Raw genomic sequence first — 51,594 nt, forward strand, 5'->3', positions numbered from 1 at the left:
TGGAAAGGTGTGCTTATTAAAAGAAATCCCAGAACTTTCTCAGCTCGTACTGCATCTGTTCCTTTGCTGCGCAGGTACAACAGGATCCGGATTGTCAGAACCACCTTAACATTAAAAAGCCATAAAGAGAGCATTGGGAAGTCAACCTTGGTGAGCACGTCATTGACTAAAATATTGTGGTCAAAATAACGAGAGCAGCAACAATACTCCCAAATACACTATTAGCTTTTTGACCTCAGGGTTGTTGATGGCCAGTGGTTCTAACATCTTGTGGTGCGAGTCCCAAGTCATCTTGGTGACAATGCGGCCATTTGTCAAAGTGGTGGTTTGTCGCTGTCCTGCGCAGTGATTTGAACCGAGTAAAATAATCAGGTTATGATGCAAATCTTCATTGATAGAAATGGTGAAATTTAATATCTATCACACACATTTTACATTATTCTACATTAAGATTTTTTATTTTATTATTATTTAATTAAGAACGTTTGTCATGTTTGTCCTCCTACAAAATCCAAGACCATATTAAACCAAAAAAATATAGGCCTACCTCTCCAATCTTTTTCAATTTTCATACATTTTTGAAAACACTCCAGGGAAGTAAATTAAGCATGTACACGTGTGTAACAGTATGATTTATTTTATGCAATTATTTAATATGTTGCAGTACTTCATTTGTCAAAATTGTACATCAAAATCACTGAGTGGATGCCAACTAGGCGATTGGTTACTCACAGCAGGTAAAATCACTTTAGGCACACTTAGTTTATTGGCAGGCAAACAAGGTGCAAAAAAAAAAAATCTATGTACATGGTGTTAACTGTAGATGTCCACCATCTTCGTTGTCATTCACTGGAACTGATAATTGATGGAAGTGGACAGCTTTTGGCGTGTGCTTCAGCACTTTCAGCGAATGCTTGGTAAAAGTGAAGTCTTCAAAAAAAATGCACAGACTGAGCACAGAGTGAAGCAGGATTACTTCTGTCGATCGCGGTGAGTACACACGGTCCTTCTCAGTCTGTGTATTTTTGTGAGGCTTCGCATTATCAAGCATTCACTGAAGGTGCTGAAGTACACGCCAAAAAGTGGGCACTTCTATTAATCATAAATTCCAGTCAATGACAATGCCCACCTCTGTTCATGAGAGAATGGGATATACTTGGGGTAATAATCTGCGCAACTCATAAGGAAATCATTGTAAAAGGATGACTGATTTGAAGATTTTAATAAATATTAAACCTGAAATTGCAGCTGAAGCATTGAAAGCAGCAGCGGATGAAAGCACATAAAAAAAAAAGCCTGCTCGAACTGAATGGTGCCTTGATCTGGGGTGGGAGGTGCATATAACCGTATCAAATAAACACACAAAATTACATCTCCCAAAATTGTATGCAATCATGTCCATAATTATCAGTCCAACAACCATCAGTTAAGCCATCATGATTTACAGCTCAGGGAGGCCAGGCATGGCAAAATGACTAGCGAAAGCTTCAACCTCTGCCCTGATCTCGCTCACACGCTGCTGGAACTTTTCTTCCTTAGCCAAGGCCTGGATGAACTCCTTCAGAGTGGCCTTGGGATCTAGACTTCTTTGCACCTCCAAAGTCAGCTCAATGCCTGGAGGGTAAAGAAAGGAGATAAATGGGAGATTACATTGAAATTCGATTCCAGACACACAATTTTCATTAATCTGAGGCTTAATTTCACCTCTTATTAAGAGCCAGAGTGGTTAGTTAGTATAGCTACAAATAACAGGTACTTTTGGTATGGAAACGGCAATAAAAATAGAAAGTAAAAAATGCAGCATAAGGACTGGTGCATTGCCATAACAGTCATTGCAAGTATCATCCAAATCTCATCACACTATTGTGGTTGTAAAGAGTGAACGTCATGACGCAAGTAGCAATACCTGTCCCACTGAACAACTGCAAATCAGTCTACATTTTGAAATGATGTAAATTCACGTTCATCAGAGCAGTCAATGTATTTAATCTATGACAGCTCTCCAGACCTTTGCTGGAAGCCTTCAGGATACAGTATTAAACGTGACAACAGTTTAAACAGTGATAACTAAAATGAAAAGCAATCCGTTTATCATTGTATTGCATCATATAGTAATGGAATGTACCAAATTCTGTCAAATCGCATTGCGTCTCTATTGAAGTGAGCTGTATCGTAACACAGTGGTTTATGTCTAGTGAATGAATTACATTGTTAGTGTGTACCAGTATCCTATTATCAGTCTCAGTGACAGAGCTGCACATTCCTAACCTCTATGGAGGAAGTCTGCCACCTTCCTAAAGTCATCTTCCACCAAACCTCTGGAGGTCAGAGCTGGGGAGCCAAATCTCAGTCCACTGGGGCGCAAAGCACTTTTGTCCCCTGCATTAAAAGATCAAACCATATTATTATATATGTATTATGGAGATTTGGAAGATGAAAAGAAAAGTTGCAGCACAAACACTTAATTACACAACAAATCATACCTGGACATGTGTTCTTATTACAGGCAATGGCACAGGCTTCCAGAACCTTCTCAGCTCGTCCTCCATCAGTTCCTTTGCTGCGCAGGTCCAAAAGGATCAGATGATTGTCAGAACCACCTAAAATGCAAATAAAATAATGTTGGAAGGCTTTTAGCCGAGTGACGGCTTCCCGCATGTAGATGTTGAAAAAGGATTGGACTGAGCACAGAACACTGTGGAACCACACAAATATGCGGGGGTGGGATTTAGGATCACAAAGGTGACTGCATGATGGCCAGCAATACCGAAGGCCAGGATGTGAAGTTCCGAGATGCAGTTAAGAGTTTTAAATTCAGCAGCCAATTGACGGGAGTGAGTTCATGTGAATGTCGAAATCGCCCAGTACCAAAATGTTTGAGTTTGACGCACAAAGTAAGATGAGAGAGCATGAATGTTAGAGAGAAATAATGGATGTGGTCTTGGGGTCACCTCCGGCAGCTTTTCTCCAAGCTCAGCCAGGCTGGACTGATTATTAACCGAGCTAAATGTGTCTTTGGAGTGCCCTCCATCCAATTCCTCGGCCACCTCATCAACGAGGACGGCGCCACCCCGCTCCCGGCAAAAGTGGAAGCTGTTGCCGCTTTTCCTCGACCCCGGACGGCCCAGGGTCTCCGGGAGTTCCTCGGGATGGTGACTTTTTACCACAGGTTCATCCGCCACGCTGCCCATGTGATGCACCCGCTTTACGACGCACTTAAGGGTGTGGCTCCTAACCGTGCGGTCGACTGGACCGATGTGAGAGTCAAGGCTTTTGAAGAGACGAAAGCTGCGCTGTCCCGAGCGGCCTTGTTGGCCCACCCACGCCCGGATGCCCCAATCGCCCTCACTACTGACGCATCCGATTTTGCCGTTTTGGAGCAATGGCAAATGGACTGCTCTTTATGTAGCGTTTTAGCTACACCACATGGTTGCCCAAAGCGCTTTACAAAGCCTCACATTCACCCATTCACACATCCATACACCAGTGGTCGGCTGCTGCTATGCAAAAAAAATGGATGTTTCAACATCAATATGGCTGCCTATTGAATTAATCCGGGAATTGCAGGCTGCAATATCGCGACATATAATTTTTTTTAACAACCATAGTCAACGCCAGCGTCCTCTCCCTCATGGTGGTGACTGTCTCCCGCAGGATGTCCCATTGGCAGGTGCTGGCTTCTTGCTCTACTTAAGGTGCCGGTAGGTCAGAAGTTGGCCGTTGCGGGACGTGCTGGACGGTGGGTGGAGGCGGTGCTTGGCTGTGCGTGCCGTGCTCCTCCTGGGGGCTGGGTGGGGCTCTTCGGTGAGGGCTGGCACACTGCCCTTGGTCTTGTTTACTACCTGTTGCATTCCTCCAGCACAGGGTGTAGTACTGCTTTTCCCCAGTCCATAGAGCCCCACTCTTTTCTTATGTTACAGTAGCCATACATATACCATATTTTATTCTATTAGTCCCTGTTCTGTTTTTGCTTTGATCTTTCTTTTCCCTCTCCACTCAAACCTTTTTCTCACCAACTACAGTATCTTTCCAATAAATAATCCATTACAATACTGTACAAACAACCACAAAAAGAGTTAATCAAACTCAGATGCTGAACAGAAAAACTGTTCCGGTCCACCATTCATCACATCCCAGCAGCCAAACAGTACAGATTTAAAAAAGAAGGAGCAAAAAAGAAAAGAAAAAGAACTTCCTACTTGTTTTACCAGTGGGGTTCAGTGACACCTACCAGTGACAATCTTGTAACCGTGCTCAATGAGGGCAGCAGCCAGAGCTTTGCAGTTAAGAAGAACCTGCATCTGGTAAGCTTTGAACTCTGGCGTCATGGCTTGTTTGAGTGCTACTGCAACACCTGGGGACATAACAAATGCAGCAATCAAATGAGCAGAATTGAGCAAATTACACACATTTTTTAATTGCCCATCAAAACGGGCAATGAAACACACACACAAAAATGAAAATATCAGTGATTTTAGGCTCACGTCAAAACTAGAAAATTTAAAAACAGAACACAGGACTGAGTTTGATTTTAAAATCCAATAAATTGTAGTTTTTGCAAGTTTGCTAACAAACATTAATAAAGACATTTAGCTTGTTAGCCGGCCGCCACAATCTGGCAACAGAGACATACTGTGTAAATTGAGTTCAGCATTATCGTGATATATTGGCCACATGAAGAATCAAAATAATTGTGGTTTTGAAGTGATTTTCTCCAAGTCAAGTCTAGTAGTCTACATGTTTTATTGTTCCCTGTGGACATGAATGAGATGAAAACGTGATCGGGCAGACAAACAGTGGTAAAAACGTATTTTTTTGTGTCACGCATAATGCATGAAGCCAACCTTAATAACAGTTCCAACACATTGGCCCTTGATAAAATATGACTGATGGATCATTTGTTGGATCGTGGTCGTCGTATGACTTGATTGTGGCAGCTAAAAAGCTGACATGTCTTTACGAATTGGTGACCCCCCCACCCCCCAATTTTGCATTTTTGTGATCTGAGACTAAAACTGGATTGTGACAAATCATACATTTTTGTGTCACTTTTATCATTTTTGCTTGCCAACTGACATTAAAAGAATGAATGACAAACTGATTGAACGGCTCCTAACAAAAAATAGGGAACAAAATGTAAAAGTCTAATAACGCGGAGGACCTGCGATGGCATGGTTGTGCGGTCCGCCCTGCAGCCCAGGAAAGACGGCCTGGTTGATCAAAGACTCGAGATTGTACAAAGTCTCCTTCCCTTTGGCGTCCACGCTGCGCACACCTGGAGAAGAACGGATGAGAATAAAACTGAATGCTTGAAAACTCCAAAGACTTGATGACAAAAGAGATTTGACCTTTCCTGAAGAATATCAGTCCAGCTCTGCAGCCACGTAGCGTCTTGTGCGTCGTCGTGGAAACAATGTCACAGTCGTCAAAAGGTGAAGGCACGACTCCAGCGGCCACCAGTCCACTGATGTGCGCCATGTCTCCCATCAGATATGCGCCATTCTCATTCGCGATCTGCCTCATGCGGGCATAGTCAATGTTACGGGAGTAGCAGCTCGTTCCTGTGGAAAAAAAAAAAAAGGAAACATCTGCCTGAATTTCCATTTCTGTATTTATGTGCAAAAGGTTTCCCCAACAGAACATCAGCTAATATATAAGACACTAAAAGTGATAACACACTGCACACAAAATGTCGAGGCAAAATTTCCATCCATGGCTGAACTGGAATCAGATTTAAATTCAATGTAATTAGCCATCAGTTTACTAACTTAACATTAGCTTAAAAGCATGACAATGTTCACAACATAACCAAGTAAAGGTAATGCATATAATAGATAACCTGCAATGATGAGTTTGGGATGGAAAAGGCGAGCGTTTTCTTGCAGTCGATCATAGTCGATGTAACCGGTTTCAGGATTCACCTGAAACCAGAACACTCTGTCTGACCAACATGACATAAACAGAGAAATAATAAAAATAATACACTGAACTGACCAACACTTGATCACAATTAACAAGTGGAAATTATTTTTATTTTATTATTAACCCTCCCAAAAACATGAATACACTCTATTTTAAATGTGCTAAGTGTTCCAAAGACGTATCTATACGTTTATGTTTTATTATGCTCGAGCATACAGAAGGCTTCGATGCAGCCTTTCAACTGCAGAGAAAGTGTGAAAAAATAGTAGTAATTTTAAAAATGGCCAGCAGTTGGCAGCAGAATATAATAGATCAGGGGTCTCCAAGTTGGGTCCTCGAGAGCCCCTATCTAGCCTGTTTTCCATGTTTCTCTCCACTAACACACCTGATTCATGATCGGGATCGTTATCAGGCTTTACATACTGATTAGCTGATCATTAGATTCAGCTGTGCTGAAGGAAGGAGACATGGAAAACAGGCTGGATAGGGGCTCTCGAGGACCCAACTTGGATACCCCTGTAATATATCAACCAGGGCCATGATGAAAACAAGCTGTTTCCCCACAATTCTATGCAGATTTGTGACTAATGCTGAAATTTAGAGCTGAAAAACAGAAACAGATAGAAATATACCGGTACTTGTTTTTTCCCCGATGAAAGAAGAGACTCTAATCTTTCTTCTGGTGTGTTCCATGTTTGTATAGCAATAGAACCGCAAACATTTAATTGTCCAAATACTTCTCTTCATATCAAATTTTCATGGCGTAAAGTGTGTGCTTATTTATTTTTGCATAGAAAATGTGACAATTCAGAAGAGTGCCTGCTTGAAATTTTACTTATTAAACTAATTACTGAGATGAGTGTAAAAAAAAAATGTGTGTGATCACCTTGTACGGCATGGATTCAAAGAAGATGGACGTTGCAGAGATTTTTTTCTTTTCCGTCATGAAGCCATGTGTCAGGTGACCTCCATCAGGAAGGTCCAGGCCCATGATTCGACCATGTGGTTCCACAACGGCTGTGTAAACAGCAAAGTTGGCAGGAGAACCTGCACAGAGAAGCAGTGACATTTCTTCTTACTCCATTTGAGATTCATCCATTCATGTTCTGCTTGTCCTCACAAGATAACCTTTATTTGACCCACAAAGGGGAAATTTGCAGAGGTGAGCTGGAGTCTATTCCAGCTGACTGTGTGCAAGAGGCAGGGTACACCCTGAACGGGCTGCTATCCAATAGGAGGGCACATATAGACAACTTAACACTTATGGATCAAGTGTATTCAAAATTAAGCATGTTTTTGAAGTGTGTGGGGGAATGGAGTGCCTGGGGAAAACTCATGCAAGCAGACAAAGAACAAGCAAACCAAGATTCAAACCCTAAACCTCAGAACTGAGCCGCAAATGTGCTCACCACTCGTCCACTTTATCTGAGATGTTAAATGTTATTTGTATGAATAAATGTTACCTGAATATGGCTGCACGTTCACACCCCATCTGTCAGAGTCCAGACCGTAGGCCTCTAGCGCCCTCTTCTGGCAGAGTCTCTCCAGCTCATCCACATGCTCAGTGCCACCATAGTATCTACATTAAGACCATTCTGAGTATGAAACCAATTTTTAAATTTAATTTCACAAGTATGTTTATTGTCATACCTCTGACCAGGATATCCTTCAGAGTACTTGTTGTTCATGCAAGACCCCAGAGCCTCCAGAACAGCTCTGCTGGTGAAGTTCTCTGATGCAATCAGCTCCAGCCCGTACGTCTGTCTGTGCTTCTCCTTTTTAATGATAGAGAACACCTGAAACACAGATGCGACACATCAATATGTCACACAAACTCCATGCAGATAAGTGGTGTTACGACTGCAGTTGCCAAAGTACACTTGATACATGTGATATCAAGTCTGAGAAATGAGAAAAATTGCATGTACTGTAATAATCACATTAGGTACACTCTCAGCCTTAAATCCACAAACAAGACAATAATGCTGAGGTTTGCTTGAAACAGTCCGAGAAGTGCGGTTTTACTATTAATCTAGTTAGTTGAAGTTACTGCACTGAATCATTAAAGTGTTTGTTTTCTATCTTCCCCCTCTAATAGTTTTAATCATAACCTAGCAATAAGAAACGTTTTGAATCTTGATACTGTATTGGATACCAATCATACTATTAAAATCAACAGGAGTTCATTATGTTACGCATATGTACGCATACACATAAACACCATGCAAGACAAATTATAACAAAAAAATAATAATCTTGAAAGCACCATTTACAGTCAATTACACAAACACACTGTCTAAACAATACTTTAAAACTGGTTGGCAGTAATATCAGTTATCAAAAACATAGTATTTACATAAACACTGACCTCAACGTCATTGACAGCCAGAGGTTCCAACATCATCTTGTTGTGTGAGTCCCACGTTTCCTTGCTGACATTGTTGCCATTTGTTAAAGACATGGTTGTTATTGTTGCACAGTGCTGATCTAAACAAGAGGATAATTTCCATTTCATTCTTTAGCCATGAGTTCGGAACTTTGGAATAAGTATCAGTGATGTCATCATGGAATATGAAAATGCCAATCAATCAAGGAGGAATTGGAATCTACTAACGGTACTAAATTTGACTTCACAAATAGATTTAATACCAGACCTTAACAGGTTCTTGTCATGATGATCAATAAATGAATAGAAGGATAAATATGCGTGTGTGTGTGTGTGTGTTTTTTTTTAAGTTCAACTGAGGTTTTGTGGCAACACAGCCAAAGTGCAAAATTTCATGTCTGTAAGATTTTATGATTGGCTGATACCACTTTTTATGATAAGGCATCAAGAACATCTATTGTGTAATGTTAAAAGTGTCACAGTCATAAAAAAAAAGTGTATCTAGTAACTTTGTTATAGTGATGCTATTTGAAGGGAATACTCATTGAGGATCAAACGCTTTAGATCAGGTGTGTCAAACATAAGGCCCGCGGGCCGGAAAAAGCCTGCAAAGGTGTTTAATCCGGCCCACGAGATGAATTTGTAAAGTTAAAAAAAATAAAAATAAATACAAAAAATTGCAATGTCGGACTAATTAATCAGTCGGTCACAATCAAAATATATAAAATTTGTAACGTCACAAGCAATCCTCAGATGAGCAGTGCAACTTGTATGGGGAATCGTCCTGGATGTCATTATTTTATACACAACTTAAAGTTACGGTGTGTTTAATTATTATTATTATTATTGTTATTATTAATTATTATTTTTTAATCATAGACCGACAAACGGGTTAAATACGGCACTAATTCAATTACTGGTAACACAGATATGACAAGGATTAGCGTCCATATACCGTCATTAACTGCGTCACGCAATGCATTCTGGGAACAATATATGTATATATATATATATATATATATATATATATATATATATATATATATATATATATATGCAAAACAGGTAGATTTAACACGTCTAGGACTCAGTGTTGCCGCGTTCCATTTGCATTTGTATTATTTTTTGGAACAATAGTTGAACTACCTGACTACTACCTGCACTTGAGCACAAAAGTAGAAATCAATTTTTCCTGTCCTTGTGAAGATTTGTAGTTCAGAAAATGGATGGATTAAATAAAACACCCATTTTGATCACTTAGTACAACAGAAAAAAACTACTTTTTTTGTAGATCAAGTCTAAAATTTTTGTGCGACAGGTGTTAGGTTTAGGTGGTTTTTAGGCTGGCACAACAGTTGAGCTCCGTAATTTAGGGCTGGCACACAAATAGCGAATATCTACGTATAATTGACGGCAATCGTTTTTATGTTATATACAGTACCGCTATTTTACCGATGCGGCCCACTTGGTAATATATTTTCCTCCATGCGGCCCCTGAGCTAACATGAGTTTGACACCTCTGCTTTAGATAAAAGTTGCCTATACTGGTGGCCGAGAGGGACGAACCAGAACAGGTTTCATTTGGTAAACTTTGGACTGTTGCACGGGTAAAGCAAATAGGAGTTAGAACGAATTTTATGCGCATTATCTGGTGTCTTGTGTAACTTGTACTCGTACTTTTTTAAACCATACTTTTTAAACCCGTCAGATAAAATAAAGACAACGTTTTCATTACTGTAAACCCACTGCACATAAAAGTCAAGTAGCTGTAAATTAAACAGTCATATAACGTTTTTAATTTACTTGGATAGTTTAAATTAACTGCTAACCAACCTCCTAAACACACACAGTGGACTGCCATTTATTGCCATACATTGAGAAATTTACACGGCTAAGTCACAAATCGTCCAAAAAAAAATTGTGTGTGTGTGTGTGTGTGTGTGTAAAACAAATAATTGTCCTGTCTATGTAATGTTTAGTCGACGCTAAACTCACCCGCCAAGAAGACAAGAAGTGACTGACGTTGTCAAAAGCAAAACTACTAGTATCACGACTCACGAGGTGGGAGAAAGGACTGATTTTTTTTTTTTTTTTTTTTTTGTGGTAGGAGGACTGGAGGGAGGGGAAACATAATAGCTGTGACGAAGGGTAAAAGTCCGCCAAAGTTCGGACCAATCAAATGCGTAGTTCTTTTTCGTCTTCGTACTTGTATTTAGTGCACTTGAGCGCCACCGGGCGTGTTTCCAAACACATGGATTGCTACGGGGTTCTTGGGTTACCAATGGCGAGGGGGTCGACTCGTAAAAGTAGCTCTGACTACTACCTGCACTTGAGCACAAAAGTAGAAATCAATTTTTCCTGTCCTTGTGAAGATTTGTAGTTCAGAAAATGGATGGATTAAATAAAACACCCACTTTGATCACTTAGTACAACAGAAAAAAACTACTTTTTTTGTAGATCAAGTCTAAAATTTTTGTGCGACAGGTGTTAGGTTTAGGTGGTTTTTAGGCTGGCACAGACAACACATTTTCCTTGAATCATTCTTGAAACTGACAATATTAAAGTATGTTAATTAAATAAGGTAATCACTAGGATAATCTTCTGTCTCTGAATCTGTTGCGTTACTACTCCCCACAAGTTAAGAAGTTGTAGAAATTGCATATAGGCTATCCTGTAAGGAGTCGACTTTTAGTAACAAAGTATTTTGTACATAATTACTTCCCAAACACTGTAGGTAACTTAGAGATAGGCTATGCTAATGCAAAAACCCAACTTTTATACTCTAGTTATTTTGATTGATAAAGTCAGAATAACATTTTCTTCCAATATGGTTATGTATTGCTGTCATTTAATAATAGTATGAAATTGCAGTTCTCCATACTGACAGTTGTAATATTTTTCTTTCACATCTGGCTAAAAACAAATTTACCAAAATATAGAAACCCTGTGGTATGACTGCACACTATGAACATGATAATAAACCTTTTTTGTTGTTGTTGTTCATGCTAAACTAAACGCTATCAGTGTAAATATTCACTACTTTTACCTTCAGGTTCAATTTGATTTAAGGTCTACCATTGCTCGACTTGAAACTTACACTGTACGGTATACAACAATTATCAAAGATGTACGTTTTGGCATTTAAATTTTATAAAGTCACCTTTTGACCATATCTCTGTTCATAACTGAAATGAGCACATAAGATTCAACTTGATTTTGCAGATTGATTGAGCCAGCTATAACAGGAACATTTTCCTCCCCCCAGGCAAGAGGAAAGCACATCCCGTGGAAGAGCTAGAATTTTTTGGGAAAAAACAACAAAAAAGAACCAACTACAATATTGACCCATCATATGTTAATACAAGTTGAGTCTGAATGAAGAAATAAATGCTTGAATATTTTTTTTATCATATTATTCTGAAATATTATCATGATTCAGTTATATACAGTGTAAAACCCAAAGGCAACATAGCGCTGATGCTCAATAAGCAATGGATATTGAACAATGATCAGTGTGATTCACATCATGTAAAAGCTCGTAGCTTCATTCCAATTGTATGTGATCCAGCTGCACCTTTACCAATCTGGCCGTTCTTCCATGCCAAAATGCACCACAAGCAAGGAGAATACTCTTCATAGCACTTTTCTCCCCCAAATAGTCTAATTCATACTGTGTCAGTCCACAAAAGTGGGGAAATGGATGTGTTATATATTCTGCATCATTTTAGTGAGAGGGAATTCAATCCTTTAGCCGCTGCTGCCGCCGCTTCTTTCGCCTCTTTTGCTGCAAGCGGGAAAAATGGATAACGGCAGGTAAATGAGTTTCAAATCTTATTTACTATTTCTTCATTATATATGTACAGTTTTGACTTGAGGTATGAGTTTATTGGTGGAGTGACCATGTTTGTAACCCAAAACATCTCAAACATCTTTTCCCATTGAAATGAACTGAAACGGTATTAATCCATTCCAGCTTCGCGCAAAATTGTATATATATTTTTTTTCTTAAAAAAAAATGCATTAATAAGTAATTTATTATAATTAACATAATTATCCCCCCACCCCCCCAACTCCCAAATGTATTTGCTTCAATCCAAAGGAATGAGCACAACTGTACAGGTACAAAAGCAAAATGTTACCTAATGACAAAAATGCTATGAATTGCTACCAAAATTCACATTGCATATCGCTACTCATGTCCATACTTGACTCATTGAGCCATTTTCGTCAGTAAAAAGTGAATATTTTGTCTATAATGTGGTAACTTCATTATTTTTGTGTACAATTAATAACTTTAAAAAGTAATTTTTCTACTTGCTCTCGACTGATGATGACGACATCACCTGTGCTGAGAAAGTAGGTAACGACCAATCATGGCTCAGTTGAGCCATGATTGGCCGTTAACTACTTCCTCAGCACAGGTGATGCCTTCCTAAGTCAACAGCAAGGGGAAAAAATACTTTTTAATTGTATTAATTGTACATGAAAAAATAATGAAGTTATCAAATTCATTTTGCACAAAATATTAACTTTTCACTGCTGAAAATTGTTCAATGAGTCAAAGTCTCCCTTTAAACTTCTGAAAATAACAGAAGGGCTCTTTGCACAGCTCGACTACTTCCTGAATTTAACACCACTCCTTTGTTTCCTGCCTTTCATGAGTGGACAAACTGATTAATCCAGGTGTGTCTCGCCATTGTCATCGTGGTTACTGAGATCAGGAACACCTGGATTAATCAGCTTGTCAACTCATGAAAGACAAGAAATGAAGGAGTGGTATATATTTCACTCACACATACACGCACACAAACAAACACTGGCTCCCAGGCAGGGGAAGCGAACCCATGCCAACCGGCACCAAATGCAAGTGACGGTTCCACTCCTCCACCCAGAGCCATGAAGGAGTGGTATTGAGTTCAGGAAGTAGTGGATTTGTGCAAAGAGCCCATTGCCACAGTACTTTGGATTTTATGTGCATTAAGCCTTATTCCCATCATACAGGTGTCTCAGAAAATTAGAATATTGTGATGAATGCCATTATTTTCTGTAATGCAATTAAATAAGAAAAAATGCCATACATTCTGGATTCATTACAAATCAACTGAAATATTGCAAGCCTTTTATTATTTTAATATAGCTGATTATGGCTTACATCTTAAGAAAACTCAAATATTCCATCTCAAAATATTAGAATATTTCCTCAGACCAAGTGTTTAAAAAAAAAAAAAAAAAAAAAGCCATCATCAGCGGTATTAAAACTATAAAAGGCTTGCAATATTTCAGTTGATTTGTAATGAATCCAGAATGTATGGCATTTTTGCTTTTTTAATTGCATTACAGAAAATAATGGACTTTATCACAATATTCAAATTTTCTGAGACAGTCCTGTACAGTTGTGCTCACAAAATTACATATATGTAAACTTACAAGCACAAGTGTTAACTATACATGAAGACAATCTTAGTAAGATGAAGTTAATTAAGTTGTTTAAGGAGAGCATAAAAATGTAATTCTCTTTGTTTTATCTAGTTTGACAGAATACTTTTCCTGGGAGTAGCAAAAAACAGCTATGACAAGTGAGTTGAGTTCACTGCCATTGTATCTCGTTGACTCGCAAGACAAAGCAAAAATAATAATAATAAAATAAATAAATAAATAAATGGACACACGACGGCTCATATTTAAAAAAAAAAACTTGTAAGTCAGGTCACTCGTACAGTATCTCAAGACATCACTGTACATACATATTTTTTCCCCATTAAAACAAGACACCTTTTTTCTCTTCCTCTTTCTTTCTCGCTGCTTCCTCTCTCTGTTTCTTGATAATGGCAAGGCGGGCGAGGTCTGCTTTGGCCTGGTCTGTCTTCCCAGCGAGATGCATCTTCATGTAGCGCTCCTTTGCTTTCTGCTTCTCAATTTCCTCTCTGCGTTTGAAAAAAAAAGACGTATATTAAAACTAGAGCTGTGAAACGGTTACATTTTTTAATCAGATTTACCCCATTTTAGAATTTTAATTAATCACGATTAATCGCTGAAATAAAAAGGCTTTTTGTCAACATTTTTTCCCCACCAAATTTAAAGAGCACTTGTTATGTGTTAATTCTTTCGACATTCAATGAGGTCGTTTTCAACATTTTGTATCCACTGCACACGCTCATCCTCTTTTTCCATCCATCCATCCATCCATTTTCTTGACCGCTTATTCCTCACAAGGATCGCGGGGCTCATCCTCTTTTTTTAATCAGTTAAATACTATCTATGTATTGATATTTTCAGTACAAAATGCAGTTTGTACTTTTTATTCATTTCAAAGTAACAATGCAGTGCAAAGTATCTACTATCTACTATACACTGAACAATATTAATGTGTGCATGTAATGTTCATAGCTCTGAGCCTCGAGCTTATTTTCAATTCCTGAACCAAGCTTTTATAGTGTACATAGAACATAATTAACAGATACTTACTCTTCTCGTACGTAAAATCAGAAAAGCATGTTTTAATTTATGCGCGAATAAATTAAGAGTGCACAGTAAACACAAGCTAAAATGTTCATTACAAATGTGTGTTAGACAAGATCCAAGACTGGCATCACAAAATATGTATTTCAAACCCAAGATACAGTAAATAAACTGATGGCCCTGTCCTGGTATGCATGCCACTTCACTTATGTGCAGTTATTGGGGCAAAAATAATGTTGACTGGCATGAGTGTACAGTACACATACCTTTCTCTCCTCGACAATTGCTTCGGCTCATCAAACTCGATGTGTGTCACCTTCTTTGACCTCTGAGCAATTCTGTTAGGGTTGTCAATTTCTATCAAGCCCTCCACACCTACTCTCTTCCTCTGCAAACACATTACAACAGCTCAGAGTGCCATCTTGAAATGTCCGAAACAAACAAAAAGATTAGTGTGGAAGTACCTGTGCACCATCATCGTCACTATCATCTGAACCCGATGCTTGTAACTTCTCTGCAACATCATTCTGAGCTGCACCCTCATCATCCTCATCCTGACAAAAGGAATATAGAACGCTACAAGTCAATATTCACACAGTCACATTAGTCAACTACTGTCAGTGTGTCTCAGAGCATCATCATCATCATCAGTGCAGTTTTCTTACGAGAACAGAAAGCCATCCACCAAGGCTTACTTTTCACCTGCACAATAAATTAATTGAATGCTTGACATTTGCTCCCTTTGAGTTGCAACTTCACCAGATTTGGTTATAAAGAAGACATTATACAAGATTTTTTTTTTTTTAAACAATCATTTGAATTTGTACCTTTGGTTTGGTATAAGAGCTCTTGACTGTGCAAACATGTTTAATTCCCTTGGAATGGTTAGATTTGTCTAAATTAGTAATTGCAAACAAGCCCCCATGTTTTTTTTTTTGTTTTTTGTTTTTTATGGGACTGCTGTAAGAGTATCTCTATAAATAAATCAATTTAATGTAACAATAGCCCCCCCCTAAATTTTAGAGTGGCAAGAGAAAATCACAAAGTGAATTTAGGACTTAGAAACATTGCCTTTGATTTTCCGAGGCTAAAAAGCCTGTAACCAAACAATTCAGATGTGGCAAGACAACATAAGTAATTGCCAATAATCTTTATCGTTGTCTGTGCCAATGGGGGATGAATCTTTTTGCATACACTACCGTCTTTCTCTCCTTCTCCGCCTTCATTTGAGCGTCGATCTCCTCTGGACTTGTGTATGTCCGCATGCGACCCTTGTGGCCACCTTTCCTACCTACAGTGAAGATGACAGGCGTGAACAGATTTACTCTGTGTACTATTCACAGTACGAAAATCGATTAGACGCTTCTCGAAAGCAAACGTGATACAGATTACATCGGTGTAATGTTAAATGACACCAAGCGAACAGAAATGTTATGTTTTAAAGTGGCTATAACCCATGCTAATACTGTATGAAAAAAAATATATAGATATGGGGAATTCACTGAGCAGTACACAACCATCTTACCTCCTTTGGGCATTTTGAGAAATCAATAGTGTATATAAATACCACACTAACAATAATAATATAAAACAAAAACAAAACAAGACATATAAGGCCGCGAAAAAAGATGACAGCTGGCTAAACTCGGAGAAGAGCAACACAATCCAGCAGTGACGAGTGGTGGCCAAGGATATGCCTGTTCAAATATCTTCAAAATTAAAAGAAAAAATAAATTAATTAATTAAATAAAAAATAAAAATGGACGGAGCTATGCCAAACACTTCCGCCATGGTTTGACTTACTTATCTGTATATTACAAGTTACGAATACAAAACAAATCAAATGGTATTTCTGTTTTCTTAACGGCATTCAACTCGTGGCCTAAAGTGATGCAACGTCACTAAAACGATGGCAGGCTATTTGCGTCAATTTTATCACATACAGTTCTTTAAAGTGACTTAAATTTGAGAACAGGTTAATGCGAAGTTAGTCCGAAAGATGATTAAGAGGAAATATAAATATATAAACGGCGCTATGACGTCAAATATGAGACGCGCTTCCAATGGACCCCGGTGACGCGTAATTCAAGTGCCCGAGACCTTTTCGTTGCGCAAAAAAAGGAAAACAGAAGGTTTTGTTCGGACTGGGACAAGTGTAGGAAAATGCCGAAAGTTAAGAGAAGTCGTAAGCCACCCCCAGACGGCTGGGAACTCATTGAACCTACTTTGGATGAGCTAGATCAGAAAATGAGAGAAGGTAAGACGAAACACGATAATTTAGCAATGAGCGAACAATCCCGCGGAGACATTGTAATCGAAATAAGTTGCAATACTGTAGTTGAAAATGTGTACAAACCACAATTGAAACATTCGATTCAACATATGAAGTTAATACGTTGTCTATTGCTATCTACCGTTCGATATGCCGTATATTTATATTCCCATTGTATTTTCTGCTTCTCAGCTGAAACTGAACCTCATGAGGGTAAGAGGAAAGTGGAAGCTCTTTGGCCAATTTTCAGACTTCATCATCAGCGGAGTCGATACATCTATGACCTCTTCTTCAAAAGAAAGGCCATCAGCAGAGGTAAGGAGGACCATATTTATATTATCTATTTGTCTTGTGATGTAACAGCGTTCCAATTTCACCCAGTGCAACGTTTTACTCTCCTCAACTTCGGCTTAAGCCTAATTTATGCGCAAATCGACTTCCCTGCTCGGAGACCACGGCTGTGCATGTGGATATGTGCCTGGGACGAGAGGCGGAAAACAACAATAACAAAAAAAATAAAAAAATAAACCGTGTTCGCTAAGCGCACGGCTGTTGTGTTTTGGCAAGTTTACGGCCGACACCGGTGCAAATTGGCAATAATTAATTGCCACGGTGATGAACTTACTATCCCCCCGGCTTTGTTTCGTGTTTCTGAATTAAATTGAACTTCCTGAATCCGTCATAAAATGCAGAGGAATCGCCACTCTGTGGCGGCCCAGCCATAGCGACAGCGGGACTTGGTGTGAAACTCCAGCAGACGCCGATGTGTATTGCGCACAAGTCGGAAGGCAAACGCACGAGCGGAGCTCCAACGTGACGCCTCGACGCGAGCCTCTCGCAGAAGCATACTGAGGCCTTTAAATCCAATACCTGTACCACATCCTGTCAGTTGTAACAAAAGTTTGCTTTGCATGGAAGTTGGAACATAATATATTTATTGTGTGTTTGATGTCAACCACGTTTGTTTTCTGTGTGCGTGTGTATGCCCTGGCAGAGCTGTATGAGTACTGCATAAAGGAAGGCTACGCAGACAAGAACCTGATTGCCAAGTGGAAGAAGCAGGGTTACGAGAACCTGTGCTGCTTGCGTTGCATCCAAACACGAGACACCAACTTTGGCACGAACTGTATTTGCAGAGTTCCAAAGACCAAGCTGGAAGTTGTAAGTCTTAAAGGAGTTTCGGTGTTTTCACTAATACCATTGCAGTATAATAATTTTGATGACAATTCTCTTGCAGTTGTGCTTTACTGTATTTGGTTCAGTGCATTTGCAAGCATTATTGTCAGTAGTGGTACAGACAAGGATAAGATTGTGTTAAAATTCAGCCATCTACACAGTCTTGACTTTAAAATGATAGAGATTTTTTTTGAGTGAATCATTTGTTGCTGTTTGATTATATTACCTTAAGACCTTTCTCACCTAATGTACTCTTTATGATTTCTTGTCTTTTTGTAGGGAAGGATCATTGAATGCACCCACTGTGGATGCAGAGGATGTTCTGGTTAAGTGTAGGAAATGATGACTTGCCCGACTTTCATCTTTGTTATGCATCTCACCACCTGCTTCAGAAATTATTTCTTATTATCATCAGCATCATTCCCAGTAATCATTATAGTGGTCAAAGTACACTGAGAGGGTTTGTCTTGTATTCATGACAGCTGTTTTACTGTCTAAAACCTTTATCTTCAGTACCTCTGAGGAGGAAGTTGTCTAGTCTGTTTCAGGTGTGACATGTTTTATTTCATTCAAAAGAGGGCTGGGTGTGAAGTGATTTTGTTTTTGAAACTTCTTTTGTTGTGATAATTTGAATAAAACAATTCTAATTGACTTCATGTTATCTCCTGTTAATAGGTCACCTGTCACTTAATGAAGCCACCAAGAGCAGCTTAGAACAGTCTTCCCATTTCTGCAGCTCCTGTATTAGAATAAGTCATTTTCCCCAATGATTTATTTTTCATGCCGCCTCAAAAGGTTGCACATACATCGTCACAGAAACAAGTCTCTCAGAGCACTTCATGTTTAATGATCTGTCAGTTGCGTTAGTTGTTCAGTATCACAGTGAGCGTCAGGATCATCAATGACTCATTTAACTCGTGTGTGAACCAAACGTTAAGTGCAAAAATGTTAATGGTTTAAAATAATTTAACGGGGAAAAACTACTTAAAAGCATAGCGATCAATATGTGTGTGTGTGTGTGTGTGTATATATATATATATATATATATATATATATATATATATATGAACAAAAAAAAACCGTATGTTGAAGATGACACTGCCGCCATCACGATGTGATACAAAATGTACACAGACATCATGTGGGTGTAATTCAAGGGCACTAAGTGTTTACATGTTAAGATCACTGTGGTGCGGCTTGGTCAGATTACATTCACTTTTTTGCATTACAGGGTAAATTGCTAATAGCATTTGAACTGTATAGGTAACATGCAGTGAATGGGATACAAAAGAAAGTGTCAGGTGAAATGTGATTTTCTAAATTCTCTAATTAGTCTTTGAGACAGTTGAGTAAAGCAACATAAAACAATGCATTTAAGCTAATTTCCCATTGTTAACAGAAGGAACAGCAGTCCCACCATGACCTTTTACCCCATGCAGTCACATCTAGTTACATACAGGATACAGAACAACAGCAACACCACATAAGAGGCAAAAAAAAAAAAAAATGTTTTAGAGAAGAATCTTCTGGAATTTGCTTCAGTGGCCCATTTCAGATTTCCAAGATTCATTTGTGGAATTGGATTAATTGAAAAATGAACGATAACAAAGCTGAAATTTGTGATTACATCCAACAAAGATTCAGGCAACAGGTTTTGTAAGTATATGTAACGCTTCATCTTTCCTCACCCCAAACCAAAGTCAAGCATCCTGTCCAAAAATATACTTTCACACATGATAAAGCTGAAACATCACCAATATAATATTTCACTGTGGCACAAGACTGTCTCATGCTGACACCACAACACACACCTTTAAGACAACAGTGAAATTGAATTCAATACATTAGGTTAAATAGCTTGAAAGTTTTCCTGACAGAGTCAAATGCTACAAAAATGCACATCAGCGGATCGCATCAGGTTTTCATTGCTGTTGTACACCCCTCAGGAGAATACTTGTGTTATCACTTATTTCTCAGGACATGCACTATCACATGTAGGCAACTGGATCGAATTTAATAGGGCTTAAACAGCCTCTGGGAATGTTTACTCACTGTTCTTGAGCGTGAAATCTGTTACAAGTTCACCATTGCATGTCCATTTGGAAAAACAAGGATAATACATTGTTACTAAAGGGATGTGGGTTAAAAAAAACTCGTCCACTACAGGATCCAAACAAAGTGTGTGGTTGAAAATTCATTAGTGAGACAGCTTTAGTTGATAAAGGCGGAACAAATTTGCATGGTACTAATGAAGTTTCATCAACAGAATATCAGCGTAATGCAAGTTTGTCAAACACCAAAAAAAAAACTATGTACATATACAGCAGTGTCCAATTCATTTACAACAATTAAAAAAAACAAACAACTAACATATAAAAGCATTGTTCACAAATGATGTGTTTGAGAAAGGACTGTACTCGCAATGTAATGCCAGTAATATGCAAATATTGACCATTTCTCTGCTGTGTTGGGTTTGGTTTACAGTATGTGTGCATGTTTGAGTTAACATGCTTTCACAACTGAACATTCACTACGATTAACTAACATTCACTACTATGGTTCTTTGATTCCTACACGGGACCAGAGAAAAACAGCAAGGCAGTTACCCAAAGATAATACAATAAAACCAGTGCAGTTTGGTGTCAAATTAAAATGAGCATCCTCAGGATCAGGATAATCTTTAGTCCATTAAAAACAAAAGGGTTGGCATCTCCCTGTAAAAGATCATATTTTGTATAAAACGCTGGTGGTGTAGTTAAAACTAAAAGAAGGCGCTGCTGCTTTGCGGCCGTCAGCAGCGTGCAGGTAGTGCTGAGTGATCAGGTGGCTGAGGTAGAGAACTATTTGCCTGTCGTCCTCTCCCAGCCCAAGCTGCTCCTGTAGGAAGCAGCGGCGTCGGGCCTCCACGCCTTCCGGCCCCTCTGTGGTGTTGACTGGCAGGTGGAGGTGGTGAGTGAAGGTGAACAGAAAGGCCTTGGCCGCCAGACGACACAGTGTGCTCTGGGTGTGAAGGAAGTAGGTGGAACCACGGCGGATATAGGTGCGGTGGTCAGCCACGTTGGTCAGCAGTTCGCCACGATAAGGTGGGCAGCGCAAGGTCTTCTGGTCGGCATCCAGGATGGAGATGTAGCGGCTGTAGCGGGACAGTGAGTACAGCATGCTGGAACCCACAGGGGACACCATTCTGTGAGACAGGAAAATTAAGAATTCCTAAACTGCCCACACATAGCATTGCAGGTTACAAGAAAGTCAGTATTTAAAAAATGCGTCACTTTCAATGTCCCAGTTACAGCGCCTTGCAAACCTATTCATCCCCCTTGAGTTTTACAACATTTTGGCACGGTATGACCACAATCCGAAATATATTTCATTGCAATTTTATGTTTGATTTTATTATATTTCATTGCAATTTTTATGTGAACGTTAAAGACAAAGTAGCACACAATTGTGAAGTGAAACAAAGTGAATGTCTTATTTCAAACTTATTTTACAACTAAAAAAGTATGCTGTGTGAAAGTATTCAACTCCAAATTAATACTTTGTCGATCCCCTTTTGCTGCAATTACTTTTAGGGTATGTCTCTATCAGTATTGCACATAGGGAGGCTGAAATGTTTCCCCATTCCCATTATGACTTTTTTTCCCCCCTTCTTCTTCATTTACTGACCATCATGTTCATATTGAATCAAAATAAAACATTTGCTTTTACTTTGGAAAACAATGATCAACATTTTTGCCTATTTCCTGACATGATACGGACCAAACCATATCCACAATATTCGGGGTGTTAAAAAAAAAAAAATTGATTCTGCAATATATGCCGATGTTACAGTGTACAATTCTTGAATCAATTCAATATGTGGCCGAATCGATTTTTAATTAAACATCAATTTTTTATGGAAATATTCTACAAAACTTCTTACTTAGGGTGAGGGTTCACACTTTTAAGCATGGAGGGTTTTAATATTTCATTTCAATACTGTTCAAACATGAAACAACAACCTGTTTGTTAAATACAGTGACTCACAGTTATAAGCCTGAAGTTTCAGATCCATAAATACATTTTCATACAAGTCTTACAGTGTACATGTACAAGTTTACTATTAGTATTTTCAAAATTTGAGTTAAAAAAAATGCAATAATTGCCTTAAAGATTCGTATCGGGATTAATCGTTATCGAATCGTAACCTATGAATCGTGACATGGATAGAATAGCTCGGTACTAGGCAATTCACACCCCTACAAAATTCACACGGAAGATGAACAATACCTTTGCAATCCAATAAGCTTCCACCTGTGCAGGTCAGTAAGGGTGAAAGGGCAGCACAGCCAAGCCTGGACTCGCTCGCCACACTTCCCTGGAGCAGGTACAAATATGGCTAGGGCAGAAACCAGCCGACGGACTCTTGCCTCATCAGCCCCAAGCACCACCAGCGTCCTGCCGCTAAGCAAACACCACAGAGCCTGCATAGCAAAGGGGTACTGTCGAACAAACCTCAAAGCCCCTTGTCCGGCCTTCTTCTTCTGACGCAGGGTCAGCATCCCCCCATTGCCGAGAGGGGAGGCAGTCCAGTCAGAACCAGTAGATGTACTCATGGTACAATCCGACCCATCCTCAGCTGAGGTACGGGACATTGCATCTCCCAGGAGGCCAGCTGTGTGGTTCTCTGAGCATGGGGATCCCACAGCATAGTCATCCTGGAGTGGAAGTAAGGCCTGGGGCTCCTGGTTAACCACAAGTATTTGCGCATTCTGCAGGTGGACAGCGAGATGAGGCACAACATCAGGCGGATTATCGAGAAAACCTTCATGAGCCATACAGCACGTGGCATCCATCGGAACTAACTCAGAGTCCTTCTCGCATTCTTCCTTCCTCGTAGTTTCTTCTAACAAAACCTTGGGTCCCCCATCTTCATCAGAAGCAGCCTCCACCCATTCACCGTTGCTCTCACCATCCAGATCAGCTTTATTGTCACAGTCTGGGGTTGAGTCCGACTCAACATCCACAACTTCTGGCTTCAGACTTGCTTGGTTGCTACAGTTTCCATTAGGTTTCTCTGAGCACTTCTGGGTATCCAATTCCTGGTCAAAACAAGAGGACTTGAGATTGTTGTCTTCAAGGTTAAGGTCTCGAGTATGGCTAGCCTCTGAGGCAGGGTCGAAATGCTTTGGAGCTTCTGGTCCAAATAAGACGGGTACTGAATTTATGAGTCTGGAGTCTACAGCATGGTTCACAGCACAAAACGGTCTTAATGTTGCCCTTCCATCAAGATCATCATAGTCATCGTCACAGAGTTCCTCTTCAAATAGAAAGTTAATAATTCTCTGCTTTCTCCGCAGGGCTCGGTCCAAGCGACGTGTGTGCAGGTAGCACAGGTCACCTCTGAAACTCCTTTCCGTCTCCTTCAGTAGCTCCACAGTGGCCTCATAGAAGGTGTTATCACACAGCTCTTGGAGGGTCTTGAGGCGCTTGTCGAAGCACTTTGCAGACTTGGCTTTAATCAGCTGTGGCGTGTAGGACGGCCTGCGTTTAACACGCTCATATTCTTCCTCGCCAATGTCCACCTCATCTCCATGACCATTACGTCCCTGAACATCATCTCCTACTTTCTCTCCTGCATCAGTGCAACTCAAGGGGTTAGCTAGCTTGGCATACTTGCCAAAGAGCTCTTCACACTCACTCATACACTTCTGACATGCAACAGCCTGTGGGTCCCGGCGGGGACGATGAGGGTATGAGCTGATCTGTTTCAGAAGGTCTCTGTGTTCGTATATGCTCTTTTCCACATTGGCGAGTTCATTGGCCTTTTCCACAGCATGAGCAGAGTACATGGACTGAGGCCCTGCCTCTCTCTGAAGGCCCTCCTCCCTCTGCAGAACATAGTGAGTGTACCTAAGGGGGGGGACATGGTTGTCAAACAATGCTTTTTTTGTTTTGTTCAATAACTACTGTCTTTAGTAGTTGTAACTACTCTAATTCAATTGTAAAATGAAGGAGGGAGTTCACGCTGAAACATCATTGAAATATTTTCAGGCGAAGGGTTTGTGGCATGCTTGTGTGCGACAAGCTTAACATAGTTAAAGTGTGACAGAGCTCCATTTGCTGTAAATAAGTTAAGTCACCACAGTCAAATGTTGAGACCCAGCTAAAAAGGGTGAACTTACTATATAGTATTAGTATTGTTACTGGACAATTGGACTAGTAGTTAGCATGTCTGCCACTCATTTCTGAGGATTGAGGTTCAAACCTCAGCTCCTCCAGCTTCCCGTGTGGAGTTTGCATTGTTTGCATTTTGGAGTTTAAGTTCACCCTTTGCTTGCTGGGTTTTCTCCAAGTACTCCAGCATACACTCACGTTCCAAAAACATGCCCTGTTGACTTTATTGTAGACCATATACGGTACATGTAAATGTGAATGGTTCTTTGTCTAATATACGTATCTTCACTGCCTTGCAATTGACCTTACCGTAAACCACGCCCGCATGACCTAGTTAACCAATCAAGACGCAAGACTTCATGTCTGTGACGGCACGTGCGTTTTGCCGCGGACAAACAAAAGCAATCCCGCTCCCGGTCGTGCATTGTGTCCTTTGCGTGGTTGTCCAAAGCCAAGAAAAAAACAAAACAATAAAAATGGTTAAACCCTGCAGTCATGGCTTGTATAAGAGTGATAGTCGTTATTTTGATCGACTAAACAGCGTCTTGCGGTAGTCACGGCTTGTTTAAGACAGACACAAGAGAGACACTGTCCGGATTATTCCCTTCCCTAAACCCTCAAACAACTACGAACAAGTTCTGCGCTGGATCAAACTTTGTGGAAGAGCACACACACGACAGTCGAATCCCTCCAAAATGACCAGAAAGTACTACGTCTGCACGAAGGTAATGTTCTCCATTGTTGTTTTTAGCCAAAGGCTAACCGGGTAGCTAACCGTCCACACGTTTGTTGACTTACTATTTTCTATAAATGCCAACAGAGCAAACTTTGCACATACAACCAGTTGAATGCCTCCAAAATGAGCAGAAACCATGCACTAAGGTAATGTTCTCCCTTGTTGTTTTTTTAGCTAAAGGCTAACGATAGCTCCGGGTAGCTAACTGTCCACGACTTATTATAAATGCCAGCAAAACGTTGAAACTATGAGGTAATATAAATTCATTCTTACCCGGCTTGACGGGAACTATGTACAAAACTTCGGTTTTGCTGACAATCGGTCGAAGTGAGTGAGGCGACTGTCTTTTCCTGACTTCTGTAGCAGCAAACAGCGATGCGTATTTTCTTTTGTTTTTGGGCAAAATTGCATGGTGAGGGAGTAAAGATATCCTTTACTAAAAAAATGAAAGCCCCCTTTGCTTGCTTCGAAGAGAAATACCGGCATCCTGAAAACTCCTGACCGAGAAATTACAAGGAAGATTTGACAACTTTTGCATTAGTGTGAATGCACTTCAGTTCATCTCGACAGGTAAATGTCGGCGCCAGGTGCATGTCGCATTTAGTGGGGGGGGGGGGTGGGGGGGGGGGTGCCACGGTAAGGTCAATTGGCTCTAGCTCACCTGTGGCCTCATTGAGCGCAAATGGCTTAGAAAATTGAAACTGGAGTAGATAAGGTGAGGCCTGGTGTGGTGAGATACAACAACGGAAAAAGACATACATTTCTAGTTAATTCAGAATTCACACAAAATTCTGGACCAAAATTATTTATTCTTATTATTGATGCTGTTTGCAGCAGTTTATCAGCATGCTTCGCTTTCAAAATTTCTCCGATTGAAACTGCGGCAACTTCAAAATATTCTCAACATTCTGGACACACTAGGAATCGTTTTTCCTCTTTCCCTAAATTCAAACTTTCCTCACAATTTCATATTTTAAATGAAAATGAAACCAATTCAAATAAATGAGATGTTTTAAAAATTCAACTCATCCTTCCACATTTCTCTAACTATTAAGGTCATTCCAACAATCCCAGAATACAGCAGGACATCATGGAAAAAAATTTCTTTCCCCAAATCTACACAATTTTACGTATTCCACATTTTCCATAAGATTACAAAATACAGATGTTTCACATATTACCGCCTCCTTCAACATTTCTCAAATGATCAGAACCATTCCAACGTCAAACTGTTCAGCTCATTTAGGATATTTTGGGATGTATTTGTCACATTCAAAATATGTGCATATTTTTTTCCATTCCACATTTTCTATGCCAAATTCACAAAATGATGGATATTGGCTATTTCTTTCTTTTCTTTTCTTTTCTTTTTTAAATGTACTCATCTACCATTTAAAAATCAGTGATTCCCAACAAAGTGTGCCTTGAAACATCATCAGGTGTGCTGCAGGAAGTAACCTAATGTCGCTTAATTTGTCCCAAAGTTATTCATATACCACAAATAATAAATCTTGGGCAAATGGGCACTATATGATGTAGATAAAGCGCTATATAAAAAGTGGTCCATTTTTTTCAACTAAGTGCCATCAACCTATAGTCTATAAGGCAGAACAATTCAACAATCTTCTTCCAGATGGTGGAAGGTATACATTTAACCTGTTTTTGTCTGATAGAGTGACATGCTTTTTTCTAATGTAAAATATTTACCTTGGCTCAGTACACTTTAGGGAACACTGATTTAAATTAAATATTAAGCTGTTTTTCAGTGTCACATAGAACATTTTTCCCCATTTAAATTACTTCCATTCTACAGAAAATGCATTCTACAGTTTTTTTTTAGTTTGGCTTTTTTTTTTTTTTACATTAACAATTTTAAATAAATTCTGTTGAAATTATGATACATAATGTGAGTGTATGTAACATTACCAGCTATCAAAGGAGGACCCAGGCTCGACTGACTCAAGAAGGCACTTACTCTAGGTCTCGAAGCTTCCTCTGGAGTTCATTGGCAAAGGCTCTGCGGTTACCAGCTTTCAAGCACTCTGAGGCCTTTGAGAAGCAGACAGACAGTTCCTGAAACTGCAACATGATCTTCCTCTCATCTGCTGAAACGTACGCCATGCAGAAGGGCCGCACAAAACCCCTCGCCTCCAGGTCATACAATGTAAGGTGGTGGACGTAGGCAAAAGCGCCCTCTTTAGAGTCACCCAGTACGACCTTTGAGTCCTCCACAAAACTGAGCCGAGGGTATCCACTGCCAGGCGGATGCCCCACGAAGGATGCCTGGTAGTCCACTGACATGATGCGCAGGGAGAAGTAGTTGAGATCAAAAGTGCCACAGACTTTGGGGTCATCGGGAATCGTGAGGAGTGGCTGAGGGCCCACCTGCTCAGAGAACTCCGATATGAGGATGAAGTCTTTTGTGAACTTAGCGTAGGAGGTTTTGGCCCAAGGGTTGGAAACAGCCAGAGGGTGGAGGGGAATGGAGAACTCTTCTGGTATAGCCCATGGGTCAGGAGTGGTCTGACCATCATCATCCTCTTTTGTGAAAGCCACCACGTCAGGTGAACCTATCATAGTGATACTTTTGAGCAAGGCATGAGAGACACCACACTGTGCAGCTCATCTATGAATTATGAACAAGCAGGCAGGGAGCGCGACTGAAAGGCAGATAGATAATGTAAAGTCACACTAATCACTGTGGTCTCATCGTTCACACACTGACGTACGGGTCCGCCAAATATACACAATATTATGTGGAAATTGTGTCCTGGTGTTCAATTTTGGCATCGGAGTTTCAGTCAACAGCATATGAAGCTTGATGTTATACTTGACATGCAGGTCAGCGTCCTACTAACAAAAGCAATTATCTATATCGCCAATCTCTGCATCCGGCGAGCATCAGATCTTTCATGCAATGTCAAGCATCGACGAAACGAAAGCACGTGACTCTCTCCGTCTTTTCTTCATGTCTTCATTTCCATCAAGTTGACGTGTTTGATCCGCAGATGCGCCCAGCAACCACACGGTTAGCAGACAGGAACGACATCATCATTACACCGTGAGAGTGACGCCATGTTTACCCAGCTGCTTGGAGTCGAGTCAGGTGACTCATCCACCAATCCGATGCAAGAATTCAGGACGAGCAGAAGTCGCGGGGGAGGTAATTTTACGACATTTAATCGTTTTCCTTCTATTTAATATCTAACACCTCTCGGAATGATGATAGCTTCGGTGGATATTCGGGTATCATAGAGCAACGTTACATTTGGAATAAATACATAAAACCCGTTTTGTGGCCATATAGTTTTTTTTTGTTTGTTTGTTTTTTTCGCTTTCCCCTGATGGACGTCAGTGTTTTATTCTTTTTTCAATGGAAACTTACGTTTGAGTTTTTTCGGGCTACTCATTTTCACCACGCTATGGATTTTACGACACCCTGACGGAATACGGTAAACTTTGACGGGCGCCGGGCTGGCGCGCAGTTTGTAAACAGTGCGAACTTTTTTTGTTGCTAATAGCAAAGAACGCCACGAAGAAAGTGTTAGTTGTGGATATGTATTTGGATCATCGGCAACCTTTGTTTTACTGGTACAGTAGTGTTGAAGTTTGACGTGGCGACAGGCTTCGTTCTCCAAACGGTTTTAAAGTCTGTACTCGGTCCACCTAGCATGTTTAGGTAACATGCTAACACAGTGGAAGGACAGTGGAGAAGAGGCTACTTTATGCGAGTAAGAGCATGCAAGTAGTGACCCTCGTCGTAAAACATCTGTTTCGACTGGGCCAACAGAGGCCACGTATCCAGCTGAGGTGTCGTTCTGCGGAACGGGACTCATTAGCAACATTAGACATGATGCGGAGGGGTCAGATAAAGCGGGTTCTCTGCGTAGCCGAGAAGAATGATGCAGCCAGAGGCATCTCCGAAATCATGTCTAGTGGCAGGTCCATGCGGGTTAGTATGCCAAGCTATTCTTACATTAGGCGATATTTGCTCATCTATGATCTATAAGAATTTGCGCATCAGAGCTAGAGGATTATGGGTTCGAGTCGGACTAAAATGTCAAAATGATAACTAGTTGTTTGAGAGATGCTATAATGCTTGCTGGCTTCTGTCTATGTACCCTGGCTTGACCAAGGGAGCCCTCTCTCCCTAGGCACAAGTGGTGGTAATATTTCTCCTTCGGGGTTCGTAATGGATAAAATAAAGATGTTAAAAAATTTGGTTGTAGTTCATACTGCACTGTAAAGTGTATACTGTACTATAAAAGCTGTAACCCATTTACACAACCTGATTGTCAAAAAAATGTAACCTTCCTCCTCATTTGTCTTTATTGTGCCCTAATGTACCCACACTATTGTTTGTGAATGTTTTTATTTGTAATTACTACTTAGATAATAATGCCTAATACCTAATGCCTTTCAATATTTTATTTCTTTCCTTTTTTTTTTTTTTTTTTAGAAGGAGGGACTGTCCAAGTTTAATAAGATCTACGAGTATGAATATAATCTCTTTGGCCAGGTATGTAACACACAGCAGGGTTCTACGTTAACAGTGGCCCGGGGCCAACTACGTGACTGTGTAGGGTCATCCGAATTGAGTTTCATTTACTTAAACTGATAAACCATCATTGATCTTTTTACCGCACTGTGCAATTTTTTTTTGTGAGTTGACTTAAATCCTGGGCGGCACGGTGGATGACTGGTTAGCACGTTCGCCTCCCAGTACTGAGGACGCAAGATCAAGTCCAGGCTTCGGCCTTTCTGGGTGGAGTTAGCATGTTCTCCCCATGCCTGCGTGGGTCTTCTCCGGGTACTCCGGTCTCCTCCCACATTCCAAAGACATGTATGGCAGGTTAATTGGGTGCTCTGAATTGACACTAGGTGTGCTTGTGAGTGTGGATGGTTGTTCGTCTCTGTGTGCCCTGCGATTGGCTGGCAACCAGTTCAGGGTGTGCCCCGCCTACTGCCCGAAGCCATCTGAGATAGGCTCCAGCACCCCCGCGACCCTTGTGAGAAGCAAGCGGTTAAGGAAATGGATGGCTGGACTTTAAGCCTTCCATGAGAAATGGCTTGAACAAGATCTAAAGTCTAGAAAATGCAAATTGTAAAATATTCAGTTATAATTTATACTGAAGAAAGAAAAAAAACACAACATGCAAAAAGAGTAACTACACAGAGGTAATATTTGTTAAAGGCTCGGTATAACGATGCTTAACATGAAATAATAATTGAAACATAAAGTATTATATATCTGTATCATGAATATGCATGGCCAGGGCCACCACAGCAGGGCTCGTTGGGCCATCACCCAAATAGGTTTTTAATGTAGAACCCTGCACAGTGAAGTACATACATCTGTTCCTTATGTTTGCATACTCCCTCTAATTGCTTGTTTCCTTATGTTCATATTTAGAATGTGACGGTAGCAATGACATCAGTCTCAGGCCATTTACTGGCTCTTGAATTTAAAGCCCCTTATCAGAAATGGTAAGTTGTGAAAGGACATGTTCACACTTGCCTGTTAGACCCTGTTGGGATTCATTTGTACAGTGTGAGGGTTTACATGCATGCAACTATTAATTTCATGTTTACAATTTCTTTCTAAAGGAACAGTTGCAATCCTGTGCTTTTGTTTGATGCTGAGGTAGAGAAGTATTGTCCAGATGGCATGATACAAGTTAAGGTATGTCTCCTGACCTTTCCGAGGGATTACGAAAAAACAAAATAATATTTTGTTTTGGAAAAAACTATGGCGCCTTATACTCCATGTTCTTTTTGTTTCTATCTTCTATGTTACTGTGATATTGTGTGTAAATAATGTTATAAACTAGGGGTGTGAATTGCCTAGTACTTGACGATTCGATTCGTATCGTGATTCACAGGTCACGATTCGATTCGATGCCGATTAATCCCGATACGAATTTATAAGTCGATTGTTGCGATTTTTTTTCATACAAATTACTAATCAGTAAACTTATAGAGTGTAAGATTTGTATGAAAATGTATTATTTATTTATCTGAAACTTCATTCTTATACAGGTTGCAATCTGTTTCATGCTTGAACAGCATTAAAATAAAATATTAAGGCTTAATGTTCCGTTCATATAACATTCTTCCATGATTAAGGTGTGAACCCTAACCCGAAGTAAGACGTTTTGTTGAATATTTTTCCATTAAAAATGGAAGTTTAAAAATCGATTCAGCCGCCTATTGAATCGATTCGAGTATTGCGCGATGTAGTATCGCGATATATTGCCAAATCGATTTTTTTTAACACCCCTATTATAAACTGAGTCTCTCTTTTCCTCTCCTTCCTCTCCTCACCCAGCGTACATTGGAAAAAGAGGTGAGACAATGCCAGGCCTTAATTATCTGGACTGACTGTGACAGAGAGGGAGAGAACATTGGATTTGAAATAATCAACGTCTGTAAAGCAGGTAAGGTTAAATAAAAGCTTAACAATGTGAAAAGTGACCAAGCAATGTTTGGTTGTTTGACTATTTTTTTTAATTTTTTTTTTTAGTGAAGCCTAATTTGCAAGTGTTTCGGGCAAAGTTTTCGGAAATCACCCCCAACTCCATTCGGAGGGCTTGTGAGACACTATCAGAGCCAGACGTTAACATCAGTGATGCCGTTGATGTCCGACAAGAGCTGGACCTGCGGATAGGTGAGGAGGCTCATACAATATAACGCTGAAGGACACCAGACAAAGATCCTTTCAAGATTCTGTAATGCTTCAGATGATGTCAGTAGCCTTTAGACTTCAATTCATTCCTTTTTGAACACATGCAGGTGCGTCCTTCACAAGGTTCCAAACTCTTCGCCTACAGAAGATCTTCCCACAGTCTCTGGCCAATCAGCTCATCTCTTACGGCAGCTGCCAGTTTCCCACTCTGGGTTTCGTGGTGGAGCGTTTCAAAGCCATCCAGGCTTTCATTCCTGAGATTTTCTACAAGATCAAGGGTGCATGCACAACCAGATCCCACATAGATTTGGTGTTTTAATTCTGGATAATTGAAACTAACTCTTCTCTTCTGCTTCTCTGTTTCAGTCCTGCATGAAGTGGAGGTGGACACTGTAGAGTTTGGATGGAAAAGATACCGTCTCTTCAACCACACAGCTTGCCTAGTGCTATACCAGATCTGCATGGAGGTACAGTACACAAAGAATGTTTTAAACAGATGAGTGACAAACGTATAATTTTACTGCAATGACTGACGCATGCAGGTCTAAAATTAGGTCAGGTAATTTGCCTTTTTAACTTATTCTGAAGTCGATATGAAATGTAAAGGTAATGCTTGTATCACACCAAGGCGTTTTTTTGTTATCTAGTATCTACTGTTAAAGAGATGAGTAAAATTTGCTATCTCACATCGTTGGCCTTTTCATATTGCCTCATTTTGAAGCGCCTGTATGGTGAAAAATGTTAAATGCATGTAAACACACAATATATACAAATTTACATTTTGCAAATAACTTGTTTGTGTCATGTTTTGAGATAACCCTTCGTTAAATCATTTATTTGTAGCTCTGTCTCTTTTTTCTCTTTATTGTTATTTCATTATTCCATGAGACTTTTATCTAAATATGAGAAAAAAACTTGCATAATTTCTATCAAATGGTTTCTTTTTTTTTTATTTCTCCGTGTATTAGCTAATGAGTTTAATTTGTTAGCGATCAGTGAACAACTATTGAACAACTATAAATTCCAGGAAGAGAACCAAACCAAAAGAAAATGTATCGCTATATATCAGTCAAAAATAAGACCGATACATCTTTAAAAGTCTGGTGGTTGTGGTTGAGAAAAATGGAAGGCTATAGAAAGTTTAAAAAAAAAGAAAGAAAAAGAAAGAAAGAAACAAGCAAAGTGTCATTTTAACCTACCTTAACCTCCGCTGCTTTGTCATCTCCCGTCATGTTTCTGTACTTAGAACTCACCACATTCATGACTCAGTAATCCTAAGTGGAAAAGCTCACTTAACCTTTCTTTAGAAAGGCATGCAAGTTTTGGTCGTCTATGTCTCACTTGTATAAAGTGTATTCATCTGTTATTACAATGGCCTTGGTCTTGTTTATGCAACTCTGGTTTGTTGATTCCAACTCAGTGTGTCTAATTACAGTGTGACTGTCCAGCTTTGCTAAATGGAATCCATGACTGTGTGAGAACACTTACTGTACACGCGCTGTTTGCCAAATTACTCAGAGCTGAGTAGAACATACAGTAACCATCAAAGATAAGACACCATACTTCGCTTGTTTCCATTAAAACCTCATCACAAACACAGGAGATTGTTAATTGATCACCTGCTTCACAACAAAAAGTCAAAATGTCCACAACAAATGGCATCATGAAAAAGTCCGAACAAAAAGGTGTGTGCGTCAGCTGACTGGGCACGGCAGGCTCTTCATGCTCTGGTGAGTTGAAACCCAAACTGCTGGCCAAAGTGTTTCTCTTTCTTCCACATACCAATATTTGAGACTGACCCCCTACTGCCTGAGTAAAAAGGCAGATCATCGAGCTAAAGTAATCACACCTGTCACCACGAACTCACCTGATGCTACTCTTGCCCCATGGAGCCCACATTCACACCCAAATATACAATCAAATGATACTGAACAATATTGTTATAGTAACTTACCATCAAAAGATGAATGTTAATAAACATGTATGATATTATTGGAAATGTTATTTATCACAACTTTGAGCCAATACCTTTCACAAGAGGTCAGAAAGCGATCAAACCCTTTGAAACTCTATTAAAAGTGATCATGTTTTTACTGTGCATGACGAGTTCATAGAGTCACCCAATTATAGAAAATGAATGTCTGTTGTTTATTTAATACAGTGCACGATTGGTTTCTTTTCGATATAGTGATTATGGCAGGGCTGTATCTGACCACCAAGGCACCATGGTTACCGCCCACTCTTGTGCGTGTGCGTGCAAATGTGTGTGCCATTAAATATGCTCACATGCACCCTCCCAACTTACTGCATCACAAAAACGGCACTGTACGTTTGAAAAAAAACTGGTTAGATGCTCAACACGCCGGCCACAACATTAGGTACACATGCACAATCTAAGGAAGCCCAATACAAGAATAATTGGCAAGATTTTCTCTTTTGATGTGATGATAATGTTTAATTTTGATTAATACACTTAAGAAATATTGATTAAAGCATATATTGAGTGTGAATTGGTTGCAGTGGTGTATTGTACTATGGTGCTAATGTTTCCGAGTTGGGAATGATGATGATGCTGTGCAGTACTGCACTTCTCCTTACGCCAAATAACATACACAGGTCCGCCATAATATGTTTTCAATTAATTCTTAGGATCCCATAGCAACAGTCACCTCAGTAACCAGTAAGCCCAAGAGCAAATGGAGACCACTGCCACTGGACACTGTGGTAAAGTCAAGCATCCACACATTTGCCTGTTTCTCTGTCGGTTGCACAAGCCCGATGATGTTCTTTCTCTTTTCACGCATCAGGAACTGGAAAAATTGGCTTCTCGAAAGCTGCGAATAAGTGCGAAAGAGACAATGAAAATTGCAGAGAAGCTTTATACACAAGGGTGAGTGCGAGCTAGTATTTTTTTGGAACACATACTGGTTTTCCTGTATTTGCTTTTGTGTTGGCAGTATTGGGACATTTATTCTAAATATTGTGAAAATTTCTGGATGAATTCTGTTTCTCTGAAGGTTTATCAGCTACCCCCGCACGGAAACAAACATTTTCCCAGCATCCCTTGCTCTCAGCCCCTTGGTGGAGGAGCAGATGCAGAGCCCTGACTGGGGGGCATTCGCCCAACGGGTGCTTGACCAGCCTGGGGGTCCCAACCCACGGCAGGGCAAAAATTCTGACCAAGCCCATCCTCCTATACACCCAACTAAATACACAAACACACTGCAGGTAGGCACATTTTCATTCCCTTTACATAAAATGATGTTGAACACCATTGTTGTTTTTCCATTTCAGGGAAATGAAGGACGTGTGTATGAGTTAATTGTCCGGCACTTCCTGGCTTGTGTATCCCAGGATGCTTTGGGACAGGAGACTATTGTGGATATAGACATCGCTCAGGAGAAGTTTTCCACGTCAGGACTCATGATCATTGCAAGGAATTACTTAGATGTTTATCCCTATGACAGGTGGAGCGCTAAGGTAAGAGGAGTTTTTGGTGTGTTATCCACAGAATAATGAATGAGAGCAGAAGTGTCATCACAATAAGCAGCCTCTGTAAAAACTGTGCCATGCATCCGCCATCTTGATTTGTTGAGTGAGCATTGCAAACACTGAATAAAGCAGAGTTCTTGTTCTGTGTCATGAACACAGTAAAAGCAGAACCAAATTCCACGTAGAAATTGTAACGGTTACTGAGAAATCAACATACTTTTCACATGATATGCCTTTATTTACATTTTTGACACAGAGAGTATGTACAAACAGTCTACCGCGTTACAGAACTGTACAGGACTTAGAAATAGAACAGCCAAAGCTTATGTATGTATGTATGTATGTATGTATGTATGTATGTATGTATGTTTGTGTATATATATATTAGGGGTGTTAAAAATCGATTCGGCAATATATCGCGATACTACAGCACACAATTCTCGAATCGATTCAATAGCCAGCTGAATCGATTTTTTAACATCCTTTTTTTGATGGCAAAATATTCAACAAAACGTCTAACTTTCATACCTTAAGCATGGAAGAATATTATATTAATGGAACATTAAGCCTTAATGTTTTATTTCAATGCTGTTCAAACATGAAAGAGATTACAACCTGCTTGTTAAATACTAAGGGTGTCACGATTTCGATTTTTTATCGAAATCGATCGAAATTACGTCACGATTTCGAGCATCGAAATAGAAGAGAGGACACGATTCGATCAAATTCAACTAGAAGTGGGAAAACAACGGTCCAACCAACTATTTCATCCTCATTTACAGTGAAACTTCCACACACTTCAGCTCGCGCGAAACGCCAGATCCATAGGTCTATTTATAGCAGCAGACCTGCAGCCTTGGAAAACGCTGGATTCAAACATTTAATTAGTGTACTTGAACCACGCTACAGTATGCCCAGCAACTGTAAATGTTGGGATATAGTTTGTTCAGGCTGTATTTGTTCCATGACTTTGGATACAATATATTTTTTGTTGTTGTTGCACATTGCACATTATTTTAAGAGGAACGCACAGCACACTGTTGTAACCAAAAACAGTCAATAGATGGCAGGCACCCACTGTGACTTTTTGTTTTTGTTTTTTTATTTTTTATTTTACACTTCAGTAAGAACAAGACGGTTAACTTTATATTGTAAATAAATTCTTTGAATTTGATCATTCCTGCCTAATGTCAATTATCATATATTACATAAATTTACACAAAAATAATATGGAAATTGCATCACCTATATGTAGCCGATCTTTTGAAATAAGATTTACTGTACAATGAATAGAACCAATGATCATAGACTAGCCTTAGCCTACAGAAGCATATGCCTCTGTGTTATAAAGTGGGGGAGCGAAAAAAAAAAAAAAAAAAAATCGAAAAAAAAATCGAATCGTGACCCCAAAATCGAAATTTAAATCGAATCGTGGAGTTGGCGAATCGTGACACCCCTATTAAATACAGTGGCTCACTGACTGAAGTTTCAGATCAATAAAGAATTTCATTTTCATACAAATCTTACAGTGCATGTACAAGTTTACTGAATGGTATTTTCTAAATTTGAGTAAAAAGTCGCAACAATCAACTTGTAAATTCATATCAGGATTAATCGGTATCGAATCGAATCGCGACTTATGAATCGTGATACGGATCGAATCGTCAGGTACTAGGCAATTCACACCCCTATATATATATACATATATATATATATTAGGGGTGTTAAAAAAAATTGATTCGGCGATATATCGCGGTACTACATCGCGCGATTCTCGAATCGATTCAATAATCGGCAGAATCGATTTTTTTTTTTTTTTTTTTTTTTTTTTTTTAGGATTCACACCTTGAGCATGGAAGAATGTTATATGAACGGAACATTAAGCCTTAATATTTTATTTTAATGCTGTTCAAACATGAAACAGATTACAACCTCTATAAGACTGAAATTTCAGATAAATAAATAATACATTTTCATATAAATCTTACACTCTACAAGCTTACTGATTAGTATTTTCTAAATTTGAATGAAAAAAATCGCAACAATCGACTTATAAATTCGTATCGGGATTAATCGGTATCGAATCGAATCGTGACCTGTGAATCGTGATACGAATCGAATCGTCAGGTACTAGGCAATTCACACCCCATATATATATATATATATATATATATATATATATATATATATATATATATATATATATATATATATATTAAAGAAGCAGTAGTCGTTTCCAAGGTGTATTGGTTACAGAGTGTCGAAAATTAGGAATTTAGAATGAAAACAAAAAAAGAGTACCGTATTTTCCGCACTATAAGGCGCACCTAAAAGCCTTCAATTTTTTTCAAAAGCTGACCATGCGCCTTATAATCCAGTGCGCCTTATATATGGATCAATATTGAGCCGCAACAGGTCTCGCTGTCAAGACGCTATCGGTGACCCTACATGATCGGTGACGCGCATGAGCGGGAAGATCCCGCCATCTTGGATAGCTAGCTAATACTAATACTTTACCTCAGAGAAAATAATAAAATAGCGGTTTATTCATTTTGGGAGTGAATGGAGTTGTCAGAAAGCGGGTTTGTAATCTATTAATAAAGTTCGACTGACCTATCTGACTGTTTTTGTTGACGTTCCCTTTAGCGCAGCACCATTTAATGAATGAATAACGTAACTCCAGCCTCTACTGTAGCGGCATATATATGGAAAAAGTTTGAAAATATGTCATTCATTGAAGGTGCGCCTTATAATGCGGTGTGCCTTATAGTGCGGAAAACACGGGACGTTTACGAATAGAGGTGGGAATCTTGGGGCACCTCACGATTCGATTGCGATTACGATTCAGAGGCTACGATTCGATTATAAAACGATTATTGATTTCCCCCCCAGGCAGCAGAAAAAAAACAATGTATTTTTGTGCTTTTAATGTTTCGTACATTAGTTACAAAAATAGTACAAAAGTCCTCTCAGGCCTACATAAACTACTATTTCAGTATCAAGTTAACAGTTCAAAACAGTAAATAAAATACTCAAGTCCTCATTCTGTAACAACAGCTTTTAAGTATATTCAGTCTTCAACAGAATAAAACATAGCATTGAGCAAAAATATATTATTTTTATCCACTCAAAAGTGCATTGAGGTATAAATGAAAGACAATGTGAACTACTACTTCAATACAAATGCCTAAAAAAAAAAAAAAAAGAAGTGCTTTCCTGCTTTTTAAGTTGTGTAAAGATGAACATGTAAACATTAAAGTTTCTCAGAGGTACAAAAAAAAAAAACAACCTCAAGTGCTTTTCTGCTTTTTAACTTGTGTAAACATGAACGTGTAAACATTAATGGGATCGTTCGGCTTTTTTAACATGAATCTCAATTTGATCCTCACCTCCCGTGTGTGCGATCAGCACTGACTTCGGCGTTGGACGAGAGGAAAATAGTCCACCAATCTGGCTGGGGTCTCGGAAATAAAGCGTTTTTCTTCTAAAAACTTTTTGTTTTCAAAAGCGTGATACATTTCCACCAAAATACTCTTTTCTGAATAAAGTCAGACGCCATTACCGCCAGCCACTACTTTTCTGTTCGTTCGTTCGTATCACTGCGCGGCGCCCTGTAGAACGCTAACCGACGCACTGCAGCCAGCTAGCTGATACTTCCGCCTGAAGTTGTTTGCCTTTTCGGAGCAGGTCTGATGTCATGAAGAGGTGGGTTGGTCAGCTCAGCCATGCTTGTTGTTGTTTTGAATCTCGAGGCGTGAGTTGTGGATGTGTACTCTCGGTCCGTCCCAAAAAGCGTCCCGAAGACCGCGCGCGCTACTGCGTTTCAGTTCCGCGTACTTTTCGCTCGTTTCGCTTCCCTTGGCATATTTATATAATCGGAATTTGGACGTTTGTGAATCGTTCTCGATTGTTCCACGGCCGAATCGTGAATAATCTAAGAATCGGAAATTTTGCACACCTCTATTTACGAATTTATTTCCCATAACGAGTGATCTCACGACACTTCCAGAGATATACAAACAAATATCATTCTGGATCTCAGCATGATGAAAACTTTGAAATGTTTGAATTGATGGTGATGGTAAATAGTAGATTCCATAACATAATGCTTACATGCATTCATGTCTTCCAATCACAAAGGAAAAGAAACAATTGTAAATAACTCGTAAAATCACAGCAGAACGCCAGCTAAAATTGAACCACAAATTTACCAGTCTCTCTCTTTTCCAGATTAGGAAACTGATGCATTTTGACGCATTTTCACATTGGTCCGTCAATCGTCGTATAGATGTATTTGAACAATTGATGAAGCTGCAGTCATTTCCATACTACTTCTTGTCATTTGTTGGATGATTCATCACAATTCATTACCAAAATCAATCGCAATATCATAAGTTGAACTGTGAAGCGTATCTTCTGTCAATAAAAAAAATGACTGCCATGAAACTTGCCAAGGTTTCCCAGACTCACCCGAAGTTGCCGATTGATGCTTCTGCTCTCTTTCCTTAATCCATGGGAGTAAGGTCATTGTTTGAAATCGTAACTATTAAAGCTACTTTGTTTATGCTAGGTGATTCCAGTGTATGAAGAAGGCTCCCAGTTCCAGCCTTCTGCTATAGAGATGGTGGACGGTCAGACGAGTCCTCCACAGCTGCTCACTGAAGCTGACCTCATATCACTGATGGAGAAACATGGCATTGGTATGTCACAAACACACATTTTGAGACTGCTTTAAAGTTTTTGTAGCCTTAAGCAATAACAAAAACAGATGATAACTGATAGGTTCAAATCAGTAAGGGCAATATAGAGAGAACGTATGCATTGCGTTCCAAATTATTATGCAACTAATATGATGTTTTTCTAGATTTACCCAAGAAGTATTTTATCGACACCTACCTGAATGTTGTCATTGTGTTCAACAGGTACCGATGCAACACACGCGGAGCACATCGAAACCATAAAAAGTCGCATGTACGTGGGCTTGACAGCTGATCAGAGGTTTCTCCCTGGTGAGCTTGGCATGGGCCTGGTGGAAGGTAAATAAACAACCTCACACTCACATGCCTAAGAAGGTACCTAAGAAGGTTTTCATTCTTGGCGTCTCTTGGCTTAGGTTACAACTCTATGGGCTACGAGATGTCGAAACCACACCTGCGGGCTGACTTGGAGGCAGATCTTAAGCTGGTATCAGAGGGAAGGAAAGACAAAATGAGTGTTTTGCAGCAACACATCCAGAAATACAAGGCTGTCTTCATTGAGTCGGTCAAAAAGGCAAAGAAGTCAGTACTGTGTATTATTCAGATAGGCCACATGTACTAATGAAATGAAACTGTTGCTTGAAACTTAAACTTATCAAGAAGAAAACCTCCATATGTCGCTTCAGGTTAGATGAAGCTCTGTCGCCATATTTGGGTGCTGCTCAGGAGATCCCTGAAATTGAGCAGCAAGACATGGAGATCCCGCTGCCTGTCCGGAAGTGTCCCCACTGTGGACGGGACATGCTGCTGAAGAAGAGAAAGGAGGGAAACGGGTGAGACGAAAATGTGACTAGAACAAATGTTTAATGCTTTGCTCTACTTGAGTATTTGTATTTTGTTTTCTCGTGAATCCATGCTTTCTTGATCACTATTGTTTTCCTTCCCGCCTTCGTAGTAAGTTCCTATCCTGTGTGGGCTTCCCAGCCTGCAAAACAGCCGTATGGTTTCCTGACACGGTGCTGGAGGTCAGTCGAGATGACAGCATTTGTTCCACTTGCCGGCCGCGGCCCGTTCACATGTGAGTACTTTCAACTGGTGATAGTGATGTCGTCAGGGCAATCAGACATGTTATTATTAGCTGCCGCATCATTGCGGGAAAGGTGTTTGGACTGCAGTTTTTCAAAGAGTTTTCACACAGCAAGGTGTATAAAACACTGACGCATCTGGCCGAAAGCTTGAGAAATGATTCTTACTCTATTGCGTACGACCATGTCTGAAGGTGAAAGTATTTATAGCTGTGAAGAACAGCTATGTGAAAGTCATTTAGACGGCTAAGTACCAATAAGCACTGAATTGTGGGTAATGATGCACATCTTCTTGGTCTTGCTTACCTCAGAAAAAATGTCAACTTCATCCAAGTTTTTTTTATTTTATTATATTTTTTTTTCCAATCAACAATGCACAAGGTCATACCATTTTCTTATATGCAAGTCGTGACTCAGAACAATCCAAGGCCAAGCTCACAGTAAAAGCTCATTATCCGTCATAGCAATTATTAGACTCACCTGCCATACATGTACAATTCAATGAGAGCCACTAAATGCTATACTTATATGGATATTGCATTACTGTACATGTTTATTTGTTTATTATGGTTGCCTTATATTTTGTCACACGCACAATTACTGTATAGAAAAACCTGTCAGGATGATTCAGCGCATTTCTACACCAACGCAACATGACAATGACATAAGAAACCTAAGTAATACTTCTCAATGAAATCTTTTTAAATTGTTTAACTGTGAGTTAAATTATGAAGAAACCTGACCAAATTGTTTGCATCAGTGGGCGTTCACCCTGTGCCCAAATGCCAGAGCACAGTCCAAATATAGGGCACATTTGGCAAGCAGCAAGACAGAGTGCTTCACGCCAGTATCTGTTGCCACAGCAACTCTTCAGATGTACAGACCTTAAAGCAGAGCCACAACACTTGTGTAGAAAAACAGATCTTTTTGAATTCACATTTCACCCAGCAGTTTGTTCTCTACACTCGAACTAATTATATATACAAAAACTTTTTATGTTGCCGTCTCCTGAGAGTGCCACTTTGCTGATCACCATGGCAACCTACTGTGCTGGCTAAACTTTTATTTTTTAGTTTTTTCCTGACATATATTTCAAAAAGCAGCTGTAGCTTGCATCTATTCTCAAACTTGTCACTGATAGATCCCCCTAACAGAAAATTGTGTGTTACACAATGAAGACAAACTCATAAAACAATTATTAAGCCTCATTTGATGGTCATAAACCAAGCTAACTCAGTTGCTTGTGTTATTTATCTCATGGAATACATTTCATACTTGCCCCACCATAGGTGGAAATATGTCATATATTTAATTAGTTTTGCCTAGTGCTGGGTGATATGGCATGCTTGTTTTATCACATTAATGGCCATTTATATCACAATACTGATACTACGATATAGATACGGATTTGAAATTATTCTCTACAAATTGTTTTACAACATATTGTGGCTGCTTCTCTCATTTTTTTTCAAGTGATGTTAAACAGACATGTATCAAATTAGAAATGTATCTTGTCGGGCTGCTATATAAAATTTTCAAATGTGATAGGCAAAGTTGCCTACATATTTTTGCACAAATGAAGATACCAATTTAAATAAGTGGCATAAAAATAAATTTTGAGACCTTTTTGGAACTAAAATACAAGCAATGAAAATTATTAGTTTCAAGTTCCTGATTTCTGTTTTGACTCGCATCCATCATTGAATCGTCTTGTGTTAAATAACGTAAAGCAGCATAATGCCGCAAAATCAGGCAAGTTGCCGTAAATCAAACGCCACAAAGATGATCTTGCAAAATAAAACCATAAGATGCACTGTAAATGTTTTTGGCGCACTGGTAGCATTACAACTTTTGCGCCAAAAAAAAAAAAAGAAAAAAAAGTCATGCTCGTTAGTTACTTAGATAAATTGAGTGCATGCATAATAAAATAATATTCTAGTTGGAAGTAGTTGATGCTGGAACTCCCATCATGCTTTGAGGATGGCCATTTTTTTTTTTTTTTTTAAATAGTTATGTAAAAATTGCTGTTAGTTAATTCTTTCTTAATGTAGTAGTATTCATGTACGTTCACCCACCTTGCTATTTAATTTATCAGTTACAATGACAATGACAATGACAATGACAGTTTACCAATTTTTCATCAACTGTTACATTTAATTATGCACTGTAGGTGGCACTTTATGACATGATTTGTTTTCGATTAAACCACCTACTGGCAGCTGAGTGTGCGTGGTAAAGCTCTTCTCCAGCAATTCAAATTGTCTTCTGTCATTCTTATTTGCAATTGTCATAATCTTCCATTACAAATATATATATCAATATTTGCCAAGAAAAGGTTAAATGATGATAGAAACTTTTCTATTGTCTGTGAAATACAGTATACTGTATTGTCATATCACCCAGCTCTAGTTTGACCCCTCTCACATATTTAAACTTATTCATGAATAATTTTTAAAGTGCTTGTAGTTTGCAGAGGTGTTTTCTATTCAATATGGATGTAAACCGTGGCTGGCAATTGCAAACTGAAATAAATCTCTAAATATCCTTCAGGTTAAAGTTCAAGTTCCGTAGGGGGAGCCTCCCTCCCATGATGCCTTTAGAGTTTGTCGGCTGCATCGGTGGATGTGACGAGACTCTCCGAGAGGTGCTGGACCTTAAATATCTCGGAGGAGGAGGAGGAGGAGGATGGGAGGCCCCCGCGAGACCAGCGCCACCTCGCGCAATAAGTTCAAACGCACGGCCTTGTGCTCCTCCCGCCGCCCCCTCTTGGCCCCCACCGCCTCGTCCACCACCAGGGGGAAATAGTGTCAGCACACACAACAGTGATGTCATTGTGTGCAACTGTGGTCAGGATGCAATCTTGCTGACCGTGCGCAAAGAAGGCCCCAACCAAGGACGGCAGTTCTACAAGTGCAATTTGGGGACTTGTAATTTCTTTCTGTGGGCGGATCAGCCGAGCCAGCAGGGGGTGCTGCAGAATCACTGGCCACCACCGCCGCCTCCACCGAGAATCACGCAGCTTCCCAGGCAATCTCCGGGGTTCAGGAGCAGTGCCGGAGGATGTGGCGCTGGGCCTACGGGAGGTGTGACGTGTAACTGTAACGAGGCCACAGTGACGCGCACCGTGCAGAAGGACGGGCCCAACAAAGGACGGATGTTTCACACCTGCGGGAAGCCAAGAGAGCAGCAGTGTAACTTCTTCCAATGGGCTGATGAAAACACCTTGGTGCAAGGCAAGTCACACACACAAAAGTTTGGTTTTGTCAAAGTGGGCACGCCCACTTTATATACAGTATGTAATAGGGATGTAATGATAACGGTAATATCGTGATATCGCAATACAGTGTTCCCTCGTTTTCCGCTGGGGTTAGGTTCCAAAAAATACCCGCAATAAATGAAATCCGCGAAGTAGTTAGCTTTATGTGTTACAACTCTTATAAATGTTTTAAGGCTCTAAAATCCCCGACCGCACAATTTATACACTTTTCTCATTGAGGCATTTACATGTTCTCCCATTTCTCTCTTGTTCAAACATTGATAATGTTCAAAACTTCAGAAATTTTTATAAAATGGGTATATTACTGTAAAAAAAATATGCAAAATTACACTTAAAAAAAATCCGCGATACTGCGAGACCGCGAAAAGTGAACCGCTTAATAGCAAGGGAAGACTGTATTAAAACTGCCACAATATATTGTCGTCGTCATGTCACCCTATTAAAAGCAGCAAATCTGTAAAAAAAAAAAAAAAAAGTTGATTTCCATTTGTGCAGTTTGAGCATCCTCTGGTGGCTAGTTTTTTAGTGCAGTTCAATTTTCACAAGGCAAGTTTTGGCCCTTCTATGTTTAAAATCCACACTAATGCTCAGATGAAGGGACACGTAATATACTTGTGAACCAAGTTAATATGTGGAGGAACTCATTATGTGCGTGCATTAGAAAGTAAGTGCCTCAATATTAAGTGTTAATAGAGATTGTATGTTATTTACGTGCATTGCTGTAATGTACAAAAGGACATTTTTTTTTTAAACAATATTGTGACCTTTTTGTATCGCCAGTCTCCCCACAATTAGGGGTGGTTGTGTTTTTCTTAAACACTATTGTCACGCAACATGCCAGTTGGTTCCATAGTCAATTGTTTCATTTTATAAACTGTGACAATTTTTTGTGAAACATTGCAAAAGTAAATAAATAAATAAAAATTACTTAAATCCAATTAAATCAATATTATTATTCCATAGAATTGTGTGCCCTGCGATTGGCTGGCAACCAGTTCAGGGTGTACTACTGCCCGTAACCAGCTGGGATAGGCTCCAGCACCCCTTGCGACCCTTGTGAGGAGCAAGCGGTTCAGAAAATGGATGGATATTGTTCCACAGAAATTGTGTGCTTTAGAAAGTCAAAACAAAATATGTTTTAAAACTTTAAAATTGAAGATATAATACACATTTTTCATAGAAACGTATGCAAAACTGAGTCACTTGCTGGACAGATAAACGTCATGACTTGACTTGATTTGACTTGACTTGACTTACACAAGTAAAAGTAAGCTCATGAGTCTTCTTCGCCTGAAGACTTCCGTCCATTTCTCCGCCATTCTTATGAGGTGCTCCCCCTAGCGGCACACCAAGCAATTGCTCAATAAGTAATGAATAATGGTGCCGTTATAGTAGCTGTATATTAACTACAAATATTGCGATACTTGCGTAAGCGTATCGATAATCTATTGGGAGACAAAGTATCACGATTTATCTCGATGTTGATTTATATCGTCACACTCATACCCACAATATTATGATAATTATCATATGTGACCATATCGTGATATCGTATCATGATGTTTAGATATCGTTACATCCCTCATTTGTAATACAGTAGAACTCTTAGCCTAACTTTTTCTGAAGCAAATGTTATTACGGTACTACTAAAGGAGGGCCACAGTCGCCGATGTACTTTTCAGCCATTTATTCAACCAATGTCTAGAGAACAGTAATGCACGTAAAGACAAAAGTCACATTGACAGGATGTTGGCCACAGCTCACTCTCACACGTTGCACCACACATAAAGAATGATATGACCTCTTTGCTTCTCTGTCAGGTGGCTTCGGAGGCGGCGGCTTTAATAACAACAGAAATGGAGGGAAAAAGGGAAGAAAGCTACCTGGGGATAAACCCCCCGCTGCCAAGAAAACTCGTTCCTGCGGCATTTGCCACATGCCCGGACACACACGGGTCACTTGCCCTCAGCGGTGACAGCAGCATGCGGAGGTTTTGCGCTCTGTGACTCGAATGCTTGCGTCTTTTATAAACAATGCGACGCCTGCGCAAACACCTCGTGTGCCTTCTTGTGATGTGACAACTGTGCCACGAGGACGAAATTGTTTTCATTTCGCATGCTGCCGATATTCAAGTGAGTTCTGAAAAGGAGTCCTTCTAGCGGATGAAACACTTGTCCCTGTTGCTGCTGGAGAGGTAACAGCTGCCCTTGGCTTGAATGAAACATCCATTGATTGCGTTTCTTTTTATTCGACTTTCTGCGTGCAGCCTGACAGAGCAGTTTCACAGGCAATCGCTTTTCTTTTATGTCCGTTTAGATTCTGTTTTATAATGATTGACTGATAATAAATGTGAATCTTTTCTACTTTACATTATTACGGACGTCTTTACTGAGACTGGGTTTAGTTTTTATTTCTTGCACTTCTTCTCTGGAAATTATTAATCTCAAATTTGGTTTTTGTCCTGACTCATTTGTCTTCAACCACAATCACACAGCTAAGCCAGCTAAGCGTGTGGACACAGCAAACTGGAAAATGACTTTTTAATCCCCTGTTGCAGTTCTGGTGAAAAACCGAAAGACCCTGTAAAGTGTATTTAGAGATATTTTTTTCTAAATACATGTCAAATAATTGCTAAAAATGTGAAATGACATGCAGTACTGAATTACAACAAAATAGCATGAAGCAGTTTTTCACCATTTTAGGTCTCCTTTTTGGGGGCGTGTCTCAAACTGCTTGCTTTTTCATGATTTTGAATCCTCATTTTATATATGTTTAATCATTCAGATTTGGCAGGATTGTCAACACTCACTAGTGCAGGGGTAGGATACCCTGGTCCTCGAGAGCCACTGTCCTACCTATTTTCCATGTCTCCCTCCTCCAACACAGCGGATTCATATTATGAGGTCATCAGCAAGCGCTGTAGAAGCCTAATAACGATCCTGTTCATCAAATCACCTGTGTTTGTGGAGGGAGATATGGAAAGCAGGCAGGAGAGTGGCTCTCGAGGACCAGGGTTCCCTACCCCTGTGCTAGTGTGTCAAATACAGCAACATTAAAACGTGTTTTTCTGCTGCTAAAATTTTGATGCAACAAAACTTGGCCACTGAGCAAAAGGGGAACAGGGAATACAGTTTTCCAAACTATTTAACATTTCTTTGATTCTTGGTCAAATCATCCCAAATTTTATCGAGATGCGTAAACAACAGTCTTATGTTAAACTCAACATTAGATTTCCTGTTTTGGTGAGGGATTTTTAAAAAAAAAAAAAAAAATTTTGGGGGGGGGGGGGGGCGATGTTTGAGGTTTCTGTGTGTGAGAATGATTCCCACCACCTTTTTGTGTTTGTAAGGAGGCAAGAGCTATTTTTGGCTTATATGGCACCTCATATTTCATCCATTTTCTGAACTACTTAGTATCAAAACATCGTTTTCATCACTTTGATTGATATGAATTGGACATCTTTTTTTTTTTTTTAGTAGTAGTTTGCATCTCATTTGGCAAATGATCTCGTTTTCACTCAGTGAAAGTATCGAAATGAGTACGCCGATGACGTGCAAGCTGCCACTGGAACGTCGAAATGACAAAGCACATCATGCATCGCGATGCAAGTGGAGAATGAGTCAGAGGTGGTGCCACACAAACTTGAGTGCAGGTATCTGCAGGACCCCTCTTCTCTCGCCTGTTTTAACGGGAAACGCATGGATTCCCGGTATGGGGAAATTGATGTGCTTTATTTTGTTAATCTTCCAAGGAAGCAGCGCTGATCTTACTGGCACGTTCGGTGAGTCACGCGTGACTCATCACGAGTGGGCGCTAATGGTCCTGCGGTGTTGTTTTTGCTCCCTACTCCACGCATACACACACTGCCGGTATCCGGGCAGATAACAAGTCATGTGATACACAAGTCTTTTTCTTTCTTTTTTCTTTTTCCCCCCATTCCAATGTAGCAGTTATAACCTCCTTCTTTCGGGAAGTGACAGACCGCTACATTGTAAATTTTCTCTGGAAGAGAGGAGGAGCGCTAAATAAACGCCATAAGTGTGATTACGTCACCGAGTCCAGAAGTCGAGATAGGATGGGAGGAGGGGGCCACAATTTTTCATCGGCTCTACCGAGGACCACTGTGCGTTTCTTAATCAAATATGTGACAAAAATTCAATTTTAATTCCGGCCTCTAATAGCCAATATAGCAAAACTAACAACTGTTAGTTTTGCTATATTGGCTATTAAAGGATAACTCAACAGGAAATCAGACTCTTGCTTCACCCCTCACTAGATTTGAAATCGGTGTTCAAAGGGGGTGTTGCCTTGGTTGAGTGGCGTAGTCGGCCACCTCTCGGGTAATGAGAGGACAAACATCCAAATTGTGTGTATCCCATGTTTAACCTTAACCCCTTCAGACCCATAGATGGTTGCAGTGGAAATGAACAAATTCATGTGTCTAAACCAATAAAACGCATAATTTGGATTATGTCAACACTTCTGGTTGATGATCATGAACCAATCACAATTGCAAGTTGATTTGCTTGCTTGCACTTGTCTGCATTGTTCTTTTCCTAAAAAGAAGCCAAGCAATTGATACTGCACTTTCCCAAAAGGAAACTATTTAGTATCTTTGTTTCATTTTAAGTCATGAATTGTGTTACTGTTCGCACAAAAGATGAATACTTTTTTTTGCATTTTATCCCTGTACTGTACCCGATTTGAACTGAACTGTGAACTTAAAACCAAGGTATGTGCTGAACTGTGGTTGTTGGCATACATCTACAGCACTACCAATTATTCATTTCACCATTATAACCAGCACCCCGAGGGCAACCAATGTGGCCTATGATGAAAACATTTGATACCATTGTAGTAATGGACCTACATTCCCCTCCAAAAGTATTGAGACAGTGAGGCAGATTCTTTCTCTGTTGAAAACATTTGACGTCTTAGTTTAGAATTCCAGTTTTCTTTCATCTCAGATAATAGCATGTATTTGAACCAAACACCACACATTAATTGCTTCCCCTTGAGATGCATCATCTTATTTTCAAGGGGGTCCTTCTAACACATACACAATTATAACATTAATATACAAAATAAGGTACATATTTGTCATTAACATAAGACAACAACATTAAATAATACACTTAAACCAAACACATTCCCACTCTCTTTCACTCAATACACCACTAAATCCAGCCTCACAGATATCAAAAATATTCCACCATACATTTGTACATATAATAATACATACTATACATGTATATAGTTTCACAATATCATGTACAACCAATAAATAAATAGGGATTTCAATTTCAAAAAACATTTCCATCCATGTTGACAGTTGCGTAGAGCTCAAGCCAACACAGACTGACTGGACTAAAGGTAAACTGCACCCTGGACTGGTCGCCTGTCAATCACAGGACGCCTATCAAGACAGGCAACCTTTCACATTGACAGTTTACGCCGGTCACTGATTTGAAGCAGACTCATGCTTCCTACACTAAAATCAGAGTGTACAATACATCATCACCACCTTTTCAAGTGAACAGAAGAATTAGAACAGACTTCAACTAGACTGAAGTGTCTTGTTTAGTTGCAAATCTTTTGTTTGCAATAACTGCATGACTCAATGCTGTCATTGAACTTTTGCTTTCAGTTTTGTTTTTAATTATGCTCATTAAATTTCCTCAGGGATAATTCAGCACCTCTTGATTGGAGGTTCTTGCTCAAGGGCACATCGCAGTAGTCAAGAAGGAGACTAGCATTTCTCCAATAACTTGTTGCTGTTTTAGATTTTGTATCGCAATCTGGACCCTCCAGTTCCATAGCTCAAATTCTTTCAGATGAGCTACTGCCGCTCATTTATTTTAGTCAGTCCCTACTCCCTGCAATCTCTTCTTTAGTAAGTAAAATGCTCTTTCGGGTTTATGTCTCCACATTTGAATTGGCCCCTTTAAAACCTTCCACTTGTTTATTTGATGAAATTTTGAACCTTTGTTACTTTGGCATTGTGTTTTATGTCTTCCTTTTAGCTGCATGGTGAAGGATCTTGTAATCAGGCTGGTTGCATCTTTCTTTCAAGTGGTAGAAAGTTTCTTCTGAGCCGGGCGCTGTAAGTGGGAAAGAATGATGACAATTCCCGAGGCCCTACAAAATAATATTTTCATTTCCTAGCTCATAATTTTTCCCACACAGGATCACAAATCCCTGGAAGCTTCCAAGTTCATAATATAATTTTTGCTAATTGTTATACAAAATAAACAAACTGCACAATGTGATATATTTACATGGCATTGTAACACAGAATGAGTAAACGGTTCATTACAGGCGAAAAGCAGGCGCAGCGATCATGTACAAACAGTAGCTTTCCAAGTGTGGTAGTACCAGTAGTGGTGCACAGGTTTCCTCTAGTGGTACACAAAAGACTCAGGGAATTAAATGTTCAAACTGTGCATTTTGTTATTTTTATTTATTTATTTTTAAACGGAGAACAATACATTTGTAAGTACAATTCTGTTGGAGGGATTAGGTCTCGGCCAGCCCATGAATAGCGACAAAATACTTATAGTTTGGGGTGGCGTGGCTGAGAGGTAGAGTGGTCAAGCAAGCCAGAGATTGTGGGTTTGATCCCATGCCATTGTGACCACCACATCCAAGTGTCTTTGAGCAAGATAGAGAACCCACAGTTTAGGGCTGCACGATATATCGAAAAAATATCGCCATCGCGATGATGGCACACGCGATAGGCCCATCGCAAAGACGTGCGATAAATTAATAAATTAATACTTTGTTATTGCTAGCTATTCTTATTGATTGGTTGCACGTTAGCGTCTATCTGAGTTAACCCAATCAGACGCGTCCTTAAATACGTAGCGTCACTCACCTCCCTAGATACTGCTCTCCTATTGGCTAGAGCGGCCCACAGCGACCAGTGAGCAACTCCGCAGCCGTGGATAGAGGAAGCTGCAATGGCTGACGCGGGAGAGGGAGAAATTAACGAGAACGACAACAATGAACTACTTGTGCCTAAAAAAATAGCACGTCTACAATATGGGACTACTTCGGCTTCAGAAGAGATGACTTGTCACGGACGCAAGTACTGTGCAAGTCATGTCGAAGAATAGCGGCTACGTCAAGAGGAAACACAACCAATCTACACAGCCACACGCAGTACAACCACAAGAAGCTATACGAGTCATTCAAATCGAAGACCCCCAAAACGACTGACGCGAAGGCAAGTTGTAAAATAGCAAACCCACA

At 39.8% G+C, this 51,594-nt stretch overlaps 5 protein-coding genes across 8 annotated transcripts; 2 read left to right on the top strand and 3 right to left on the bottom strand.

The window, feature by feature from the left end:
• Positions 1-613: 613 nt before the first annotated feature.
• Positions 614-10,456, bottom strand: shmt1 (serine hydroxymethyltransferase 1 (soluble)). The gene is made up of 12 exons (XM_077540414.1): positions 10,304-10,456; positions 8,291-8,409; positions 7,573-7,718; positions 7,386-7,501; positions 6,809-6,969; positions 5,840-5,921; positions 5,349-5,561; positions 5,162-5,275; positions 4,232-4,354; positions 2,484-2,600; positions 2,269-2,379; positions 614-1,614 (listed from the first exon to the last, which is right to left on the bottom strand). Exons 2-12 carry the CDS (start codon positions 8,381-8,383, stop codon positions 1,442-1,444), a joined length of 1,449 nt encoding a protein of 482 aa, XP_077396540.1. The 5' UTR covers positions 8,384-8,409; positions 10,304-10,456; the 3' UTR covers positions 614-1,441.
• Positions 10,457-11,692: 1,236 nt separating this feature from the next.
• Positions 11,693-16,491, bottom strand: pdap1b (pdgfa associated protein 1b). Its single transcript, XM_077540476.1, has 6 exons — positions 16,293-16,491; positions 15,967-16,058; positions 15,232-15,321; positions 15,034-15,155; positions 14,081-14,232; positions 11,693-12,092 (listed from the first exon to the last, which is right to left on the bottom strand). Exons 1-6 carry the CDS (start codon positions 16,303-16,305, stop codon positions 12,028-12,030), a joined length of 534 nt encoding a protein of 177 aa, XP_077396602.1. The 5' UTR covers positions 16,306-16,491; the 3' UTR covers positions 11,693-12,027.
• A 266-nt stretch (positions 16,492-16,757) lies between these two features.
• On the top strand, positions 16,758-18,866 carry bud31 (BUD31 spliceosome associated protein). The gene is made up of 4 exons (XM_077540485.1): positions 16,758-17,024; positions 17,232-17,354; positions 18,034-18,200; positions 18,495-18,866. Exons 1-4 carry the CDS (start codon positions 16,931-16,933, stop codon positions 18,543-18,545), a joined length of 435 nt encoding a protein of 144 aa, XP_077396611.1. The 5' UTR covers positions 16,758-16,930; the 3' UTR covers positions 18,546-18,866.
• On the bottom strand, positions 18,824-28,234 carry smcr8a (Smith-Magenis syndrome chromosome region, candidate 8a). Its single transcript, XM_077540464.1, has 3 exons — positions 27,083-28,234; positions 22,485-24,107; positions 18,824-21,399 (listed from the first exon to the last, which is right to left on the bottom strand). Exons 1-3 carry the CDS (start codon positions 27,682-27,684, stop codon positions 20,940-20,942), a joined length of 2,685 nt encoding a protein of 894 aa, XP_077396590.1. The 5' UTR covers positions 27,685-28,234; the 3' UTR covers positions 18,824-20,939.
• Positions 28,116-46,895, top strand: top3a (DNA topoisomerase III alpha). 4 transcript variants are annotated; one of them, XM_077540454.1, is made up of 19 exons: positions 28,116-28,270; positions 29,567-29,626; positions 30,521-30,594; positions 30,715-30,790; positions 31,436-31,544; positions 31,631-31,774; positions 31,900-32,070; positions 32,159-32,259; positions 34,442-34,516; positions 34,600-34,682; positions 34,810-35,020; positions 35,087-35,272; positions 39,855-39,984; positions 40,207-40,320; positions 40,398-40,563; positions 40,668-40,814; positions 40,937-41,059; positions 43,617-44,299; positions 46,164-46,895. In XM_077540454.1, exons 3-19 carry the CDS (start codon positions 30,536-30,538, stop codon positions 46,316-46,318), a joined length of 2,733 nt encoding a protein of 910 aa, XP_077396580.1. In that variant the 5' UTR covers positions 28,116-28,270; positions 29,567-29,626; positions 30,521-30,535; the 3' UTR covers positions 46,319-46,895. The 4 variants fall into 4 exon arrangements, with proteins under 4 accessions (XP_077396580.1, XP_077396571.1, XP_077396554.1 ...); XM_077540445.1 differs by lacking the exon at positions 28,116-28,270 and adding an exon at positions 28,312-28,559 and having other exon boundaries at positions 46,164-46,893; XM_077540428.1 differs by lacking the exon at positions 28,116-28,270 and adding an exon at positions 28,571-29,059.
• Positions 46,896-51,594: the final 4,699 nt, after the last annotated feature.

This window comes from Festucalex cinctus, chromosome 1, assembly GCF_051991245.1.
Source record: "Festucalex cinctus isolate MCC-2025b chromosome 1, RoL_Fcin_1.0, whole genome shotgun sequence".
Lineage (NCBI taxonomy): Eukaryota > Metazoa > Chordata > Actinopteri > Syngnathiformes > Syngnathidae > Festucalex > Festucalex cinctus.

Bases quoted from the DNA above. Each gene is read 5' to 3' on its own strand.
- smcr8a (XM_077540464.1), bottom strand. From the start codon at position 27,684: ATGATAGGTTCACCTGACGTGGTGGCTTTCACAAAAGAGGATGATGAT. The intron at 24,108-27,082 runs GTAAGTGCCTTC...CCCCCCCCTTAG, and splicing joins AGGAAGCTTCGAGACCTAGA to GTACACTCACTATGTTCTGC. The intron at 21,400-22,484 runs GTATTGTTCATC...CCTGTCTCACAG, and splicing joins AAGCTTATTGGATTGCAAAG to AATGGTGTCCCCTGTGGGTT.
- shmt1 (XM_077540414.1), bottom strand. From the start codon at position 8,383: ATGTCTTTAACAAATGGCAACAATGTCAGCAAGGAAACGTGGGACTCA. The intron at 5,276-5,348 runs GTCAAATCTCTT...GTTCTTCTCCAG, and splicing joins ACTGATATTCTTCAGGAAAG to GTGTGCGCAGCGTGGACGCC. The intron at 2,380-2,483 runs GTATGATTTGTT...CTTTTAATGCAG, and splicing joins TAATAAGAACACATGTCCAG to GGGACAAAAGTGCTTTGCGC.
- pdap1b (XM_077540476.1), bottom strand. The intron at 15,156-15,231 runs GTACTTCCACAC...ATGTGTTTGCAG, and splicing joins GTGACGATGATGGTGCACAG to AGGAAGAGAGTAGGTGTGGA. The intron at 14,233-15,033 runs GTATGTGTACTG...TTTCAAACGCAG, and splicing joins CAATTGTCGAGGAGAGAAAG to AGAGGAAATTGAGAAGCAGA.
- top3a (XM_077540428.1), top strand. From the start codon at position 28,847: ATGCAAGTAGTGACCCTCGTCGTAAAACATCTGTTTCGACTGGGCCAA. The intron at 30,791-31,435 runs GTATGTCTCCTG...CTCCTCACCCAG, and splicing joins ATGGCATGATACAAGTTAAG to CGTACATTGGAAAAAGAGGT. The intron at 40,321-40,397 runs GTAAATAAACAA...CTCTTGGCTTAG, and splicing joins TGGCATGGGCCTGGTGGAAG to GTTACAACTCTATGGGCTAC.
- bud31 (XM_077540485.1), top strand. From the start codon at position 16,931: ATGCCGAAAGTTAAGAGAAGTCGTAAGCCACCCCCAGACGGCTGGGAA. The intron at 17,355-18,033 runs GTAAGGAGGACC...ATGCCCTGGCAG, and splicing joins AAGAAAGGCCATCAGCAGAG to AGCTGTATGAGTACTGCATA. The intron at 18,201-18,494 runs GTAAGTCTTAAA...GTCTTTTTGTAG, and splicing joins CAAAGACCAAGCTGGAAGTT to GGAAGGATCATTGAATGCAC.